The following is a 72,089-nucleotide window of genomic DNA, read 5'->3' as shown; positions in this document are numbered from 1 at the left end:
CCCATTTTAGAGTTGAAGAAACTTGGACAAACAGAGAACCCTGATTTGAACTCAAATTTTTCCTAATACAAGTCTAGTTCTCTATCTACTGTGGCAGTTGCCTCTAATGGACTTTTGTTGTTGTTGTTCTTTATCCTTCCTTCTGGAAAACATTCATGACATCAAGGAAGTGATGTCATAACAGCAAGTGAATTGTACTTACCTGAGGGAAGGATATAAATATATGTAATATTAATATATTTATTTGTTATATATTATTATATACAATACAAATAATTAAATATATACAAGATATATACAGAGTAGACAGAAAGCGATCTCAGAACTACTCTAACAGCTAGTATGAATCAAGAAAGATCTTTTGCTGAAGATGGCTTTTGATCTGAGTCTTGAAAAAAACCTGCAAAGCTAAAAGGCAGAAGTGAAAATGGAAAGCATTCCATTTATGATTTACAGCTAATACAAAGCATGGATAGTAGAAATGAAGTGTCATGCAAGAAACAGCAAGTGAGTCCATACAGCTAGGTCACAGCATTCATAGAGAAAAATAAAGTGTAAGGATCAAAAACATAGAAAAGGGTCTGTGTGAAAAGCTTTAAGTACCAAATGGAGAATCTTATATTTAATCCTCCATGTAAAAGGAGCCATTGGCATTTATGAGGATAGGCAAAGGAAAGGAAAGATAAGATGGTCACACTTGTACTTCAAAAAATCATTTTGGCAACATTGTGGAGGATAAATTGGAGTGAGGAGAGACTTGAGATGGGAAGACTAATTAAAAGATTAGTACAACAATCTAAAGAAGAACTGAGGATGAATAGACTTGTACTGGAAAATGCCATCCACATTCAGAGAGAAAACTATAGAGACTCAATGTGGATCAAAACATAGTATTTTCACTTTTTTTGCTGTTGTTTGTTTGCTTGTGGGGTTTTTTCCTTATGTTTTTTTTTTCCCTTTTGATCTGATTTTTCTTGTGCAACATGACAAATATGGAAATTGTTTAGGAGAATTGTACATGCTTAACCTATATAGGATTGCTTGCTGTCCAGAAGAAAGGTTTGAGGGGAAAGAGGAAGAAAAATTTGGAATACAAGGTGTTGCACTAGGGATTGTTGAAAACTATCTTTACGTGTATTTGGAAAAATAAAATACTATTTTAAAAAAAGAATAAGAACAAAGAAGAGCCTGATCTAGAGTGATGGTTATGTGAGAAGAAAAAAGGCATATATACAAGAGATTTTGTGAAAATAAAAATTACCTTATTTATTTGAGAATTGATTGGATATATGTGATGAGTAAGAATAAGAAATATGGGCGTTGAAAGGGAAGATGAAGGTGCTATCACTTCAACAAGAAAGTTGAAAACAGGAGAAGGTTTGAGAAAGGGAGGAAGATATGTTTGATTCTGGATGCCTATAAGATCTCCAATTGCAAATGTCCATTATTAAATTGGGGGTCTGAACTTGGAGTTTAAGAGAGAGGCTAGGACTAAATATGAAATCATCTGCATGCAGATAATAAATGAAACCACAGAAAGTGAACCCAGTGAAAAGTGGTCCTCTCACAGCCCTCAAAGTAGTTTTCATATCTTATTATACTTTTATATTCTGAAATATATGGAAATATGTTTAAAAGGATTGCACATATTTAACCCAATGTCAGATTGCTTGCTGTCTTGGGGGAGAGGTAATGGAGGGAGGAGAAAAATTTAGAACACAAAATTTTACAAAAATAAATGCTGAAAACTATCTGTGGAATATTTTCCAAATTTTATTTGGAAAAATAAAATACTATTGAATAAAAAATATATTTTCATATTCTCTCTTGTATTAAGAGTATATTTTATTTCCTCTATAAGGCCACAAGCCTTAGGTCAGGAACCCCACTTTATGCTTTTCTGTAACCTCCATATGAACATCTAACATTATACTCCAACTCTATTCTCAAGGAAGTCAGAAGCCCTGAGCTCAGATCTGGGTTCCAACACTCTTTTACTATGTGATTATAGGCAAAACTCAGCATTTCTATGAACTTCAGTCTCCTCATCTATAAAATGAGAGGAAAGTGGGGAATAAAACATGTACTATTTTTGAGAGGAATACACTTTATCTTTAAAATGTTATAGAAATAAACATGAGTAGCTTTTATTGATGGTAACAAAAAATATTTGTTGAATGCATTATTAATGGCAATTTAATATGGAACCAGAGCAATTATATTAAAATCCTTAGGAGTAGTACTCTTCTTGGTATCCTTGGCCTTTTTCTCCACTGAAACTGGATCTCCTTACCTCTTGCAGCCTGGAAAGCATCCATGGACTTGATACCTATGTTCATCAGCCCAGAAGCTTTAGCTTGTTCCATTTTTTCAGTCTGGGCTAGACTCCTTAGAAAGCTTGGTGGCTCTCTGTTACTTAATGGTACAAACTTAGTGCAGACCTTTAGCCTTCAGACAGCTCAGAATTCTAAAACTCAAGCCATCAGCCATAATCTCCCCAAAAGGAGAAACAGTACACACTATGCCTGGCTCCTTGATTTCATGGTTTTCACTTACTACAGATAGTTGTTCCTCACTAGATACATGGCAGAGTAGAGAAATAATAATTGAACTATTCAAATACTAAATAATCTATCATCTTTAATGGAGATCAGTAGTTTGTCAGGCTACTCGTATTTCATGTTGGCCTTTGCTTTTCTGGAAAAATCCCCACATCATTAGATTCCACACTATTAAAAAGGTTGTTTTCAAAATAAAAATGAAAACCTAGGAGGGGAACTAGTAAACTACACCCCCACCCACTAATGGCAGAGGTTAAGAAACAGCATATCATATAATCTTGGATCTGGATCAGGAAGACACCTCAATATTATTTATGACTCAGTAACTATATGACTATGGACAAATCACAAGCCCTCCGAGCCTCCATTTCCTCACTTATAAAACAGGGCAACTGGATGGCACAGTGGATAAAACGCTGGGATTGGAATTAGGAAGACTCATTTTCATTAGTTCAAATCCAGCTTCAGACATTTACTAGTTGTATGATCTTGGGCAAATCACTTAACCTTGCTTGCCTCAGTTTCCTCCTCTGTAAAATAAGCTAAAGAAGGAAATGGTGAGCAGCTAGAAGGCACAGTGGATAGAGCACAGGCCTTGGAGTCATATTTTCTGATATGTATTACATTTTATTTCTCCCTAGTACAATGCAGGTCTCTTGGGGGCATGAATTGTTTTGTTTTTGCCTTTTTATCCTCAATATATGGCACAATGCCTGGCATATAGTACATATGTAAATAATTGGGGAACATTACATGGTACAGTGTGAAAAAAAATATTGGCTTGACATAGGTTCAAATTCCTTCTCTGATGCTTACTAGCTATGTGAGCTTGGACAAATCTAACTTCTCTAGGAATTGATTTTCTCAACTGAGAGTCTCTGAGATCCTTTAAGACTGAAAACACTATCTTATTGTAGCTATGTACAGGGTTGAAGATATTTATGCTAACTGTTATGGGCCAGAACTCTGAAACAAGGATTCTTACAAGGTATTAAGTCAGTAGAATTGATGAGACAATCGTTATCGAGTTTAGCCTGGTGCTTAATAGTTCTCTAAAGTCAGTATGATTGATTTACTCTTACAACAAATAATGGTTTCCTAGTGATATAATGATTGATTTATACTGGGAGCTCAAGCTGGGGGTGGAGAGGGGGAAGGAGAGAAAGATTCATTTCTATCTTCATCAGCCTTGTGGTGGCTGGCCTGGCCTCCTGCACTTCTCCACTGAAACCAAGACTCCAGAAGGCCTCGAAGAAAGCTAGCTGAAGCCCCAGGGAAGGAGAAAAAACTTTGAAGGAGATAATAAAGGATTTGGACTTTAACACCTGGCTACTCTTGTGGTGATTATTCTACTGAAAAGAAGGCTGCCTCAAAGACCTCCAGAAACCTACTAAGAACGTTACAGTTAATAGAAATCTAGTTACTCCCTCTTAAATGTCCCTTCCCTGTGGTTCCAGAAGCTGTAACACACAATAGCCACAATCCAATCAACCATCTTAGTAGACAGACTGAACTAGGTTGAGGGTTACCAACAGGCTTCAAATCCATTGGTGACAGGGGCCCGTCTATTCAAGCATGTGAAGACTTCCTTGGATGAATAAGAACATCCTTAGTTGTCCAGACTTTTGTCTTGACACTATATTTTAATTATTCTGGAAGAAAGAGCAATATTGATGACTTGGTACAACTCTGCTTCACTTAAATTCAATTCATGTGCAAATCAAGATATCACGCTGTGATGTCACTGGTCTGCTTTGAAAACAAAAAAGGAACAAAAAAAGAAGCAGATAGGGCTTTTAAAACAATGAGGGAATTTAATTTTCTTGAAACATACATACCCCCACTATTGTTTTTTTCCCAAAAGTCAATTTTTAACTTGTTTTGGGGAGAAAGGGAATCATTATATTTGAGTTCCCATGTGATTGCTACTTTGTTTGGAAAATTATAAAATTAATTTAAAAAATAATATCAGTAACATTCTTTCATTTGTGTCAAGACACTAGACAGAATAACATCCTGGTAAGTGAGAAGGCCTAAATTTCAGTCTCTTTATCACTTTATGCCACTGAAGCTATCCATTGCCTGCTTTCTTTTTGCCTTTTTCTTTCACAAATAATGAAATATACCTAAGGAAAAATTAACATTGAACTTTTTTCAGAAAATATTCATATAAATTAAATATAAAATTTAAGCATAACCTTGAAGAACAGAAAATCTCTGGGAAAGAAATTCATTTTCTCTGGAAGGAAAGAAAGAAGGGATGATGGGTAGAAGAGAAGGAAATTTCACCATCACTGGACTTAGTATAATCTAGTATCTTTCCTGCCTTAGCCTTCGATGATGTCCTCACAGTTTAGTCAAGTCCTGAAATCACATACTCAGCATCTTCCTACAGTGCCATGTCATGGTATATATTTCCTTCCAAAAGCAATCTAAGAAGTTCCATCCCAGCCTGCAGAACTTCTACTCCTACTAAGTATCTGAGGCTAAATTTGAACAAGGATCCTCCTGACTTCAGGGCCAGTATTCTATCCAGTGTTCACTTAGCTATCCCTCTTACAAATTTTAATTATCCTATTAATATCAACTATTCCATATCTAACTAAATGTTGGCTATTGCTTGTCTATAAGGGATAATTGTAGTATACCCTACAAGTCTCTTAATGGAGAGAAAATCAAGGAATAAGTTATTTTCTTGAGACATATGAAGGATACAGTTTTTCAAATGAAAAATGAATGCCACAAACAGCCCCAAAAGAAAACTCCAGAATGAATACCAATTTCATGGAGGGAAAGTTGTTCCATCTGATGTGTAGGATTGCAAGGGAAAGATTTCTTAATACTGGGATCCAAAGTCTCTACTTGGGCCACCCCTACTAGCAGATGGCTATGCTTGGAAAACTCACTTTCCCTCCTCTTCAAGTGTTAGGTTACCAGATGTCCTCTGTCCTGCCAGCATTTTAAACACTCAGTTTCACAATCAAACAGTTCTTTTTGAAAGTGAGGTATTTGGGTTTTTTTATTTCAAGCTTTTTAGAATTCCAGTTTAAATTTGTTCTCTTGTATCTTCCATTTCCAACTTTTCTGTTCTCCTTTTAATCCTTTGCTGTCTAGTAACCATATTCCATAAACTCCTTTTGATTTGAGAGACAAAAGTTGGGAGGAAAAGATTAGTTACTGCCAGGGTCATCTTCATGGGGAAAATGTTGAATCATAGTCCTTCAAGGCCTCCAACTAGGAAAAAGCTGTTACTTAATCCTGAAAATTTCAATGACTAATAAGGTGGGTTTGCAGATCAATTTTTTTATCATACCAAATTTAAAAGATACAAGCGGGATGATTAAAATATATATTCTCAAATGAGCTACTGGTCCAAAAAACTCATAGGTAGATTATGGAGAAGGAAGAGTAGAGATAGGATTATAGTACTCATTTCCATATATTATAAAAGTGACAACATATATGTGCATTACTATATGTATGTGTAGTGTATCAGAATTCAACTATACCTACTGTGCAAAACAGAGAGAGAAATAAACAAGAGAGGAAAAGAAGGGTGGGGGAGAGAAATGGAGTGAGAAAAATGGAGCAAGGAAAAGAGAGACAGAGACAAAGAAAGCAAGGAAGAGTAAAAAGAAAAAGAGAGGCAGATAGAGAAATAAAGGACGGAGAGAAGGAAGGAGAGGAGAAAGAGTATAAGAGAAGAAAGAAGAGAAGAGAAGAGAAAGAGAGGAAGGGAGGAGAAAGAAAGAAAAAAGGAGGAAGGAAGAAGGAAAGAAGGGAGATAGGTAGGAAGGGGAGAAGAATGAAAGAGAGAGAGAGAGAGAGAGAGAGAGAGAGAGAGAGAGAGAGAGAGAGAGAGAGAATGGGAGAATAAATGAATGGGAAATTAAATGGGAAGATGTCCCAGAATAAATGGGAGATGGAAATTCAACACCTAACACAGTACCTAACTACTGTTTCCTCAGTGGGTCTCAGTTTCCACTTGTTTCTCAAACATCAAACATCTCTCACACACTGTTATTCTAGTACCTCTCAAACCCACAGGCAATCCTTCAACCTAGGCTGATAGAAATAATAAGAAGCACAGCCTTAATTGGTCTCCCTAACCGTCCTGGTCAGCTAGAAGCACTATTAGATTCCCTTTGACTTCCTTACATCATTTATCTTTATGGTGAAACAGGAAGAACAAATACTCTCTAACATAATGATACTTGTATGTGAAACCCTTACAAGGGTATGTTTCCCCTAATTGTTCAGCCAAGTCTTTGTTTTTATTTTCTTTTGTTTGAAGAGAAGTCCTATTTCCTGCCTTCCTCTTAATAAATAGCTTAGCTGAGTGTTGTGAAAAATCTCATATATATATATATATATATATATATATATATATATATATATATATATGCTTATTCCCTTCCCCTAATCCTCCTCTGCCTTTTGGTTTGTGGTTGATACTCATGTTTCTTTTGTTTATTTATTTTATTTTTTTCCTGTTATACATGTACATTGATTTTTTAAAAAATATACATTTCTTTATGAGTCATGTTGGGTGAAAAAAATCAGAACAAAACAAAATCAGAACCACAAGAGAAAAAAGAAACATATCTCTCTCTAAATGCAGATGGCATTTTCTATCCAAAGTTTATTGGAATTACCTTGGATCACTGAACTGGTGAGAAGAACCAAATGTTTTATAGTTGATCATCACTCAATTTTGCTGTTACTATGTACAATGTATTCCTGGTTCTGCTTGTTTTGCTCAGCTGATGCTGAATTCCTGTAAAACTTTCCAAGCCTTTCTAAAATCAGCTTGTTCATCATTTTTATAGAACAATAATATTCCATTAGTTTTGTATACTATAACTTATTCAGCCATTCTCCAATTGATGGGCATCCACTCATTATCCAATTCTTTGTCACCACAAAAAGAACTGCTACAAACATTTTTGCACATGTGAATCCTTTTCCCTCCTTTATTATTTAGGGATACAGACCTACTAGTGACACTCCTGGATCAAAGGATATACACAGTTTTATAGCCCTTTGGGCATAGTTCCAAATTGCTCTCCAGAATGGTTGGATGGTCCTCACATTTCAGATGAAGGAGTTACAACAAAAAAAGGAATAAATGATATGATTGACTGGTATTTGGGGGCCAGCAAAGCTAGATTATGATCTGGGCCTGCAGGCAAGAAAGTCAACTGTTCAGGGACTGAACCTCTCAGAAGAAATGCTAGCAATGACTTATTTCTAATAACTGTCCACCAAGCTCCTCCTCCTCACCCCCACCTCTTCAACTCACACTATTGCATCTCAAGTTATAAGAGACCATAGAGATCTAATCCAATAAATTTATTTTACAGATTAGGAAACTAAGGTCCAGAGATATTGACTCTAGACCATTTCAAAACCCAACTCAAGCACCACTTCCTTCCTACCTTTTCTAATGAGACCTTTTCTAATTTCCCCTTCCCCTCCTCTTCCAGTTATTGGCACTCCCTTACCATTCCTCCACAAATTATTTTGATTTCACAATCTATTATTTTTAATATGATACCTCTTTTTCTTTAATAGAATAACTCTCCAGCTCAAGGGTCACATGCTACCCAGAAAACTCAGCACAGATCTTTCCTCCTTTGGAGAACTTGGAATCTGAAGATTTACCAAACTTTCATTCTGATGAGACCTGAAAAGCTAGTCTTCTGTCCAATCCAAAATTAGACCCACTTTGTGAAGGGAAAAGCCTTCTTAGAATATCCTAGACTAACATTTCTGGCCACTAGGGGTTAGGATTACTTATATTATATTAGACTACTTAAATCAAACAAACATGTATTAAGTAACTGCCACATGAAAGACATTGGCAATCTAACACTTAGAAACTCCAAGGTTATTTTAGGGAAGAGAAATAGAGTGCTAGATCTAGAATCAGGAAGAACTAAATTCATTCAACCTCCGTCTGCCTCAGTTTCCTAATTTGTAAAATGAGGATAAAAATACCTTTCAAAGTTTGTTATAAAGATAAATGAGATAATAATAATTGTAAATTGCTTTGCAAATCTTTAAAGCACCATCTAAATGCTAGCTATTATTATTATCTTCTCTGTATTCAAGAATGCAGAAAACTGTCTGTCAATAACATCTGGTGTTTAAACATTTGCCTTCTTCAGAGTTTGTAAGCTTGGAACCTTGAAGGTCAGCTCTGTTTACAATATAGGGAAAACCTCTTAGAGGCAGAAGCTGCCAATTATATTTTTTATGGAACCCCAAATGTGAGTGCTATGTTTCATCACATTATCTAGACTTTGAATTTCCCGATGATTCACTTATAGTGGAATTTGATTCTGGGCCAGCATTGTCACTCATAAATGCCGAGTTCCTTCCCTCATTCCAAGGAGATGTAATCTCCTACTACTTATTTCACAGACATAGCAACTCTTGCTCTGACATGAACTCCTCTTGCCCTAAAAGTGTGGATGGAAGACAGGAACTTTTGTCCTGGGATACTCAAGTTAAGAAAGGAAGTCCAGTGCCTGCCTTCTTTCTAGTAGGACTCCAATCTTACCTGAAAGCTTCAGGCTCATTCATGGCTCAGAATTCTTTGTGTCTTTAGATACAGCAGTGAAATAATTTAGTAATGTAATTTTTAGAAAATAAGATTTTATTGATATCTTTGGTTTGTTTACATCACCATCATTTGGGTCATTTTCTCTCTACCTCCCACAAAGCTATCTCATATAGCAAATATTATTATAAAAAGATGAAAAAGAAAAAGAAAATGAGTATAACTGATCAGTACATTGGAAAAAATCTTAAAATATGTGTAAGTACAATATTTGACTTCTTACCTTTTGCAAAGAGATGGGGCTTGAGTGTCTTCTCATAGTTCTTCTTTCCAGTAATGTTTGTTCTTTATAATTTTGTAACATCCAAAATTGTAACATCTTGATTTTGTTTGTTTGTTCTTTCACATTGTTTATGTTTTTCTTTGCCCAACTTCATTCTGCATCAGTTCAATTATATCTTTCCACTCTATCCATATTCAAATATACATCATTTCTCACAATATTCTAATATTCCATTACATTTATGCATCACAATTTGTTTAGTCATTCCCCAATTAATGGGCATTTCCAGTTCTCTGCTAACACTAAAAGCACTACTATAAATATTATGGTATGTATGGAGACTTTCTTCTTATCATTAGCCCAGTGAAGGGGAGCAGAAAGTATATGGACATTTTAGTCGTTTTATTTGTAATGCAAATATCTTCAAGTTCCCCACTTATATCAGCTCTAGGCTGGTTCCCTCTCTTGGATTAATAAACAACCTATTCAAAAGAGGCAGAAGGAAGTTGTAAGGGGAAGAAGGGACAAAGGCTAGAAGTGGGAGCAACTTTAAGAAGAAAGGGTTAAATGGAAGACAATACTACACATCTTTCTTGAAATCACTTTGTGTTACTCTGTATCATTTATTTATATATGTATATAACGCATGCACATATATACACATACACATATACATATACACATATATGTACATCTACACTCTCGTATAGACTTTGTGCTCACTTATCTGCATGTTTTATGTCCCCAGAAAAATGAAAGTCCCCAATAGCAGGAAATGATTTCATTTTTTTTATCTGTTCCCCAGTGGTACAGTGCCTGGTACATAGCAAAGCCTCAGTAAAATCATCAAGTTGTTGAAAGGGAGTCGCCAACTGTTTAAGTGTCTCAGGCTAGGTTTGAACTTTAGTCATTAGAGTTAGAAGGGACCTTAGAGACCATCTTGTCCAATCTCCTTCTTTTACAAAAGAGAAACTTAAGACTCAAAAGAAGGGAAATGACTTACTTATGGTCACACACAAAATAGCCAAGTTAAGTTTCAAGCACAGAATACAAATCCTGTGTTTGTTCTACTACAGAAGAATGCTCAGAGTAGAAAACAGGTTCTGCTGGTCTCTCCCTAAACTACATATACTGCTTAAATAGGGGAAGGGAATGAGCATTCATTAAAAACCTACTATGTGCCATTCACTGTATTATACAAATACTATTCCATATGATCCTCTCAATAACCCTATGAGGGAGGAATAATTATTATCCTATTTTTATAATTGAGGAAACTGAGCCAGACAGAAGTTAATGATCACAAAACTAGATGTTGGAATTATATCAGTTATCTTTGTATGCTTTGTGGGGTCAATTACAGTGCTTGCAGAGAGTAGCTCTGTGTGTCAGGGACAGTGATTTCAATGTGGTGAGCAATGGATCCCTATTGCAGGCAGAACATAACTCTTAATTACAGGGATCTGACAAACAGCTATAACAAAACAATGAGGGAGTTGCACTAGATAATTACCAAGATTTCTTTCAGTTCTAAATCTTATGATCTACATCAAGATGATTTCAGAGAGATCTGGAGAGACTTACATGAATTGATGCTAAGTGAAATGAGCAGAACCAGGAGATCATTGTTCACAGCAATAGCAAGATTATACGATGATCAGTTCTGAAGGACATGGCTCTTTTAAATAGAGATGATTAGGACCAATTCCAATGGTCTTGTGTTGAAGAAATCCGTCTGCACCTAAAAAGAGGATAGTAGGAATTGAATGTGGACCACAACATAGTATTTTCACTCTTTTTGTTGTTGTTTGCTTGCATTTTGTTTTCTTTTTCATTTTTTCCTTTTTGATCTGATTTTTCTTGTGCAGTATGATATTTGTGAAATATGGATAGAAGAATTGCACATGTTTAACATATATATATTAGATCACTTGATGTCTAGAAGAGAGGGGAGGAGAAAAAATTAGAACACAAGATTTTATAAGGGTGAATGTTGAAAATTATCTATGTATATATTTTGAAAATAAAAAGCTTTAATCTAAAAAAATAAATCTTATGATCTAATGAAAGCCCATCTTTAGTTTTAGTAGAAGAAAGAAAGAAAGAAAGAAAGAAAGAAAGAAAGAAAGAAAGAAAGAAAGAAAGAAAGAAAGAAAGAAAGAAAGAAAGTGATGAAGTGATGAAGTGAGGAAGAAAAAGAAAGTGAGGAAGGAGTTGTTATGGGCCAGAACTCTGAACTTGAAACAAAGATTCTTACAAGGTACTAAGTCAGTAGAATTGATGAGAAAATAATTATCGAGTTTAGCCTGGTGCTTAATAGTTCTCTATGTTCAGTATGATTGATTTAATCTTTCAACAAATAATGGTTTCCTAGTGATATAATGATTGGTTTCTACTCAGTGTAGAGCATATAAGCCAAGCTCTCAGAGCCAAGGAGACAGAGATTCATTTCCTGGTGGCTCTCCTGGGGGACTGAGAGAGCTCGGATTCAGAAACTAGGGAAGGACTGGAGGCTGAAGCACAAGCCCTTGGACTTAGATTCATTCATCTCATCTCACAACACCTTGGTGGCAGGTTCTCCTTCTTAGCTTCTCCACTAAAACCAAGACTCCAGAATGCCTTTAAGAAAGCTAACCTGGCCCCAGGAAAGGAGACAAGACTTTGAAAGAGATAATAAAGGATTTGGACTTTAACCTCTGGCTACTCTCATGATGATTACTGAATTGAAATGAAGGCTGCACCAGAGACCTCCAGAAAACCCAAATAAGAACATTACAAGGAGGGAAAAAAGAAAGAGAAGGAAAGAGGGAGGGAGAGAGGGAGGAAGGAAGGAAAAAGGAAAAGAGGGAGGGAAGGAGGGAGAGAGGAAGGAAGGAAGGAAAGGGGAAAGGAAGGAAGGAAGGAGGAAAGAAAGAAAAAAAGAAAGGAAGAAGGAAAGAAATAAAGGAAGGAAGGAAGGAAGGAAGGAAGGAAGGAAGGAAGGAAAGGGAGGGAGGAAGAAAAGAAAAAGGAAAAGAGGGAAGGAAGGAGGGAGGAAGGGAGGGAAGGAGAAAGGAAAGGAGGAAGGAAAGAGGGAAGGAGGGAGGGAGGGAGGGAGGAAGAAGAAGGGAGGCGGAGAGAAAGAGAGGGAAGGTAGGGAGAAAAATACCTTAGTTGTCAGCCTGCTGATAATGAAGCCTTCTGAACTTAATGAGGCTGATTTATAGATAACACACACAAAGTTTGTCAAGAGACCTTCTTGCAATGCCTTTTACTTTGGTAGTCAAGAATTTGTCCTTCAAACCAGACTCACCTCTATAAGCATGGCGTGGAAAATAGGCACAGCATCAGCAGAGACTTGCACATAGCTAGTACTTACTAAACACTTAGTAAAGGAATTATTGAACTTATGAATAAATACATTCATGAATTAGCAATACTGGTAACATCTACTCTTTTGGAAATGTACTTTCAAAACAGTTACCCAAACAGCTAGACAAAGTCCTACTTACTCCCAAAGACCAATCTGTTCAATTATAAGATTAATAGGACAAGAGAGAGTCAGGGTGAGTCCTAGGAAACTTCAAATTAAGGAGATCTGAATTCTAGTCCCATCTCTGACATAAAACTATAAACCCTTGGTGCCTCCAGACAACCATAAGTTGCACATCAGATGTCCCTCTGCATTGGTAGGAGTTTCCTCACTAGAAGCTCCCTAATGAAAACACAGTTCTTATCCCCAAAAATACAAAGGCAGTAAAATGCAGGATAATCTCTCCTTCCAGCATAATGTGGATGAGGTGAACATTCTGAGTTCTGTTTAATTTCCTCCTTATTCTAAAGCCACAGAGCACAGAGAGAAATCTCAACAATACAGTCAGTGACTACTTTTCAAATGTAAGCCTTTTGTGGCTAAGTGGAAAGTGGAATAATTTAATGCAACCCATCCCAGAATCCAAAACATAAAGTCTTTCTTCTGTTAATTGTGAGTCATTAGCTAATCTAAGCACAGCACATCTGCTAGAACTGCATTACTAATAGATTGAAGCATGGATGGAACCTTTGCCCTATTTGAAGTATTCCCACCTTGGGGCAGGGAAGTCTACTTGGTAAACACTAACCAAACCATAATCTTATTGCATTTATTCTGGCCTGTTTTTCCAGTAGAGGGTGTATAATATTGTATTAGCCAGATAATTCTGCAACATAATATAAATGACATAAGGTGTGTGCTTGTGTCTGAACATGATTCTGAAGAAGGATTTCTGCCAACCCATCTGTTCCTCTGGGGATTCTGCCCAGAAGTAATTCAGTTAGAATCTTAAAAACTACCGACTACCTTTGGCAGGGTGACCCTAATGATTGAAAATAAAAAGTTTCCGAGCTAGAGGGACTCTCTGAGAAAGAGAAGCCATCAGTGAAAGTGACTCATGTCACTTTCATGTCAAATCATTAAAGCTGTGTGATTTCATCACAGATGACAACTCCTTCCATCAACTATAACTTAGGAGATAAATTTAGGGAGTTGACTGAGACTTAGAGAACTTGTGACTTGCCCATATGCACATACCTGTCAGATGCAGGATTCAAAGGTCTGTCCTGAAATCTATCTGGCATCTACTATATCATATCTCTTTTACTGCCATCTCCATCCTCTCTCCCTACTCCTCAGAAATATCTCAACTGCTCGTAGCTGAGTAGGGAAATAAAGAAGCTAAATTTTATAAGAAAATAGCAAGAGGTATATATGTGGATCTTTCTTCAAAGGAAAAATCATGATAATAATAATATCCATGTCAACAAACTGTCATGGGAATCAAATGAGATAAAATAACATGAGAAAGCACTTTATAAATTTTAAATTTGATATATAATATATACTTGTATATATACTACATATGTATGTGAGTGTGTGTGCATATACATTTATTAAGCACTTACTATGTGCCAGGCACTATGCAAGATGCTATTAATGATATTGAGATATACATACATACATACATACATACATATATGTGTGAGTATATGTATATACATATATATACATTTTATATTTATATATCTATATTTATACCTATAACTACATATCTTTACTATTATTAAGGTTTAAGGGCCTGAATTTGGGCACACCCTAAAATTTCTTTAAATATGACTTTGTAATTTAACATGTTTCTTTTCATTTTAAGATAGTATATATAGATGCAGTAAGTAACAAATTGCATCATTTGGATGGAAAAATGAACAGAAAATATGCATTCTCTTCAAGTGTAGATACTGGCACAACAGCAATACCCTCTCCCCCATCATGCATACATACACATTCCTCACGCAATTTGGGGGAACCACTACTTTACTGACTGGGTTGCGAGGTTTGGGGAGTTAATATTCATGGAGGTCACTTCCTAATAAGCAAATTGTATATTACATTCTAACTCAATTAAAGTCATTAATTTTATTTTTAACACTTAGTTCAGTTTTAGTTTAATTGGTGTGGTGAATAAAAAAACTTTTAAGACTAAATATTCAATAAATGTTCTCCATTTTAAATAAGTGAATTTCCAGGGTACACAGCCAAATAAAATGTGATGCATATACCTATTATATTGAGGTTGTATACATTGAAGTTTTAGATGTGAGCTTATTGGTAAAAAAATATATATATATATATATATATATATATATATATCTATGAGAGAGAGAGAGACATTGTCAGCCTAGTATCATCCCCAAGCTAGTAGAGTCTCTCTGGTTGCAAAGTGAAGTTATTGCCTTCAAACAGCCACATTCCTTTGTTCTTGCTAATGAATTTTTTTTTTTTTTTTTTTTTTAACAACATAAGCCCCTGTATCAGCAGGATGGATCTGTTTTTCTTTGGCTCTGCTAACTCATCAGCTAAAATGTATCCCTGAGCTGCTTTTCCATAGGCAGGCAGCCTCAGTCCCAGCTGTTCAAAATCTCCTTTTGTTTCCTTTCTCATTTCACATCCTGCACAGTCCTGATCTGACCTCCTTTCTTCCCTAAAATCAGAGAAGTTGAGAAATCTTCATATCCCCAAGAACTTAACATTTGGATAGATATTGAGGACAATATGGTGTCATGGAAAGAATTTAGAATTAGGGCAGAGGACATGGGTTCAAATCTCAGCTCTGCCATTTACTTTCTAGTGACTTAAACTCTGCAGGCCTCAACCAGTTTAACTGACAAAAAAATTAACTTCCTTTCCTTCTTCCTCCCACCTTTCTTGCTTGCTTGCTCTTTTATCTTTTCCTTCCTCCCTCCCTTCTTTCTTTTTTATTTTCTTTCTCTCTTTTTTCCTTTCCCTCCCTTCCTTTTTCTTTTCCTTCTCTTTGCCTGTTCTCTTTCTTTCCTGACTTTCTTTTGTTCTCTTCCTCTTTTCTCCCTCCTTCTCTCTCTCTCTCTCTCTCTCTCTTTCTCTCTCTCTTCCTCTCTCCCTCCCTCTCTCCCCTCCTTCCTTCCTTCTTTCCTTCCTTCCTTTGTTCCTCCCTCTCTTTTTTTCTTTCTTTTTGACAGGGTCTACCTAGCTCACCTACATGGGAAGTGCAAAAGTCACTTATGTTATGATTCTAATACTGATCAGCACAAGAGCTTTGATTTCTTTCATTTTTCCATTCTGGACTCATTCTCCTTTCCATAGGCAGCCTGACAGTCATCCCACTCCCAGGGGCTTGCCATATCAGAATTCAACCTAATACTGACACTTACCTAACTTACTTAGTCTCAGAATTCTAGTGCTCAGAATGAATTCAAGAACTCATGAACTCATGAATCCCAGCCTCTGCTTCTCCCAGTAGCAAGGATTATAGGCTACCACTAGGGCATAATTTGACTTTCTTAAAGACATTACTACAATGTTGGTATGCAAATTCAAGCTATAATGAAGTTTACTTATTCATTAATACAAGCTCCTAAAATTCCTACTTAAATATAATGTCCAGGCTAGTTTTCTGGAAGATTTCAGGACAAGCCAGACTCCTTAGTCTTAGTGGAGGAGGCAGGAGAGCCACCAAGATGGTCAAAGATAGAATGTCTCATTTCCAGTCCTTCTCAGCCCTTATATGCCTTAGTACAATTACATCATTACAGCATACTGAATGTGTGTGTACTAGAGCACCATTACATCACCATATTAAGTACTAAGTATATATGTGAACTAAAAAACTATCATCTCATCAATTCCACTGAGTTAATAAGTTAATACCTTGTTTCAAGTATACTTCTCCAGAGTTCCGGCCCTCTACACTTAAAAATATATCCTTAGAATTTATTTGGCAATATTACCCTTAAATTTTCCAATTATGACTTCAGTTGTCATAAAATCAAAGAACTAAAAGGGACCTTAGGAAACAACTAGCCCAACTCTTTCATTGTATAGAGGAAGAAATTGAAGCCCAGGGAAATAAAATGATTTACTCAAGATGACAAAGCTAGTTAAAGACAAATGCAGAATTTGAATCCAGGCCACTTGAAATAATTGTCTTATTATTCTTCCCTTCAGTTAATCCAAGTTAATGACTTATCCCTTTAGTAGTAGATCATAGGCCCTGTGGTCATCTGTAAACTCTAGCATCACTATAAGGCTGGGTAGTTTCCAATTAGGGTCAGATCCCTAGGTCACTTTAATTATACTCATAGTGAAACAGAACTGAGCTGATTTTAAGGAAGAGCATCTGCCCTACTTCAATTTCCCTTTCATAATTTACCTTCTATTTATAAAAATGGTACTGAATTGGGCATCACAGGTAGCCCTCACAGCAGCAATCATCAACAGAACATATTCCTTCTCTTAATTTAAAGACTTTGCAAAAGATCACTGAGTCTTGTTATAAAAAACTTAGTAGGTGAGATATCGTGCTTGTAGTATTCATTTGTTATGAGTGTTGAAACCAACAGACAATTTTCCTCTATTCAGGCATTTAAAGTTGGAAGGGACCTTGGAGACCATCTCAACCACACTGCTTCCCCATTTTCCCCAAAGAGAAAAAGGAGACTCAGAGAAGTGAGATCATTTACTCAAGTTTTCACAGATATTATGGAATTTGAACTCAGGGTCTCTGATGCTAAATTCAGGGCTCTTTCTAGTGCTTCATAGGAAACTTTCTCCTATGGAGAAAAAGATAATGATCATTAGCAGTACCTCATATTTTATTAAACTGTATGTTATTAAACATAAAATTATGACCCTGAGAAAATCATTCAACTCTGTTTATCGCCATTTCCTCAACTGTAAAATGGATCTGCAGGATTGTCATGAGGATCAAATGAGATATTTGGGTTTTTTTTTAAAGGCACTTAACATAGTGCCTGGTATACCATATAAATGCTTATTCTTTCTCTTCATTTCAGCATTGATAGAGCAGCAAGGATTGCATTAAAATTCTATAGGCTCCTGGCTGATTAATACTCATGAAATACTTCCTCTAAGTGAAATACATCTAGAATGACTCCATTTGATCAGCAATAAAGTGTAATAGAAAGGATTCTGATCATGGAGTCCCCAATTTCTTAAACTTTCTCGACCCCATGTAGAGCCTCACAACTGAATGTAGTAATCACAAATTTATGATTTATTATCAGCAAATGTTTGATTTATATACCTATTTTACATACCTATATATCTGGGCTCATGTAAAAATTTCTTGGGTGAAAAGGGGAAACAAATGGAAAAAATTTTAGAAAACCTTAGAACCTGTGATTTGAACCTTGGATTTATCTCTTTCCCATCTCTGTGATTTTGGGAGTCATTGCTCTCTTATTCTGTGTTTGACTGGCTGAAGGATCTTTAAGGTCCCTTTCAGTTCTGATGCTCCATAATGTTATGATCCCCATAATTCACATATGGCATAAATGTGGCCCTTTTAGAGATATTAATTGTGTAAAAGCTCTAGCTTCTGGATTGGTTCCTGTCACTGCTTGTCAAGGTTTTTCCACAATGATTCCTCTTCATTCCATCACATAATGTCCCTTTAGCAGAGCAAATTTTAAGGTTTGTGCTCAGCAGGGTCTTCCATTCTTCCTAAAGGGTTTCTGTTATGAGTTTTGCTACTAATTAACAAGTCCCTTCCTCTTTCTGGGTTTGCTTCCTTCCCTATAAAATAAGGCAGTTAAATGATCGTAAGGACCTTTCTATCTCTGAGATTCTGATAATCAGAGTTATTGGCAAACCTATGGGAAATATCCCTAATCAAATATGGATGAGAAGAGCAAATGTTTGCTCAGAATCTTTTCTGCTGTCCACATCTGACACAGGGAAAAAATATATTTTTTATGCACAGGCAACATTAAAGTACCAATATAAACATATATACCTTGCACTTTTGTAAAAGAGTTTAAAAAAAAAATCTCTGGGCTGCCAAATACAATATATGTGTGTATAAAAAATTCACCACTATCAAAACTGTCCATACTTAGTTGAGGGGAAAGGACCCTGGTTTGGGAGTCAGAAGATCTGTTTGAATCCCAGCACTTTTTCTTACAACCCATATTTTTGGGGAGGGGCAATTTACTTCCCCTAGTTGTCTCAATTTCCCCATCTATAACCCCCATCTAGGGTTAGAAGAGGTGATTCTGAAGTCCCTTCTGGGCCCAAAGAAAGAAAAAAACATGTTTATTAGGTATATCCTATGTGCCAAACACTTTACTAAATCTACTAAGATAAAAATAGAAAAAGTGAGATAATCTCTGTTCTGGAGGGGCTCTTATTCTAATTGAGAGACAATTTGCAAAAGAAAGTTCAGTAACAGAGTGGATGGAAAGGCCCAGATTCTAAGGATATATCTTCTGGGTGGGTGGCAAGACCTAAAGGATTTTAACATACAATAGGTCTTTATTTCACTGAAAAGATTAGAGTTGGCAACTTTTAATCCAATTGATGTGAGCAGTCAAGCTATTATCTTGAGTTCTGGGTCCCAACATCATGAAGACCGCAAGAGAAGGAAAAGCAATATAGGAGAAAGCTCAGCAATAATGGTGTCTTCCACAGAACCAGCTACACCCAGCAAAAGAACATTGGGAAATAAGTGTGGACCACAACATAGCATTTACACTCTTTCTGTTATTGTTTGATTGCACTTTTGTTTTTCTTCCCAGGTTATTTTTACCTTTCTAAATCCAATTTTTCTTGTGCAGCAAGATAACTTTAAAAATATGTGTGTGTGTGTATAGTATTTAACATATACTTTAACATATTTAACATATATGGGACTACCTGCCATCTAGGGGAGGGTAGAGAGGAAAGGAAGGGAAAAGTTGGAACGGAAGTTTTTGCAAGGGTCAATGTTGAAAAATTACCCGTGCATATATTTTGTCAATAAAAAGCTATAATAATAAAAAATAATAATAATGGTGTCTTCCCATGACCAGGTAACATGGAGGAGAGGGCAAAGGGAAAATAAAGAGGGGAATACATAAATTTTATACATCGATTTTGAATACCAGGAATTGAAAGAGAAGGAAAAGGAAAACTCTAAAACAACAATTGTGGGATCCTACAGTTTTCAAACTCAATCTCTTCTTTGCTCCCTACAACAGAAATTTCCCAAAGCATCAACATCAACGCTAAATAGTCTAGATTCCTCCCCAGAATCCAGTGGATACCTGGCATAAGAATCTAAAAGGATTTCCCATATGTCTTTTAGGGCTCCTGTTTGATTTTTTTTAAAGTTTCACTGTGATAGGAGACATTTTTCTCCTGTCTAAATAGCTTACATTAGATTCTTTGGACCTAAGGGCTTTCTCACAACATTTCCCCTGCACTGAAGAATATATTCTCCCATTCCTCATCCCTTGGAATATTCACTCAGTCTATTTCTATCATCTCTTCCAAAACAGTTTTTAAAGCTCATTTCTTTCTGATATCCATCCCTAATCAGAACCACAACCATGGAGAAAACAAGCAGGACTTTGTCCCAGGGTACTGAAATCTAGAGACTGCTGACGCTTTATTGTGCTCTCTTATCAGATAGGAAGCTACTGGATGATGTACTTCCTCTCCTTCCCTGACCAAAATCATAGAGTAAATGTGTTCCTTCTTAAACTGGCCCCCATCCTACATGCTCTTCCAATCTCCCCAAAAGTAGTTTCGTATGTCACTAGTGACCCATCCTCACAAGAAGTTTTTCTACGGTCTCTATCTGCTTCTCATTTTTTGTGGTGATCAGCTTTTATGCCAAATATTCTCATTAAATCTCTATGATTATTGCTGCTGCCTTCTGACTTCTCCATTATTTTTACTCCAACACACCCCTACCATTTGCAAAATGTTATTTAGCCCTTGCTGAAAGCATACTTTGTAATAATTTTTTTTAATTTTGTATCAGTTAATAAACAAGTTTTATTAACTGTATTTTATATGCTCAGGATTGTACCAGGCACTGTAGATATAAAGACAAAAATGAAACAACCCTTGCCCTCAAGGAGTTTACATTTTATTGGAGGAGACAAATATGTAAATAAATATATAAAGAAAACACAGAAGATAATTTTGAGAAGAGGACTAAGGAGTTAGTCAGATTAGCATTTGTTTTTCCTCCATTTTCAAAGACAACCATGGCATCAGGAAGCAATTTCCATAGCATGAAAATAAATTGGATTTAAGTGAGGAATGGACTGTGAAAATTCACAACTTCACTTTTTTCTCCAGAGACATCTGTGTGCAGGGGCAAGATATAGATCCGAATGACTACAGATGGCCCTAGATGTAATGGGAAACCTTGGCCTTTAACAGGAATCAGTTTGACTAAGGCAATACCCATTCAGTGACTAAAGCTAGGTAAAAATAGAGCAAAGAATGGCCTCTTTTGCCTATATATATATATCAATCTGGGATTAACAAAAACTTCATGTAGAAGGTGATGCTTGAACCATGTCTTAAAGGAGATCAAAGATTCTCAGAGGCAAAGTCTTAGACATAAAAGACAATCAGTGAAAAGTCATGGAGACAATAGATGGAGTGCCATGTATGGAAATAGTATTTAAGCCAGGTAGACTTAACTGTAGAATACTGGGAGGTGAGTAATGAATAATAAGGTCAGAAAGATATGTTTGGGTAAGATTGTGAAGAACTTTAAATGCCAAACAAATGTATTTATATTGGACCTAGAGAAATTAGAGAATTACTAGTTTATTGAACAGATGAGTGACATGGTCAGACTGGAACTTTTAGAAAATCACTTTGGCAGCCATTTGAAGGATAAAATGGAAAAGGGAGAGACATAAGACAGAGGGACTAATTAAAGGCTTTTGCATTATTTCAGATGAGAGGTGATAAGAAAGTCAACTAAGTTTGTACTTGTGGGGTAGTATTAGCAGCTGGGAGAGAATAGTGTCACAAAAACACATTGAAAAGAGAGTACTATATTTAGACATATTGCCTCCTTCAGTTGCAACATAAGGTCTGCAAAAGAAGAAACCATCTTCCTTTTCTTCTATGACCTCTCACATGTAGCATAGGATTTTTCTCATAGCAAGGATTTATCCGATTTAATTTGTCAACTTTGCAGATAAGTTGGAAAAAAACAAGATGTTTTTCAATTAAGTGAGATATGTAGACTGAGAGTGAGAAGTTAAGAATAATGTTAAAGTTATACACTTGGGAGACTGGAAAAAATAGTGGTGTCTTCAACAAACATAGAGATGTTAGTAAGGGTGGTTGTGACTCCTATTTTGGCTATGTGAATTTGAGAAGCCCAAAGACATCTAGTTTGAAATATCCAGTAGGCACTTACTAATGTGGGAATAGATATCAGGAAAAACTAAGGCTGAAAGTAATCTGCAGAGAGATAATCCCATGACAGAATATGGAGCATAGAGAGAGAAAAAAGGGAAAAGGGCAGGAGTGTCACCTTTGGAGAATATTCACAATTAGAGACCATGATACAGATCCAATAGAGAAGATAGAGGAGTGATCAGACAGGTAAGACAAGAAGTAAGCCATTTATTAAGTGCCAACGATAGATCCAGGGGGTATAAACACAAAATATACAAGGATATAGCATATAAAAAATATATAAAGATATAGACAAAAGTAGAAACAGCAAGGATATATAAGTATATAATATACACACAGATATGTTATATACATACACACAAAATAGATGCAAAATAGATAATAAGATGATTTTTTTATAAGGAGGTAACATCAGATGAGAAAAAGCAATGTCACAAAAATACACAGAAGAGAGAGTGTTGCATTTAGACATATTGGCTCCTTCAGTTACATCACAAGGACCCTGAAAGAAGGAATCATTTTTTTTGTCTGTGATTCCACAACACTTAGGGTAGGATTCTTCTCATAGCAGATATGGATCAGGTTTAATTTGACAAAAAAAACTGTTGTGTGTCCACCCATGTACAAGGCCTCTTTCTAGGTCACACGATGGATACAAAGATCAAAAAGGCACATTCCCTTCACTCAAGGAACTTAAAGTCCAGTACCCAAGATAAGATAGATACACAACTAACTACAGTACGAAGGAAGACAAACATAGGCTTTGGGGGGAAAGCAGGTCATATACAGTTATGGAAAAACTTCAGAGAGGAGCTAACATATGAACTTGGCTTTGATCAGTGGATACAATTTTGATAGAGATGTGGAGAGAGACCTTTCCTAGTGGAAGGTCAGAGTATTATAGATTTAGAGCCAAAAGAATTCCTTAAAGATTACACTCCCTTCCCTTCTCTCCCACCAGGTAAATCAGCCCTTATCGAAAAGAATAAAGTAAAAAAGAGAAAAATAAGCAATTGACCAAAACTGGTCTGACCATCACCTATGTCTGATATTATATGTAATATTCCACAGCCATAACTTCCAGACTTCATAATGAGGAGAGGGAGGTGCATTCTCCAGGTCAAGGATGGTTCAATATAATTGCAGAGCTTTCAGTGTCCATTTTTTGTTCTTTCCTTTCACTTTTCTATATTTTATACATTGGTTTTAATTATCCCATTCCAAATCTGCACATGTATATCTTCTGATAATTCTCTGAAATTTTTCATATATTTTGGCTATGGTATTATTCCGTTACATTCATGAAGCACAAATTTGTTTTATTTCCCTCTACTTAACAGGAACCTACTTTGTTTCTAAGTCTTTGCTTCTACAAAAAGAGTTGCTATCAATATTTTGGTGTATTTAGAACCTTTCTTTTTTCCTTTGGCTTCCTTGAAGAATTCATGTGGTTCAAAGAGTTTTATCATAACCTCAAACTGCCTTCTCTAGTCCAGTTTAGCTAGGTGGCAGAGTGCATAGAGAAATGGACATGAAGTTAGGAAGAACTTCAAAGTTCAAATCCTGTTTCAGACATTATTAGTTTTGTGACTCTTCCCAAGTTACTTAACCTCCATCAGCCTTAGTTTCTTTATCTGCAAAATGTAGAAAATACTAGCACAAATCCTCCAGAGTTGTGAGGATCTAGTAGTGTGAGGATCACTTTATAAAACTTAAAACACTGTGTAAATGCTAGGTATTCTTATTCTTTGTAGTTCTGCCAGAAGTGTCTTTGAGTGCTTGTCTTCCTTTGGCCCCTGCAATATTGCTTGCTTGTCTTTTTTATCATCTTTGCCAATTTACTAAACATAAGGTGAAATCTCACCCTTCTTTTATAGAGAAAACTGATGCCCAAGGTCATGAATGGGTAAGTGGTGAGGCCAATATTAGAGTCATCTAATTACAAATCTGTGGCTCTTCCTACCATACAATCCCACCTTTCACTGGTTGGAAAATGAGAAAATATTTAGTCTTGCTGAAATGTGAAACACATTGAGGTTGGAATCCTTCTATCAAGGGTTTTCAATGTCAAACTTCATGTTGTAGATCATGGAAAGCAATTGAAAGATTTTGAACCTGGAAATGACACAGTCAGAGTTGTGCTTTACAGAATATTAGTCCTGTGTCTGGTAAACTGGAGTAGAGAGAGGCCTGAAGCAGAAACACCATTTAGAAGATTATTTCAATAGTTCAACAGAATAGTAATAAAATCTGAACTGGTGGCAGGTGTGCAAAGAAAGGCAGGAACAGATGCAAGAAACATTTGGAAGACAGAAATAACAGAACCAAGCAACTTGTTACAGAAAAGATGTCTTACAAGTTAGGTTTCTTTTTATTCAGCATGAATCTCTTGGATTTATTGCATTGTCTTCTAGAGCTTCCCTAATGTTAGTTGTCTTTAATATACAAGTTTGCTATCTTGAATTTATATTGTGTATGTCAGTTTATAGTTTCTTCACAATTATCTTTTGAGCTAGGTAGTGAAATGCAGAGGGGATAGAAAAACAAGAAAGAAAATATCTGCCTTCAAAGAAGGAAGAAACTACTTGTACATAGATAAGTAAAAAAAAAAATACATACACACATAGTGTATACACTATACATATAAACAAAATCATTTAGGTGTGAGAGAGGAAGAAGTGCTAATAATTGAGGGGGAAGGAGAAGTACAAGGCTGGGAAGGTTGGAGAATGTTAGGAAAGACCTCTTTTAGGAAGATGGTACTTGAGCTAAGACTAGAGTGGTTTGGGATTCCAGGTGATGAGGAGTGGAGGTGAAGAAGGAGCATATTCCAGACATGGGTAACATACAAGTATTACCTTGGCCATATTACAGACAAAAGTACAGAAGCTCAGGAAGACATGTTGCTGCTAAATGACAGAACCAGAACTTGAGCCCACATACTAACTGTGTGATCTTGTTCAAGCCATTTAGACCACCATGGGTGTCAGTTTCCTTATTTGTAAGGAACAGGTGATTTCTGAAGTTCCTTCAGACTGTAAATCAAATCAAAATTCCTGGAACTTCCTTGGGGAAGGCAGAGTATAAACTTTAACAAGGAGACATATTATTGCAAAATCTTAATGGGAACATAGGAAAGGGGAATACGACGGATCAACAGAAATGGGGGCAGAAAAAGAAGAGGACCTTTGATCAGAATACATGGGAGTGTTCTTATTTAGAGAAGGGAGTAGGTAGGGGGTGGGGAAAGAGTAATCAGCAAAACCTAGAATGTCTGCTAATTGAAAATGAAGAGGAACTAAAGTTAACAGATGTCTAGAAAGACTATGTCAAAGGTCAGACAGTAAATATAGAAAGAAAATAGCATTTCCTGGGAGCAGCTATTTAGACTCAGGTTGTAGTGTTAGATAAGGTGCCACAAGGTAAGTGCTTTTTATAGGAGAAGACTTCACTCTTTCAAAGACCAAAGGGAGAGAAACTTAATACATTAATCTGGGACACATTGTATGGACTAATCAGAAGTATTTAACACCAAAGTTCAGGACTATGGAGGAAAGAGATTAGACAAAATACATATTACAACACAGAATCTCTGAAAAAGATGGTTCACTACTTAGACCCAAGCTTAGTGAATAACAAGAACTATACATGTGAAGTACTTCAACTGAAGAATAAAAAAAATAATTAGCATATATATATGGTATTTTAAAATCCACAAAGCACTTTAGGAATAACATTTAAATAGTGTATTATGGTTTCAAAATACTTTACAGATATTATCTCATTTGATCCTCTTAACAATTTATGAGAGATCCCCATTTTACAGATGAAAAAATTGAAACAGACAGCCTTCTCAGGGACTTGCCTTGAGTCATATTAGTAACTGACCCAGATTTGAATTTAGATATTCCTGAATCCAGGTGCAGCACTTTATACATAGTGCTACTTAGAATCATAGATTTTGAGCTGAACAAGACCTTAGAGGTCTAGTCCAAACCCTTCATTTGACAGGTATAGAAAATTAAGACCCAAAGAGAAGAAAAAATTTGGCCAATTTTGCAGAGGTTACAGTTAAGTAGCAGAGCTGATATTTCAACTCAGGATTTCCCATATCAAATCTAGAATCCTTTATACTGTATCATTCTGCCTCTTGTATACATATTTTTACCCTGAAACTCATTCATGCTACAGTAAAATTTAGTTGTACTGATGAATAGTGAGGGAAGAGAGGTTGAGAAATGTGTTAATTAATAATGATAGCATGGAAGACCCCAAGTTTTTCTCTTTTCTGGGAGAAATTCTCTTTTAGTGGTATCAATTCATTCATTGATTAATTGAATAGCAATATATTAATCATCTGATATATGTTAGATGCTGCAGATACAAAATCTGATAGTAAGAAGGGGAGTTATTTGTTTAACATTTACCAGCACAACCTGGGTGAGAGAGAATCATTAAAAATTGAGTGAGAACATTTATCCTGAGCCTCCTTTTTTACTCAATAGAAAGCATAATGATTGAACACTAATGGCCCTCAAAGATTCCTTACAATTAGAATAGGGGAATATATAGGAAGGCAGGGAAGGTGAAAAAAGATTAGACAGATGTAACAAATGAATCATTTTTTTCTAGCTTTCTCATCTTGCTTGGAAATATGAATCAAGTGTATTTCATTGAACACATAGGGCTTTCAGTATCTAATCTAAAATTTAGTGGAAATTATTAGCAAGAAGACTGGAGGATGGGGTGAGGGGGAGAAAGTTATCTTGATATATTACAGGCTATATTTTTTTAGTTCTCCTTCGTGATTTCTTCATTTTCCAGTTCTCTCCATGATCCTTTTTATCTGGGTTCTTTCAAGGACCTTAGAGATAATCTAGTCCAAGAACTCAACCCGTTTGTGTCATGGAGCCCTGTGACAGTCTGGTGAAGCCAATGAATCCCTTCTTAGAATAATGTTCTTAAATGTATAAAACAAATACATAAATCACAAAGGAAAAATTATATTGAAATAGTTATCAAAATAGGTTTTTAAAAGTTCCCAACTCCAGGTTAAGAGCTCCTGATCTAGTCTAACTTTCTAAATTGATAGATGAAGAAATAGAGGCCCAAACAAGTAAGTACTTTGTCCAAAGTCCGAGACTAAGAAGCAGCAAAGCTGAGATCTTAACCCAGTTTTGAAAATCCACGTTCTGTGTTCTTTGCATTAAAAGCATAAGATCAGAGTTTTAGAGCTAGTCGCTAGGGTCCTAGTGACTTTCTTACCCTCCAGAATAACTGGCGCATTAAATGTGAGTGAATTGAAGGGAAATTTCAATTCAGATTCTTTGACTTCTTTTGCTTCTTTTCTTGCCTTTCACATTTTTCAGCCCATTTTTGTTTCACTTCACTCTTTTCTTCCCTTCTCTCTTTATTTGCCTCCTCCCCTCTTACCAGCATCACCACTCCCTTTCTCTCCCATTCTTTCATCCTAGGCGCGCCTCTTTCACTTAGCCCCGCCCCTCTTCCCCAGATCCTCCTCTTTCTTTATTCCTCGCTCGGCCCTTTTCCATTTAGCCCAGCCTCCTCGCGTCTCAAGTCTTTCTCTCTCCTCCCTCCTCTCCCCACCTCCTTTCCCTTTAGCCCCGCCCTTCTACAGCTCTTACTTCATCCTCGCTTCTAGCTCCACCCCTTTCCCCTGGTGCCCGCCCCTTCTCATTCCCGGCACTATCTCTTTTCTCACTCCTAGCCCCGCCACCTTCCCCCAGGCTCGACCAGAATGAATGACAGGTTTGCCGCCGCGGCTGCTCGTCATTCTGATTGGTTAGACAGGACGGTGACGCGAGCGGCACGCACGGAAGGTGGGGCTGAGGCTCTGGGGGCCGGGCTCCGGGGCGGGGCCCGGGGCTCCGGGGGCGGGGGAGCCCGGGAGGCGGGAGGCTTTGGGCTGTTTAAGCGGCCTCCCCAGCCGCCGCCCGGCCTGCCCGGCCCGGGCCCCCGTCGCCCTCCCTCCGGCCCTGTCTGTGGAGCCCCGGCCCGGCAGAGCTGTCTCCGGCGGGGACGGGGGGCGGGCGGCCGAGCGGGCTGTGTCCGGAGCAACCTGAGCCGGAGCCCAGGCGATGAGGGCCCCGAGCCCGCGGGGCCAGCCAAGCTAAGAGCCCAGGCGGAGACCCCGAAGCGCCCGGAGCCTCCATGCGGTTCAAGAGCCGATTCCAGCGGTGAGCATCAGCTCCAGGCCTTATCCCGACCCTGCCCCGTCTCTCTGGTCCAGTCTAGAGAGGATTCCATTCCTCTCCCTCCTCCTCGGGATCTGTCCCCGAGGGGCAATCCCACTCCGTCTCCACTGGTGCATCTCAGCTCCAGCCTCAGAATCTTTCCCCCAGGGACGATTACAATCCACCCCTTGCTGGTGAATCTCGGTTCCAGCCCCAGAATCTTTCCCCAGGGGCGATCCCGTTCCACCCTCTGCTGGTAGATCTCCACGAATGGATCTCAGCTCTGGTTCCAGGATCTCTTCCCCTGAGAGTAATCCCTCCCCCCTCTCATCTCTTGGAATGGATCCTAGCTCCGTCTCCACAATCTTTCCCCCAGCTCCCTCGAAGGCTGATCCTCATCCCTCCTTCAGAGGATCTCTCGTTGTGGATCCTATCTATCTCCCCAGTGGAACTCTTTTTCGCGGAAGGGATTCCTTCTCCTCCTCCTCCTTTTCCTCCCCCTCCTCGTCCTCTCTCCTTCATCCTTCTCCTCCTCCTCGTCCTCTCTCCTTCATCCTCCTTTCTTCTCCTCCTCGCTCCCTCCCCACCCCGCCCCCAGGAGCTGTTCACAGCGGTTCCCTTGGATTTCCCAGGATCACCCTCCTCCCCCCCTCCTATCCCAGTCCCCACCGCCTGATCTGGGCACAGCCGCACGGCGGGGCGCTAGGGAGCCCGTTCTTTCGCCCTATATGGCCTGGGAGTCCCAGGCTGCAGGGGCAGGGTCTGAGCGCAGCTCTCTCTGCCTCTCCCCGTTCACCTCCCCCCCGTCGCCCCTAGTCCCAGGCTGGCCCCTGCATCCACAACCACCGGACTCGCGGGGGGTCCAGGGCCCAGGCAGTCGTTTCCCTGTGGCTGCAGCTCATGGAGTCGAGGTAAAGCTTCCGAACGGCAAAGCCGGGGCTGCTCAGCCTTTCTGCATTTCTCAAGCTCTGTCGCATCCCCGGCTGCTTTGTGGGCCGGCTTTCGTAGCTGGGAGGTTGAGGTGGGGGAGGGGAGGGAAACTGAGGCAGGCTGATGCGGCGTCTGATGCGCCTGGTCCCAGCTGCCACCGCATGCCTTGGCTTAGCATCCTCGGTCTATGCTATTCTTAGGCACAGAGAAACCAAATGTTAATTTCGGCGTGAGGGACCTGCTCTGGCCCTAGCGGGTTAGGAAATGAGAAGAATGAGCCCAGCCCTTCCTGGGAAAGCCCCGGCTGGTCCTTCGTGGAAGAGCTGGTTAGGATCCCACTGAGGCTGAGGGAGCCTGGTTTTGCTTCCGGGCTTCTTTTCTTCCGTACCGTAGAAACCGATGGGGGATTTGCGCATAGTTTCCGAAAGGAAGTTGGGGGTGCAGGGGGGAAAAGATTTTTCCTTTTTAATTTAAGTGGGTGAAGGGTCACCTATCTGGTGGCTCTTGCCACGCTTCATCCATGTGCCTTTTGACTGGATCACGCAGACTTCCCCTTTTTATGCACTTTAGAGGAGTGAGCAGCAAAAGGCTTTGTCGTTTAAGACTAGAGAAATAGAATTTTAGGATTTGCTATTTCAAATCCTTTTAATGACTTCACTGGAGTAAGGACCAGTGTTGGTTGATGACTTGAGTTTATAGACCGTTGGGCTTTATTTGTAGCAGAAAAACAAAAAAACAAAAAAAAAAAAACAAAAAAAACGGAGGGTGCAATTTATCCCTGAATAAAAAATCCTCTTTGACATTTTCTATTCTTGTTCCCCCACATACTCCTTACTCAGTAAGGGCTTCTAGCTTTCTTTTCTCACTCTTCACCCTCACCCAGAAGCTATAGGATCCCAAAATGAAAAAGAATGGGATTGGTCAGATCTGCCAGGAGAATGACAGGTTAAGACAGATTAATTTCTTAGTGATAAAGAGTAGTCAGTCAACTGGTTGTCTGGGAATTTTGCCCCTCCTGGGAGCTTTCTATCAGCACCCCTAAATTAAAACCAAGCTTTTTACCATCTTCTAGTGAGAAAGATGTGTTAGGGTTGAAGACTTGAGAAAACAAACCTGTGTGGAGACAAAAAGGAAGAAAATGAAGTGCATGGTTGGGCCTGCTCTGTTCTGTGGTTTATTCAGTTTGGTTTTGCTTTTCTTTATTCTTTACACCTTCTTTGGTTTTCCGATTTGAGAAAGGAGCTGCATATTACTGAAATCACTGCCTCCGGGTTTGTGGGTGGTCTTTTATTTTCTCCCAGTGGCCTTTACATTTAATCTTAAGTGTAACCCAGCTTTCTTTACATCCCATAATTCACTGTTATCCCACAGAAAATGTACTTCTATTTTTCATTGGATAGATTTGTGTGTATCTATTCAAGAATACAATAAATCTGAAAAGTCTCATTTGACAAAAGAGAGTAGTGTCTTGTCTTCCCAATTCACATACTAACATACCAAGGATAGGATGGTACATATTTTAAAGGGGTAGGTTGGGGGAGGGGGAAGGACAAGGAAGGTATTTCTCAAGCCATAATAATAGTCAGGATATTTACATATATGTAAAATATAGAGTTCCATGTAATGGGAGTATTTTCAGTGAAAACATTTCATTAGACTAGGGTTTCTTCAAAATGTGTTCCCACCAAACTCCTATCAGAAGCTAGCAATATTTAAAAAAAAAAAGTTGCTGATAAAAATTTTTGAGATTTTTCTTTATAAAATAAGACTATGGTATCACAAATTCTGGGAATTTTTGGGGGGGAGTGGTTAGAAAGTGGACTAAATTTTCTTTTATTCCAAAAATTACTTTATTCTATGCTTCCTAAGTCAGCATTTATGAGTTTTTTCAATAAATCTTAAGTTCCAAAGCATTCCATGGCCAAATTAGTTTAGGAGATATTATATTAAACTGTATTTTCTAGCTGTGCACATAATAAGAAAACACTTAGATTCTACCAGGTTGTCCATAATGGAAATTTTATTGTTATTTTGACTTTGGGTCAGTTTCCAGAATAGTTAGGCTTCTACAACAACCAATTGGTTGTGAAGAAAATTCAGCCTACTGTATAGTATAGTTTGCAGTAAGCATTATACTTGGTGTGCTAAAATCTAAAGATATAAAAATTCTATTTGAATCCCAGAATGACCGCATTTGTTTGCCCACCACAGACCAATTACCAGCCACTCCTCTTCCAAACTCCTTTTACTATTAATACCTGCAGTTTATCTTCCAGGATCATATGCCCCTAATCCCCTTGATTTTTCATTTTCTCCTATTTCTCTGGATTTTCCCCTGCCTTTCCCTTGAGATTTTGAGATTGATTTGTACCATACTACTTTTACCCAAAAGATGTATGACCCATTTCTTAACCATAGCTATATTATGTGATTGTTTGGAGTACTCAAGCACTCTACTTCCCCATTAACTTCATTTTTTAATGTTGTACCACTTGCTGGAACCATTTGGGGAAGGGAGAGGGTCTAATTGTATGAGCCATTAGGCCATCATATTAATGAACAATTTATAGTCTGAATCCCTGATGATAATGGAAGTTATTCTTGAGGAAATGTTCCCTCAATAATGTCTCAAAATAAAGGACAATTAATCTGTAGAAGTATGGAAGTATTCGTGGCAGGTTGATGTTATTCATAACAGATGATTGGATTCAAGGCTAATTTATTATTCCCTGTTAAAGGACACTTTTTTTGGTGGGTCAAAAGTTTTCTAATTTGAAATGAGGTAGTATGTCTCTGAGAAACAAAATTGTTATGGAGTATCACTTTCCGGGTAAGATAGAGATAATATTAATGTTACTGAACCAAGGACATTCTTCTTACTAATCCTCTGAGATCCTTTATGATTTGCAAAGCTGCTTTCAGAAAAATAGCCTACTTTAGAAAGAAGGAGCCCAAGAACCAGAACTAATCTGCTGGTCTTGAATCTTGATCACTCTCTCCTCCACACACCCATTTTTTTTTAGCCTCAGTAAGGAGAGAGGCACTAAATGTTATGGATAGTATTCCTCTTTAATTTTATGTTTATTTCAAAACATAATGTATCAGATGTCTAACTGTGGGGTAGGGATGATATTACATCTATCTAGGCAGCTGCCTATGTAATATAATTTAGAGAGCACTGGATCAGCCTCCCCTCCTCCTTTTTACTCCCTTCCCTCAAACTGCCATAGTGCTTCTTTTTCATTATTGGGGTTGTGTTCTTTGGATTCAGACATTATAATCTTCAGAAATCCTTTTAGATTGTAGAATTTAGATTCTTGGTCCTGGAAGGGCCAATAGATGATATATCTGCTATTCATATTTCATTGTGAATCAGTTTTTGTAGCAGTTTTCCATAGCTGAGTAAGAAAAGAATAGAGAAAGCACACAGAAGTTGGGGGGTTTTTTGAACTTTAATTCTTAAAATTAAAATCCCCTTTCTCACCTCCTTATTTAAAAGAACAGATATGCATTATCAAACAAAATTAATTCCAGAGCAGGTACATTTGAATAGAGAGGAGGGATAAAGATGGAGCAGCCTGAAAGGAGCAAAAGGTTTTGGAGAAGCAACAGAAGGGCTTTGTTCTGGGAAGATGGGACAGAAAACAAACAATGGCACCCACCAAAGAATGAAGGAGAAGTGCTGTAAAAGGGGGAATCAAATGAAGGATTAAAATGTTCCCTACTTAAACCTTTTTGCCTTGATTAAACTCTGTAAATGGTCATCATTTACTCAAGTTTGGTTTTGTTTTTCTTCTACAGGAAGGTGATACTTTTCTTACTGAGGATAGAATATTAGATAACCTGTAGAGTATATCAGTAACCATGGTAGAAGTGGTGTTTTTTTTTTTTTTTTACCACAACACCTAAGAACCTTTCTTGATCTTTATTTTTGTGTGAGAACTGTTTTTTCTGTATCAAATTTAATTCTATTTTTATTCTAGTTAGTCGTAGGTGCATTTTTCTTTGGCACAAGAATGGAGGTTTGACATTGGCAGGAAGTTGGGAAATTACAACACAATTGTTTTCAAAACCTTTCCTCCAGAGCAGTGATGATGAAGTTTCCAACAAAACCCTAGACATAGTTTTTGAAGGGGAGAAAAAGAAATATTTTAGTTCAGGGGTTGTTTATCTTTTTTGTATCATGGATTCCTTTGCATTCTGGTGAGACTGATGGAGATGGACCCCTTCTCCAAATAATGAGTTTAAATGCATAAGATAAAATATGTAGGATTACAAACAAAACCAATTATATTGAAATATAGTTATCAACTCCTTTTTTAAAAAGTTCAAGGACTCCAGATTAAGAACCCCTTCTCAGAAAGAGAGTAACTGATAATCTTATGTCATATCTTTGTTGTCTATTACATTAAGTTAAGGTATTGGGGGAGGGTGAGAAAGTGAGAAGAGAGAATGGATATAGTATTCTTTTCCCTTAAATATTTTTTTAATTGAGGCAATTGGGGTTAAGTGACTTGCCCAGGGTTATACAGCTAGGAAGTGATAGGTGTCTGAGACCATATTACCAGAGTTCAAACATACATCATTCAAGGTGGGGATAATATAAATCATTCTGTGTAAATCCATAATGTCATATTGTGTTTAGAAAAAAATTAGGACAATTTGTATCCTTTTCTACATGAGGGTCTCTGTATTTCTAATTGTGGGCCAACAATAATATAAAGTTTTCTTTTAGCATTAATCTTGATAGTAGGTGGTTTTAACTCTCCTTACTCCACCCTAGGTTGAAAGCTGCCAATTTAATTCAACCTCAACCATCCTGGGGCATTGCCATTTACCCAATAAAATTGTTCCTTGCAGGGTGTGCTTACTTACAGATATGTTGTTATGTCTGAACTTAATGATGTGTTAGATTTTTGGACGCTTTTAAAGCACTTTTCCCTAGAGTATAATTATTTTCCTTTCTCTTAATAAGACCTATATGGCAACACACTGGTCCCGAAGGAAATTAGCAAAAATTATTTGAGGGATTATTAGGAGCCAAAAATGTTGCATGAAGTCTACATAAATACATGAGAGAATACTTTAAAAGCATTTTGCTTCACTTCACTATGTAGTTCTCTAACAATTAATTTCCAAACAGAGTAATAAATTCAGTTTAACAAATATGTGTTGACTGCCTGCCAAATGACAAGCACCTCAACCAATCTAGGTTAATCAAACTGTGATCAATTGTGCAGGTGAGCAATCTATATAAAAATTCACTACTGAAAGTTTTGCATCATTTTCAAGACCACATGTCCTACTTGATTCTAAAGTGGATGTGTTTGGTTTCATCTGTGCATAAAATAGGTTTTGTTTTTTTAATAGCTTGGGACCCAAAGGCTAGATCTAGCTTACAGCAGCCTAAATAGGTTTCCTCATTTTGAACTGGTAACTGTCTGTCATATGAGGCAAGCTCCTGCAGATTTCCTCCAGGATTCCCTTTAGACATGAGAGATCCCTTCATCTATCCAGAAAGCCAGCCTCTGAAGAGAAAAGACGTTTTATTCTGATTGTGCTAGATCAACTTTCTCAAATTGTCAACTAAACTTGTCTGAAGGAAAACTCAGCTTAATGATGGAATAAAAGAAGAGTAATGGGTACTCCTGGTGAGATTTGGAGCCTACCTCACTTATTCATGCAGAGAACAGAGGACAGTCTACCTCCTAAGGTTAGGCTTGAGCTAGCAAAGTATCATTTATTTACACTGCCCAGTGTGGGAACATGTTCTTTGTAACATAATATTGAGGAACACATTGAAAATCCCTGATAATCATGTGGGTTTAGGGGGCTGAGACTTAAATTAGGTGTAGAAAACACCTGAGGATGTTTATATGGAAGCGTGTCTAACCTTAATATTCTAATAGAAACCATTCAAATGCATTATCTTTCTTTGGGTTTTAATGACCGGAAGAGTGCCCTATGTATAAGTTTAGAAAAAACACTTTTGATGTTGGTTGGGGAGATCTTGTTTTTTCTTTTAAATGAATCAAAGGAACACTTAGCTAAACAGACTATAAGTTACAAATCTTGTGCTGTCAATTTAGCATATATTTTTACTGTAACTTATTTTTTTCCAGTATTTATTAAATAAAATAGGTAACATTTATTTATCTAAGCTTTGCAAAGGACTTTATACATCATCTCAATTTGATACTGACAGTGTGAGAGAGGTGTTAGTATTACTCTCCCTTTACAAGTGAGGAAACTGAGACTGAGAGAGGTTAAGGTTACATAACCAGTGTCAAACCACTAAACAAGCATTTGAGATAGGATTGGAACTCAGGTCTTCTTGATTCCAAGTTCAGTACAACTTACTTGCCTTTTTACCATAACTTCCTATAGGAGTTTTGAAAGTTTTTTTGAAAGTTTTGAAAGTAGATATTTCTAATCACCACCTCCTTATCTGCCACATATAAGATATCCTTATCCTTTCTCCACCTTTGTTTTCCTAACAAGATGTCTGTTTGTTTTTACTAGGTTTATGAACCATCGGGCCCCAGCCAACAGCCGCTATAAACCTACTTGCTATGAACATGCAGCTAACTGTTACACACATGCAGTGAGTATGCTGCTCAGCCAGCCTCTAAATTCTTCCCAGTGACCAGAAATGGGGTTCTTTGTATTATCTGAAATATGTAACCAGTAGAATTTACAATCTGTGAGCCAAAAAGACAGTGGCAAAATTATGCTTACTACTCTACCACACTGTCAGTGTTGAGTCACTTTGGAAACTGCAGTCCTCTTTCAATTAAAGGGACTTATCCTGTCCTTCTCTGTCTGATGAGGTCTTTATAAAATAAATAATAATGCATCCTAGTGATAAAGAGAATTATTTTAAGAAGAATACTAACTCTAAAATGAAATACTTCACCTTTTTCAAATGTGGTTTAACTCCTTTTTTTTGGCCTAAAATAGTAAAAGTTATTGGAAAATTATAGGCCCCTTAAATTCAGTGCCTACTTTCAGACTGCAGACTGATCTTTAGGTCCAAGATAATTTACTTTCTCTGCTTAGTTGGCATGGGGGTTTATTTAAAAAAAATGTTTTTGGATGAAAACAGCACAAGAAGAAACATAAGCAAATACCAGGCACTTGTGGGGAGGCAATAGAAGTTAGCTTATAAGACTGGAAACTAAAAAAAATAGTGTATAACCTCTTAGAGAATAGAAAAAGGTATTCAATCATTTTATCCAGTGAAGAAAAAAATGTATTGCCTTATCGCTGAAGTGAGTGGATATCCAAGCACCAGGATTTTTACCCAGAATGATTTCCAAAATATAAATATTTGGCCTGGAGAAGAGAATTTTGAATGGGGGTAGGAGATGTCAAATAAAGACGTAATTAGATTTGTTCTATTTGGCCAGAAAGGGCAGACACCTGACTTAGCCATGGGGTGAAGTTTTTAAAGAGAGATATTTAAAGTTTGATGTTAGGAAATTCTCCTCCCAAAGCAAACTTGTCCAAAGGTAGAATAGACTACCTTGTTTCTTTTCATTGAAGTTCTTTGAGAACAATCTGGATACCTACTTATCTTGTATGTTCTAGCTGAAATTCCTTGAGTCTATGAAATCCTTTTCCCTATGAAATCCTGTCTTCCTCTCAGGAAATGTGAAGTTTCCTTAACTCCTTAACAAATCACCTTTTATGATTGGATTATTTGATCATCAAGTATTCTTATTCTGTAATGGTTAAGTTTTTTTCTTTTTTAAGTCATTTGTTCATTGCTCAGAATAAACCAAACTTCACAAAGCTTCTTTTCTATCTATGTTAATACCAAGATTAAAGTATTGTTACCTAAGCAGTCTAAAACAAGTTCTACTGGGGATATACTTGGATGTCCTTTATAGTTGGATATAAATCATCAGTTAAATGCATGTTATTATTAGGAAGTGGATTTTAACACTAAGTGCAATAGAATATTTAGTTCCACTAGATCTATTCTTTCTCCCATTAAAGAGATAAAATTCTAAAATTCAAAAAGGTTCCCCTCTTCATGATGATTTCTCCTTAAGGTTGGTTCCATAATATGAATGCCATGGCTCATGATACGCCAATGTATTTTGGTTTTGGACTGGGTCCCAGTTTCAAGACAGTGGTACATTTTCAGTAACAGGAGAGGTGCTACCCTGCTTGTGGTTTCAAACTTCCTTTCAAATGCCATATGGCTTAACTTGGTCCCTGTTGCACTAAAGATTGTACAACTTAGAGCCAAAGAGACTTGAGAGATCATGTAGTCCAGCCCCTTTGTTTTATAAAGGTGTAAATTGTTCTTTTGTTAGGAGTAAGAGGAGGTTCCCGGACCTAGCATTTTATCCAGGTCAGGGGCCTCTAAGTGAGGAAAATTATCTAGTTTTGGATTTTTCTAGTTTTGGAAAGTTGCCTGGTGCACTGAACATTTAAGGGACTTGCTCAGGATGTTGTTTGTTTGTCATTTGATCTCAAAGAGAACCATGGCATCAGGGCAAAGATGCCATGACATGCAAATGAATTGCATTGAATGAAGGAGGGCTATGCAGAGTCACCTGCCTCAATTTCACCTCCAGAGCCATCTGGATCCAGGGGCTTAGATATAGATCAGGATGACTGGAGATAGGTCTGGATGTAGTGGGAGACCTTGGCCTTTTTAAGCTATGGTCTTCAACTGGTCTCAGTTTGACTGAGGCTGTACCCATTTAGTGGGTAAGGCTAGGTAAGAAATGAGTCAGAAAATGGTCTCTTTTGCTTAGTCAATATATATATATATATATATATCAGTCTGGGAAGACCCTCAGAGTTTCCTGCCAAAACATACACAATTGTTATTTATGTTCACTCTGAGTCAATGAGGGGCCAAACAATGATCAAATGGGGCTCAGCCAATTCATGAAAGCCAGAGTGATTTGTGTTTAAGGAATGGTCTTAAGAAAGAAGTCTAGCAGTGGTCAAAATTTATATTTTTCTGTAAGGGTATAATATCCTGTGGACAGAGAGAAGGGAAGGGAAAGAAGGGGAAAAAAAGGAAAGGAAAGAGCCATGTTGCCCAACTGGCCAGTTCCAGTTGGGTCCCCAGTGGGGCAATTTTTTGCCTTTTATTATTATTACTCACAGAGGTTGTTGTTTGTCCATTATTCTAAAAGGAGACTGTGACATCACGGAGGTCATGCCATGTCATGAAGTTGAACATTTGCGTGTTTAAGGGACTTGTCTAGGGACACATAGCAAGTATAGGTCAAAAGCCAATAGGAACTTCTAGGCAGGCAATACACATTGTCAGACCGAGTCACTGTAATAGATGTTTTTGCTTAATAGTTTTTTGGGGGGACAAGGGAGAGGTTATTAGAAATAGAATAAGAGAGATGCCAAAATGACTGTAGAAAGAGATATTTAGTCACTGTACCTCCCTCCCCTTTCTCACATATATATAATGAACCCAATCATTTTGAAAATATAATTGATTTTGATGACAGCTATTTACTAATAAGCCACTAAGAACATCTAGGCTGGGATATAATTAAGTTACCAAGAATAAAATGAAAGTTTAGCTCATAACCTTGTTTGGACATAAATATATATTAGCTTCTCCATATAGAACATACTGATGAAAAATACACACAAACTTACGTAGCTTATTTATGTGGTACTAACCAAGGAAAATGATCCTTAGATATATTTGTGTATCAAAATAAGCATGATACTGAGTTTTTGAAAAGGTAGCCCTAATGGTACCAGCAGAATTGCCTTACTTTAGCCTTGCACAAAAAGCTAGTATGTATATACAGACTATTAGATAATATGAATTCTGTAGGTTGTGTTTACGATGAAGCTAAAACTGTTGTTAAAAATATGTTTTTCAGCTCTCCATTCACTCCTAACTTGTTATTATTTCTGTAAGTTTCAAAAGAAAAACAACAGACTCATGCTATATAAATAGAAAATTCGCCCCCACACTGAAGAGTTGAAGAGGAAGTTGTTCAGTTAAACGGGAAATCCTCTCGGACTCGGAGGAGGGGTATGACCTCATGTTCTATGAAGTGCATCAAGTTTAGATGTTGCAGTAAGGAGAGTGTTAGAGAAGCAGTGGAAATCTTTACAATTTATATGCAGAATTAAATTTTTTCTAGTTTAGATATTAGGTTGCTTAGTTCCCTTGGGAAGTAGGGAATAAAAGACCCTTATGATATGGATATTTTTAAAAATCTGGGTCAGGCAGAGAATATAGAAAATGAACCAGAAAAGAGAATTCCTTCTACCTCTGAGATTCTGGTCTCTCTTAACAATGGCATTCCATAAATGGGCTTTAAGAGAGAGCTTTTTCATATTAAGAGGGGGCCTGTTAAAAAGTCCCAGAGCTTGACAAAAAGACTTACATAGTACTACAAAAATACTATTTGGGGTATTTTAAGCAAGAACTTTAAATTGAGTCTGGGGAGTAGGATGACGTCTAATCACTGTATTTAATTTCATATATTAGGGTGGGTAATGTAATTGCCAGACATTGAACATTAATAACAATAGCCAATTCGAGAATCTTCAACACTATACAGTCTTTGTTATGATTATCCAAAATCAAAATTTATGTCATTTTGAAGTTTTATTTTTCTGATATGGATATGAAAATGTAGGAAATATATAGGAACAAAGTTCTAAATTCAATAAAATCTAAGTATTTATCTGTGCTGTTTCCATAGCTCCTCATTGTTCCTGCTATCGTAGGCAGTGCCCTTCTCCATCGGCTATCAGATGACTGTTGGGAGAAGATCACAGCATGGATTTATGGAATGGGCCTGTGTGCCCTCTTCATCGTTTCCACAGTGTTTCACATTGTTTCATGGAAAAAGAGTCACTTAAGGTATGGCAAACAGCCTGTTCTTTTAGCTGATGAACCCATTTGGACTGAAAATCTACTGACAAAAATAAGATTAAATGATGCCGTTTTGTAGGCAGGAAAAAATAATTATTAAATGACTTCTTAGCCTAAAAGAACCAAATCCCTATTAAAAAGGGAGTTTCAAAAGCAAGATGACTAACCAACATGGGAAACAGTATGGCATGGCAGAAAAACTGCTGGACTTGTATTTAGGAATACCTAAAGCAAATTCAGCCTTGGATACCCATCAGCTATGTGACCCCAGGTAACTTAACTCTTTTGAGCCTCAGTTTCCCCATCTATATAATGGGGATAATAATACCTATGTTTTCTGCTTTGTAAGGTTATTGGGTTCTAGTAAACTAACTGATCAACAATGATTTATTGGGCATATTCCAAGTGCTTTGCACATCTTCAAATGTTGTCAATGGTTATTTTTATTACCTGTTGATTTGTAGGACTTGTCTAAATAGCCCAAAACAACCAACTATTACAAAATGCTTCAAATAAAAGCAAAATTTAATTTCCTCCAGGATTAGATATTTTCAATTATGAATTCTACTTCCCATCAAGAGCCCATATTCAAAGTTTTAAAGGAGAAAAATTCTGAATTTGAAATCTTCAAGTGAAGGGCCTACAAGCCAAATTGCCTTAGGAAATAGCCTTCAAGTGTTTTAACAATACCCAAGTAGATTTGGCAATTCATAAATTTCAAAATGAAGAGTCTTTAGTTTTTCCACTACTCACAATCTCACAAGGCACCACAGAGATCAGGGGTTCATGCCCTCACTGGAGAAAGCTAAGGTCAGCAGAGGTTAAGTAACTTGCCTCCCAGTCACACAAGCTTTATATAGTAGAACCAAAACTTAAACTCTAGGTCTCAGATTCCAAGGTCAGGGCTTTCTTCATTTCTACAATGCTGCCTCCTCTTCTCAGAGGTCTATAGATACAAGAACTTTAAATTGAGTCTGGTGAGTAGGATGACAGAAAAAAGTGCCATGTAATCTAAAATATTCATAGAAATTTTTCTGGAAGCAAAGAATTAGAAAAATGTCTAGAAAAAATGACAAACTACAAATATAATGAAATAGTGTACAGCAAGAAATGATGAGTTAGAGGAAATTGGAGAAACATGGGAAGATTTATATGAACTGATGCTTAGCAAAATAAGAAGACCAAGGGAACAGGAACAATGCACACAATAGGCTTCCACAGCATAAATAAAAAGATCCCTAAAAGGAAATGGAAGTTCTAGAGAGTAAAGAGTAAAACATAGTATACCTCCTTCTTTCCAGCAGAGAGACAGGGCACTGAGATAGAATATTATACACATTGTCAGACCGAGCCACTGTAATAGATGTTTTTGCTTAATAGTTTTTTGGGGGGGACAAGGGAGAGGTTATTAGAAATAGAATAACAGAGATGCCAAAATGACTGTAGAAAGAGATAAACCATCAAGATGTAAAGAAAAAAAAATACTCCCTTGGCTTTTTGGGTCATACTGCTCCAAAGCCCTAGAGGCTAGTCAATGAACATAGAAATTTATTATCTTGGCACAAGTAAATGCTTTGTGGTTACTTCAGTAAGCTTACTTTGACATTCTGATTTCTAAATCAATAAAGATTTATAGATGCTTACTTCACATTATTTAGAGCCACTTTGCCATGAACTGGAGAAATGGAGAGAATGCAAAATAAAGGGCACCACAAGCCATGAAATAAAATTCCTAAATTTTTCCATTTCCTAAAAGTTTGTTCAAATATCAATACGCAACCTCATTTCATAGGAAACCTTGACTGTAAAGTGCCCTGTACAGTACAACTACTTTGTGGTATGTCCACAGCAAGGAAAGGGGAGGAAAACAGGCTAGGAAAGGATTATCTAATGAAGCTTGTAAAATTTGCTTCTTTACACTGGAGTACAAGTATTGGATTAAGAGAGAGATCTGGTACAGACTTAAAATCATTGGATCTTAACACATCCATCTTTTCCTTGAATCTTTAAATTCTTTCAGTTAGCTCAAAGGTTATGAGATGAATAGATTCATTGCTCTTAGTGGTCCCATCTGTGACTCCCATGTCCCATTGAGTCTGCCTTAATGAGTAGGACATAGTACAGTAAAACAGCAAAACCAAATTCCAGTGTTCGATCTTAACTGTTGCCTTTAAAATACTAAAAAAAGTCTTGGAGAAGACCTCAAGCACTTTACTCCAAACTGGGCAGTGAAACTCAACTGAAGCAAAAACCCTAGCTGCTCAATCACTTTCCCACTTGAGAGATTATTAGGTGTCCAACAATTTCTTGTCACAAGCCTACTTTTCACCTTTCTGGTTAAATTGGTTTTTAAATGTTATTTAAAATGTGATATTGAACTTTACTACAATCTTCCTCAAGTGCTATCTCATAGTGTAAAAGGATTCTGGGTTCTCCAATGCTATGTGAGCAGAACACACACCATGGCTAGCATTGCCAAGGGAGGACCTCTCATTCTAGCCAACCTCCTTTTAAAGAGCTGCTTTATCATAGACCTAGACACTAGACGAGTATTTGACCACATCTAATAAATGACATAAAAAAATATGGGAGGGTTAAAAATTACATCAGTGAAGACTATATAACTCTTGTGAAGAATTTTTTGTGAGACATAGAGAGAAATATATACCTCAAAGAGATCCTGAATAAAATGGGTTCTAGAAATTAAAAAATTATCTAATGAACATATTGGAGATTAGACATTGAGGATGAAATCTCTGCCTCCAAAATAAGCTGTTTTTAATTAGAGGAAATAAAATAGACCTTGAAAAATATTTCATTTTCCTAGACCAAGGTGGTGAGAGGAGATGCTTAATTTTTTTTTGTTTGTTCATCTCACCGAGTCTCTAAATGCCTTTTCTGTTTTAAGAAAAACAAAATATTCCTTATGAGAAGTTTCACTTGCATTGTCTAATATTTTGTTTTTTAAAAATGCAACTAGATTGTGAAGAACAGCTATGATACACTTAGCACTTCTCAGCAATGTAGTAATCTAGGATAATTCCAATAGATTTGGGATGAAAAATGCCGTCCATATCCAGAGAGAGAACTGTGGAGACCGAAGGTGGATTGAAGTACCTTGTTTTGGGTTTTATTTGTTTGCTTATTCTTTCTTGTGGTTTTTTCCCTTTTCATCTGAATTTTTCTTGCACAACATGACAAATATGGAAATATGTTTAGAAGAATTATACGTATTTAACTTTTATCAGATTACTTGCCATCTTGGGGAGAAAGAAGTTGGGAGAGGAAAGAAGAAAAAATTGGGGATACAAAATCTTACAGAAATGATTGCTGAAAACTATATATGTATTCGGAAAAATAAAATACTATTGAGGGAGAAAAAAATAAAAGGGGAGAACAAAAAGACTTGCAACTACCATGAGAAAAATAAAACAAAAATGCTATGGAAATTGCAATATGATAGAATATTTACTAGGAATCATTTCTAGGGAAAAGGGATATACCTCAATTTATTTATCTTATCCACTAGGACAATGGAGCATTGTTTTCATATGTGTGATAGAATGGTGATCTATTTCTTCATTGCTGCCTCCTATGCACCATGGTAAGAAACTAACTTTCTATTTTTAAAATAGAAGTCTCTCTTTTCTTTTTGTATCTATTTTTTGACTGTGCTTTGTTGTGGTGTTCTTTACAGGATGTTTATTATAGCTTTAGTAAATGCTACTTTTTATTTTTAAAAAATAGTTCTTAAATATATCTTTGCCACTTACAGAACATTTATTTAAATCTACTTAAATGATGAAAAGAATCTACTCATTCGCCATTCCCTACTAAGAAAAGTGGCCTTTCTTTTAGTTCTTACTTCGTTTTTCTCATTTGCTAAAGTAATCTTGTGCTGTAACTATGATATTCCAAATACATTTTTTTATACTAAACACCTTTAGAAATTTTATTCTACTTATTGATCTTTATCTCCCTTTTGGTGCAGATCTAATAATGCCTTTGTTGCTTTGAAGAAAAAAAAAGCCTTTGCAATTAAAAAACAAAAAGTTCTTCCCACAAAGGAAGTTTTTAATCTCTTTCAAAAATCTCGCTATGCCAGGAACTGCTGTAGACTTCTAGTGCTAGTTGGCCTCTGGGTCTGGCTATAGCAACACACTTGGTTCTTAGAGGCTTACTAACATGGTGCTATAAAAACAAACCCTGCTGGTTTCTTACCATGATCCAGAATTGTGTGGGCCCAATTCACATTGGGGAACAAAAACCAGAATTAGCCTGAGTTCAGCACTCTTTTAATGAGGACTCGTTGAAAACACATTTATTGAATGCCTTGTTTGAGCAGTCCCTCTCATTCTAGCATATGAGGCAATTGATACTTACATTGACTAAACAGCAGCTATATAGTTCTGTGATCTACATACAGACTTTTATCAAAAGCTCTCTGAATTTCAAATTCAATAGCCTCACAATTATAATTGCCAAGAACAAAGAAGCCTTAGTAGCATCCCACTTATATAGAATTGGAGGGATGTACCTACAAACAGCTACCTTCAGTCTAGCCCAATTTTAATTCATATTTAGGACAAGAGAACCTGAAACCACCTTTTATGTTGAAAGCATTTTTTTCATTCAGCTTTTTCTTTTCTGTAATTACATCTCCTGTAGCTAATTTTCTGCTCTCATGGTTAGGGGGAGGAAAACACACTAATCCCATTCATTTATCACTTCTGCTCTTGTTGTCATTTCTACATTTTTAGGTTAAATCTCCGTGAACTTGGACCCTTGGCATCTCATATGCGTTGGTTTATCTGGCTCATGGCAGCTGGAGGAACCATTTATGTATTTCTCTACCATGAAAAGTAAGAAATTGATCATTTGCATTTAACTTTAAGATGAATTTCCTTAAATACACAATTTTGCTATTCCTATTTTACAATTTCAAAATAGTAGAAATACATAAATAGGATGTAAACTTTTTTTTTCAACAAATGCTTAGATCCATTTGATGTAAAAGTTACAAAGGTTATTGTTTTTATAGAAAAAGTATCATCTTAAGAACAACAGCTGTGTTGTGCTGTGATACATATACAAATAAATTAAGAATCATGATGTCCTGGGCTGAAAATATTTGTTTGTATGCAGAGATGAATTTATGAAGAAATGGAAAAATAATTGAAAGTTATATACTTGAAGCTTGAAAGGACTTTAGACGGTCAGATGTGGTTGTTTGTCAATTATAAATATTTTTCCTTGTTACAATGGAGAGAGGGCTTAGTGGAGGAGGTAGAGAATATCAAGAAATGACTGCTGTAGAAACAAGTAATAAAAAACTATGTTCAAAAAAGTATCATTCTAATATTAAACAATAAATTTAATTTGATGTATGGAAAAGAAAGGGATGAGCATTTCAGATGAGAAAACATCAAAAGACGAACCTGACCAGAGTAAAGGTTGTCTTGTGCTAAAGAGAGAGAAGGTTGATTTGTAAGACAGGACTTTGACTACGATTACATAAGTCTACAGGACATGATAATGATTTTGAGAGTATTTTATCTTTTAATGAAATTGAAATTGCTCCACAAGCTAAAAATACACACTCCCCCCCAAAAAATCCTTAGAAACTATCTAGTCTAACATTTATAGTCATTTTATAGCTACTGACAAGCAGCCTCCCAAAGTTGAAAAGACTTACCCTAAGGTCATGTAACATGTGTGGCATTGGACTCTGGTCTCCTATTCTGCTGCCTTTTCTGTTAAGCCATGTTGCCTCCACTGTTTTGAAATATTATTAGCATGCTTAGGACAGTCCTCTAGTTAGAATCTATTAAAACACTATATTTATTAGAGAATCAATGTTATACTTCCAGAACCAAACATAATTCACATTTATCATTAAATATACTTCCTTTTCAAAAATTGAAATGAAAGTTGTTATTTCTGACATCAGAAATTATAACATTAACTTTCATTTACATATTCTTCCTTGTCATAGTATATAATCTTGGGTTATTTAGTCTTTTGTTTGCCATGGGAAAAATATAGACACATGTATATGTGTGTGTTTGTTTGTATGTCTGTATAGTTCAGAGAAGCTAGATTAAGAGTCCCTATTATAATCTAGTTACTTCAAGAATGAGATAACATTATAGGATAGCAAAGAATACTAACTATAATGAGAGTGGGCAGCTCTTATCCATTCTAGCTTTGGTCTGATGCAAAAGGTCTAAGTTTGAATCCTAGCTCCACCAATTACTATCTTTGTAACTCCAGGCAAGTCATTTAGCTTCTAAGTTTTTCCCATCTATAAAATGGAGATAGAAAAATATGCCTTACTACTTACTTGTAGGAGTATAAGGAAATTGGATAAACTATAAGGTGCCACTGAAACATGAATAGTTTTTCTTAGAGACATTAGATTTTGTGTTGCCTTATGATGAGTGTCTGTTCCACTGAACCTTTTGCAGAGCAAGAAGCTTTTGTTCTTTGCTACCTACCTCCAAAGAGTTGCTCTTATACCTCTTGCAGTCCATAATCTAAAAATTCTTTCTTTCAGTTCTTCCACGTATACATCCTTTCTTCTTAACAAAAGGATAAATGTTGGCCAGAAAGATAAATGTGAAACATAGGGTCAGAAAATGGAAGTAGGAGAATAGATTTTAGTTAACAGTAGTTGACATTTGCTAAAAGACATTTGTCAGATAAGGATTTGAGTTTGAAACCTTTTAAAATTCTTTGCCATTGTTACTCAACTGAAACTTTTAATATGGGGGGATCTCATTGACTCCTTCTAGGATAATTGATTTCTTTTGGATAGGTAAATATTTACATATCTTTTCAAAGGAGAAGAGGAAGAAAGCATGGAAGTATCTTGTTTGGTATGATGGAAATACACATACTTGGTATAACTATTTTATTCTTCTAGGTATAAAGTGGTCGAGCTCTTTTTCTATCTAACAATGGGATTTTCTCCTGCCTTGGTAGTAACATCAATGGTAAGAAATGTAATCATTACTTTGATGACCTCATGATCTGGCCACTCGGTCTGATGTATAATGTAGCATTTCTACTTAATTAGAATGTGTAAATGGAAAAAAAAATACCATGACTTATCTACAGTATTCTTAGGTGCTGTCCAAAAGCATAGAGGAAACATCATTTCTACCAACCATATATCAGATTAATAAAATGTTGATTTCCCAGACATGATATAAATTGCTTCATAGAATGAAAATTTCCTGATTATGGTTTTCCCAATTTACTTTCTTTTGAAGATTTTTCTGGACCCTCAAAAGATAGACTAATTGTATGTACCTAATTTTTTTCTAACATTTCAATTTATCATCCATTTTTAGTCACCTTTTAAAAATTTTAATTCCAAATTTCTCCTTCCCTTCCACCTCTTCCTTACCCATTGAGGCTAGTAATGATATCAATTATACATGTGAAATCATGTAAAACATATTTCATTATAAGCCATATTTCCCCCCAAAAAATGAGAAAAATAAAGTAAGTTAGAAAACTTACTTTAGTTTGCACTCAATTCATAAGTTCTCTCTCTGGGGATAATTAGCATTTTTTCATCATGAATCCTTTGAAATTGTCTTGGATTATTTTATTGATCAGAGTAACCAAGTCTTTCACAGTTTATCATTATTACAACATTACCACAGTGCTTATTGGGCACTATAGTCTTCTGTTTTTTCTCACTTCCCTTTACATCATTTCATACAGTTCTTGCCATGTTTTTCTGAAACTACCCTCTCAGCATTTCTTATAGCACATTAATACACCATGACAAGCATATGCCATAACTTCTTCAGCCATTTGTCAATTGATAAATATCCCTTAGATTTCTAATTCTTTGCCACCACAAAAAGATCTGCTATACATTTTTTTGTATATTTAGATCTTTTTGCCTTTTCTTTGATCTCTTTGGGATGTAGACCCAGTGGTATTTCTGGGTTAAAGGATATGAAGTTTTATGTCCTTTTAGGCATGTTTCAAATTGTTCTCCAGAATGGTTGAACAAGCTTATTATGCCACTGTAATTCATTAGTGTACTTATTTTTCCCTTATCCCCTCTGTCATTTGTCAGTTTTGATAGGTATGGAGTAGTATCTAAAAAATTTTAATTTGCATTTCTCTAATAAATAGTGAGTTAGAGCATTTTTTTTCATGCGACTGCTTTAAGGTAGCTAAATGAATCAGTGGATAGGAAAGTCAGAAAGATTCATCTTCCTGAATTCAAATGTTGCCTCAGACTGTGTGACTTTGAGCAAGTCACTTAATCCCATCTGCCTCAGTTCATCTGTAAAATGAGCTGCAGAAGGAAATGGCAAACCACTACAATAATTTGCCAAAAAAAAATCCCAAATGGGATTATGAAGAGAAGGGACAACTGAAATGACTGAACAAAAACAACAATCGCTTTAACTTCTTCTGATATCAGCCTATTTATATCTTTTGACCATTTATCAATTGAGAAATATAAATTTTACTCATATCTGCACTCAGTATATATTTAAGAAATGAGGCAAAGGAATTGGGTGTATTTTTGCTTTTGCTTTGTCTGAGATCATGATGTATTAGTTGGTATTCATGTTGCGCATGCAGTTTCCTATAGTGCCTTTGAATTAATGCCCCCCAAAACCTTAATAGAAATATTTTGTATGGTTTTGGTCTATATAATGTCGTTTTAAAATAGTATTTGAATCCTTTGAGAAGCAGGGAACTCTCTATGGTAAATTCACTTATGTCTGTTAAATTAAAATTAGGACTAAGTAGACCATCCCACTTGTTGATCTAATCATGATAGATTAATAGAATATACATTGTATTTACAGAAAAAAGTTGTGAGGCATCCTACTGTATGCCAGTTTAAGAGTGTTGGTAAACAGTGGAGGATGATGCTTTATTTCAAAGGGATGCCAGTATCTGATGAGACAAGGTTTTCTAGGTGGTGTACATTTCTCAGAGGAACAAAATACAATTCAGTATTATCTATTAAATATCTCCTTTGGAAAAATACTATACAGAAAACACTACGCAGATGCTGGAAAGAGATAAAGTTTACATAAGATACTGTTCTCTGCTCTCTTCTTTTTTTAAATAATATTTTATTTTTCCCCAACTACATGCAGAAATAATTTTTTCACATTTGTTTCTTATTAAGTTTTGAATTCCAAATTCTCTCCCTCCTCTGCCCTTCATTGAAAAGACAAGCAATTTTAATAAGGCTACACATGTGCAGCCATAGAAAACATATTTCCATACCAGTCATGCTGTGATAGAAAACAGACAAAATAAAAAAAGAAAGAAAAAGAAAGTTTACCAAAAAACAAAAAGCTTACCTTGATCTGCACTCAGACTCTACCCATTCCTTACCCTAGAGAGATGGATAGCATCCCACATCACAAGTCCCTCAGAAAGGTCATTTGCAATTGATCATCACACAGTGTCAGTGAAGTAAACATTCTCCTGGTTCTGCTGATGCCCCCCACATCAGCCCACAAAAGTCTCTCCAGATCTCTCCAAGAGCAGCCTGCTCATCATCTGCCACAGCACAACAGTATTCCATCACAAAAATATGCCATCAGTTAGTTGAGCTATTCTCCAATTATAGCCATCTCCTCAATTTCTTATTCTTTGCCACCACTAAAAGAACTGACATAAATATTTTTATACTTAAACTCTTGTGCTAATATACAAGGCTCAGAGCCTAGTTGTAAGTTAATAACAGCTGCACACCTCTTTTTGTAAATTTTTGGGATGGTGAGAGGTAGGGTTTGTGTTTGGTTATTGTTGTGGTTGTTGTTTTTATTTGAGAGGTACAACAAAGCAGTTGTCATCAGCAACCAGGAGAAAAGGGGAAGGTTTCTAGGAAGGAATTGCATTTGAACTAAATTTAAAAGGCTTGGTAGGAATTCAGTAAGTAGAAGTAGGGAAAGTTATTTTAGGCAGAGGTAGCAACAGAAGTAAGGAGGGTAGGAAGGCATAAGGCATGTAAAAGTAGTAACAAGTTCAGTTTGGCTGGAGCATGTGAAGTGAACTGTGAAAGCATTACTTTGTAATAGCTGCACAAAAATAGCTGGGCTTCAGACTGGAACCAAGATTACAAAGCAAAGTCAGAGTAAACCTGGATTAGTGAGTAATGAAACCAGAATTCTTAATTCAAAGTTTTAAATATATGGAGATTCAATTTTTGAATTGATTTTGAAATAATTCCAGGTGGTTCCTTCTATCACAATAATTAATTAATGTCAAAACTTTTTGTTTTTTCTCTAATAGAATAACACTGATGGGCTGCAAGAACTTGCCTGTGGAGGCTTAATTTATTGCTTGGGAGTCGTGTTCTTCAAAAGTGATGGCATCATTCCATTCGCCCATGCCATCTGGCACCTTTTTGTGGCCACAGCGGCGGCAGTACATTACTATGCCATTTGGAAATACCTTTACCGAAGTCCTACAGACTTTATCCGACACTTATGATCAATTCTGTGCTAAGTCTCCAAACCAGTGTTACTTCAATTGTAAAATTGGGTGTAGGAGAGAGTAGATAATTGCACAGAAAAAAAAAAGCTGCACTGACTTTGCTAGATTTTAAAAATATATATATATATATAAAATAACTGTGAATTGAAATTATGATCTGTGTTGGGTTGGGTTCTTCCCCTCAGCATATAAGATACTGTATTAACTGTCTATTCCATTCCATCCTCATGAAATACTCTGTACAGAATGGCCAATGGATATTTACAAATGAGAATTTTGTATTTTAATCTTATCAATTTTACTGCATGGATTTTCTAAATTAGTAGCAATGTAAGAAGTCAGTGCTTAAGTGCAATAACAATTTTTTTTTCTTTTGAAAAAATAATTTCTACCACTTTATCCATTAGCTTTGTGAAGAATCATGGATAGAATTCAGACTGATTTTTTTGCCATATTTCATTGTGGCATAATGTGCTTATTTTTAAATGGAAACTTTAGGTTTTTGTAAATTTTTTAAAGAATTTCATTGAGAAGCCATCTATGCAGTTATTCATTCATCTGGGTTGCAAATCTCTGCAACCAACAGTCAACATTCCACATATTGATAAACATTATACCTCTTCCAGCAGTTTTATTATGTCAAATAATTGCCAATTTTTTAAAACTACAGATTCAAAACTTGCCTGCCAACCTGTATCTATAAAGTCAATGCTGCTTCAGACACTTGACCTAATGTAGTCTAGTAGTAATGGAAAAATTCTTTTGACCTCATTAGCTTTTATGGAGACCTGACTCTCCCTCTGCCTTTGCCATGGTTACTTCAGGGATCCTTTGGATGATGATGGATAAGGGCATACTTCAGTATCAGGTCAGTATTCATGGAATTGGGTTAACCATCAGTTGAAAATCCTTGAAGATTATGATGAATTAAATTGAATGCTCATTGTATATTTGGTGTCCAGTGGTTAACTTGATGTAGTTTAGCTTCAGTATTGACTATCTTCATGTGTGAAATTTGCTTTAAATTGTGTGGTTAGATGCATCAATTCATTTATACTCCTATCTTTCAATACACTTTTCCTTTTCTTCTTATAAAATTTTTTGAACATTCTGAGACCGAAAATCATGAGTCTAGAATGCACAGTTCCAGTCTCAACTCAATGTCATAGTAGTAGTAGTATGTTTAGCATGTTATTGTATGTCTTAACCTTCTATCAATGTCTTATATTAAGATTGACACTGTTGCTCCATTCCCTTGTTCTTTCATGTTGGTATTTTTAATAATGAAACAACCTCTTGCCTTCAGTTTTGATTCCAGGTATTGCCTGTTTTCCACTAATGGGCCTGATCAGTGAGAATTAGCTAAGACTGATAACCTACTTTAGCCTCACTAATGTGATAAAAAAAAATTTTTCTTCATGGGGGCTTCAAAGGGGATAAATTTTGTTGTTGTTATTTTACTATGTTAATAACTCAGCACATTTATGTAAATTATGTGGGAATGAATGAGAAGACCTCTACAGTATTAAGTGGTAAATACAAAACTACATTTCTAAAGCAGACCCCCATTACAGCAATCACAGACCACTCTTTTGAATGCATGGTTCTTACACATCTGGATGCCTGATACCTTCCTGTGTACATCTGTTTTAATATGTTACTGGTTTTTTGTGGGTTCCTTTGCTCACTTCAAAAGTAGCACTGTCAAAACCACTAAAACTCATGTAAAATCCTGCTGTAGTCTTGAATAAAATTGTAATTTGGAATTGTTCCATTGTCTCTAAATTAGTTCACTATCAAGATGAAGGCTTTGCCTTTGCCTTTTTTTTTTTTTAAAGTTTGAGCTCATCCAGAATTTATAATTCACATTCTAGCCTGTTCTGTTTCAATAGTCAGCATGGGAGGAAAAATAAACACTCTACAGTCTGGAACTTTCCAGTATCCTTTTGAATAATTGAAATGACATCTCCAACACATACTCATCAGTAGGCATTTTCATCCTGCAGTTATTTAAGGGAAATTATAGATAATGATTGGATGCCCCTTAGTCAAAGGAAGCTTTATATGTAGGATATTTGATTTACCAAGAGATTTATGTTATACTAGACTTGCTTACTAAGCAGAGAAAGTAACTTTTTGCTGAAATGCTATCAGATGTGTACATGTTCAACAACAGCCTTACAATTCAGGCTGACTGTCCAACTTTTATTCCAAATGCTAAATTTTCCTGAGAAACATTTTTTTAAATCATTTTGGACCAGAAGAACACAACACTGATGCCAGTATTTAAGTGGGCTCCTGCTGACCCACTGAGAGAGACAGAGGTTTACTCTTTGCAACATAGATTAAGTTTGTTTCATAAAATAACTACAAAGAATACCAAAATTATAAGAACCAACTTGACCTTCCTGATTTCTAAATCCTGCCTGCCTGCCTGCCTGCCACACTTAGGTAGCAGAATGAATGGAAACATTCACTTTTCACTTACTTCCTTGGCCTTAGGACCAAAATCATATAGCAAAGCTTCTGACTCATTACAAAATTTTGAGTCTGCAGAGCCTCTTTTCACTCTAATAACCTTTGTTATATCACTTTTCCAGGCCTTCATTGCCACCTAAATGATTTTCTTATCTACTTTCTCATGGAACAAAGAATGTTTCCATAAAGTGTGCTTGGAATTTGTATAATAATGGAGTTAGCCTGGTGTTGGTGTTCTTCTATTAATGTTTGTGCTGGCCTGGAAACCACGATGCAAGAAAAAATAGAAGAAAACTATGCAGAGTTTTTGATTACAGAATGCAGTACAAAACAAAAGAATACAGAGATCACCTATGTGATGGAGGGTAGTGAGAGAGAAACCCTAGGCTGCAAACTCCAAGACACATAGTGGTTAAATTAAATGATGACATCAACAAACTTTTCATTCAACTATGAGGAAAGACCTGTAAACATAAAAGAAAGAAAATTTAAGTAACAGAAGATTATTCTGCATTCACTAGAAACCACAGAAAGTCAAGAAATAAAGTGTTCCAAAGAACAAAGCTCAAGATTTAACCCAAGGTAACATATTCTTCAAACCTGAGCCTAATCATCAGTTTAATATGATGGGTGCTTTATAAGAGACATTTTTAAAAAACATTTATACCCCATCATAAAAAGCAACATAAGAGATTATTCCTTTGCAAACTCACAAGTGACAAAAGCAGAAGGTAAATACTGCACAGGAAAAAAATACTCCCCCAAAAGGGGGGTGGGGCAAGAACTAGAAACAAATCTAAGGAGCTAAAAAAATCGCCATAACAAAATTGAGGAACCACTGAAACATTTCTTTCTAAAAGCATGTGGGGAGACAGATGAAAGTGGAACTTAAAATAGAAATGATGATGGAGGAAGTCCTGAAACACTATGGACCAAGACTCACAATATCTGCCTTGCCTACAAGTTAACCAATGTCTTTTTATTTTGTTTTTGAATTTTTTGGGGGGGGGGTGTGTGGAACTGAACTGAAATATAGAAAAGTACATAAAAGAGGAGAAGAGAAGGAGAAATAGAGGGGAATGTATAATGTACCCATATCAAGTCAACAGTAATCAATGAATGGAATAATAACTTTCATAGTCTCATGTAGAAGAGGGACAATAGGACAGTGGATAAGGTGGTAAAAGGAAGAACTGGAATTGGGGGGAAAAGATGACAAAAACTTAATTCAAAGGTGAGAGGAGGGTCTTAGCAAAAACTCCTTTGGTAGGAAAGGTATTGTCTATAATAGTAGATAGTCTGCAGGGATCTGCTCAAAGAGACCATTGCCTCAGAGAGTCTTGTGTTTCCATGGAGAGCATCCTATCTATAGATAGGGAAAATCAGAAAATGAAAAAGGTGCAAGAAAAGGTGAAGGAGGATAGAAATGAGTTTTAATGACAGCTGAAGGGAAAAGAGTGAAAGAATTAGATAAATAGTAAGGAAGAAGATAGAATTATTAAAGGAAGTACAACTCCAAAACTAGAAAAAGAGATATCAGTAAGCTAAGAGAGGAAGGAGTATTTGAGGAGAAGGTCTATGGAAGAATTAAATTAAAGTGGATTAATCAGATTGGATAAGAAAACAAAACATCACAATATATTGTTTATGAGAAACACCCCTACAAAGCAGACAGAATAAAAATGGATGCTAAAATAAAATATACATCAGGAGCTGTAATGCATGTTATCAAAGCAAAAGCAAAAATTCACCATGTAAAGAGATAAACAAGAGAATTAAATTATATTGAGAAGGAACCCTAGACAATAAACCATTATCAATATTAAACATACATGTTTTAAATATTTTAGCATCTAGATTCACAAAGAAAAAAATAGATGAATTGCAAGAAGCCAAAGTAACACAAATGTTAGCAGATTTTAATACCCTTCTCTGTTTTGGAAAAAATAATCTGAAACAAAAACATAAAATTAGCAAATTACTAGGGAAATTAGAATGAAAAGACAAGGCATCTTTTAAAGAAGACTGCTTAAAAATATACATATTTTTACATTAATATATTTCACTTGTATTGGTCTACCTGTCATCTGGGGGAGAGAGTGGGGAAAAGGAGGGGTAAAGTTGGAACAAAAGGTTTTACACGGGTCAAGGCTAAAAAATTTCCCATGCATATATCTTGTAAATAAAAAGCTATAATAATAATAATAATAAAAAGAATATACATATTTTTCTCAGTACCTCATGTAACTTTTACAGAAATTAGCTGTATTGAAGCACAGAGTTAATTGCAAATGAGTGTAAAATGGCAGAAATAATAAATAGATCCTTTACAATAAAATCACAATAAAAAATAGTAATCAGTCCAGGAAGCATAAACAAACAAACAAACAAAAAACAGTGGAGATTTAACAATGAAATACTATAAAAATGGAGATCCAAAGAACAAGTTACAGAAATAATAATTATGTGATAGAAAATGAGAATGATGAAATAACATACCAAAAGCAGCTGACGCAGTCCTTAGGAAGAACTTATACAAATATATATTATCAAAAAAGGAAAGAATTAACATGCATTTTTAAAAAGTTAGAAAGGCAATTAATGAACCTAGAGAAGTACAGAAAATGAGGCATTGGAAATTAGAGGAGAAATAAACTGACACTCCCAAATTATAGAAAGTATAAAACTAAAATTGGTTCTTTGAAAAGATTAAAAAATTGATAAATCTCTAACTTGTTTATGAAAAGGAAAATCAAATCAACAAAAAATCAATGAATAAGGTGAAATAAAAAGAAGTAAAAGAAAAATTATCAGAACTTATATGCTAACAAATTATATGGTATCAAAACTGAGAACATATTGTAATGCCAAAAGAAACTGAGCAAGACAGAGATTAGAGACCAATTCAATAGTTTATTAAATGGAGAGAAATACTGGGACCAATGGATCCCAGGGCTCCACGAGACTATCATCTCAAAGAGTCTAGCCCCGAGTATAGGGACAGCAAGCCTTTTATGGAATAACAAGAACAATGACATAATGCAAAGACCTAAGTGGGGATAACCTCATAGATGGAGGTTATTGATACTCTAATGACATTAAGGAATGTCTATAACACCTTTATCTCAACCATTAAGAGGGGACGGTCATAACCTTAAGGCAGAATTAAGAAATAGACAAATGGAGGAACTGGTCACCCCATTAAAAGGGAACTTTGGCATTACATTATAAAACATAAGGGAATGTTTATAAAAATAGGAACAAATTCACAGAAAACCATATAGAAAATAGAAAATTTAAATAATCTAATCTCAGAAAAGGAAATAAATGTAGCCATGAAGGATTGACCAATGGGAGGAGGAAAAATTCAGTCTTGATGGATTAATAAAATTCCATCTAAAATTTAATTTGGGGGGCTATTTTCAATATCAATTAACTATCAGTAAACATTTATTAAATACTTTTGTGCCAGAAACTGTGCTAAATACTAGAGATACAAATGAGAAAAAGAAAGTCCCTGCCCTCAAGAAGTTTACAATCTAATAAAGGAAGATAATACATAAAAGGAAGATAAAGGTGGAATTTAGGGAACCAGGAAATACTTGACCTTGGGAACATGATGTTTGTAGAGTTGAAACCAGAGCTGATGAAAAATGACAAGTGGTTCTTTTTGAAGACTTGCCCAGGCTGGAAATGCAATAGTTACTCATGCTTTTACCAACCGCACCCCATCCCCAATCCCAATTCCATGGCTCATCCTGTTTATGCTGAACTAACTGCAGGCAACAACCACCTTTGGGAGGTAGGTACTATTATTATCCCCACTTGACTTTATCTCTACCCATTTGACTTTAGCCTAAGTTCACTGCAGTCCAGAAATCCCAGACTCTAATGATTTTCTGAGCTCAGCCTCCCACATAGCAGGTTCTGCAGATGTGTCACTATACCTGAACTATAATTTTTTTTTAAAAGTTCATTCCAACACTATGCAAAGTATCCTCAAAAAGTGAGAAAGAAAGTATTCCACTAGCCTCCTTTTTTAAGACAAATAATCCTAATACCTAAACTAGGGAGGACAAAGCAAACTCATAAACCAGTATGATTAATGAATATTAGTTTAAAATTTAAATAAAATCCTGAGAACAGTAATTAATCCAAGAAATTATTCATTATGACCCAGTTGGATTAATACTATGGAGGTAAGAATGGTTTGACAGGAGGGAAATCAACACAAATAATTATATATATTGGGCAGCTGAGTAGGTAAGTGATAAAATGATGGCTTTCGAGTCATGAAGACCTGAATTCAAATCTAGCCTCAGAACTGTGAATATATGTATGCATAGATATGTAAATATATACATATAAAATATTTATCCAAAACCACATGATTATCACAATAGATGCAGAAAAAAGCTTTTTATAAAGTACAATATTTATTTATACAGAAGGAAAAAACCTATAAACTGTGGCATAAAGGGACTTTTAATATCATAAAAGCGCCTAAAACCAAAAGCATCATATGTAATGGATATTTTTCAAACTTTCCCACTAAATTCGGGAGTAAATCAAGAATACCCACTCTTTCTTCTATTATTTAATAAAGTTCTAAAAATTATAACAAGATTTTAAAAAATTAATTAAACTTAAAGATAAGCAAATAGGAAATAAAACTATTTCCAATGGCCTGTAGCAGCATGGTGGTTAAGATGCTTTGGAGAAAGGAAAATCAATCCAAATTAAAATGCAGCCTCATATACAAACAGTGTGATCTGGACAAATCTTTTAACCTCTCTTAGCCTGTTTCCTCATTTGTAAAGTGAGGACAATAATAGCACCAATCTCCCAAAGTGGTTGTGAGAATCAAATGAGAAAACTGTGCAGCACATAGCACATGTCTGGCATATAATCAGGATGATAGAAATGTCAATTACTATTATTGTTGTTGTTATTGTTATTATTACATAATTTACATAATGATTTATTTACAAAATCCTAGGCAATCAGCAAAAATAAGATTGCAGTTTTAATTAATTGATAAAATACAAAATAAATCAATAAAAGTCAATGGTATTTCTATAGAACAACAAGATTCAAGAGAAAATAATATAGAGGCCCCATTCAAAGTAACTATAAAATCCATAAAATATTTGGGGATCAATATGCTAAAATATACAAAATACTTATACAGATTCAATTACAAAGTATTCTTTAAAGAAATAGCGAACAATTTAAATAACTAGATGATTATTTAGTACTAATGCTGGCTATGCCAATATAATAAAAATAGGAGTACTATCAAAGTTAATTTACAGTTTTCATGCTATGCCAGACTTTCAAAGGTGTATTTTATAGCAGAGGTGTCAAACACATAGCTTGTAGTCACATGCAACCCACAATACTCAAGTACAGTCTGAAATATATTAAGATATAATTGAAAAATACTTTAAAAATTAAATAAAGATATAAAAAAACATAGATAATACTGCATTTTAAAACTGACAAGTATATAGCCTGCAGTGATGTTCATGTGTGACTTAGTGGCCCTAGTTTCTATTTTTAATTTGACTCTACTGCTTTACAGAATAGATAAAATATTAATAATGTTCATTTAGAGAAACAAAAGTTATGGAATTTAAAATGAAATAATGTAAAATGATAAAAAATTAAGTGGGGGGGTAGAACTTCTAAAATTACAAAGCAGTAACAACAAAACAAATTGGTATTGGTTAAAAAAGAAGGGTAGATCAATAATGTACTATTATACAATTATTATATTATTATAATTATATTATTATATAATAATGTACAGGAGAATAAGATAAAGAAGAATCAAAAAGTGTTTGATAAGCCAGAAAACATAAATTAGGTAAGATAAAACTCCTTATTTGATCAAAAATGCTTGGAAAACTGGAAAGCAATCTGACAGAAATTAGGCTTAAACTAATATCTCATAGTGAGACAGCTAGATAGTGCAGTAGACAGAACACTGGCCTTGGAGGCAGGAAGACCTAAATTCTAAACTGGTTTCTAACATTTACTAGTTGTGTGACCCTGTTTGCCTCAGTTTCCCCATCTATAAAATGAGCTGGAGAAGGAAATGATAAGCTGCTCTAGTATCTTTGCCAATAAAACCTCAAATGGGGTCACAAAGAACAGAACGTGATTGAAATGAGTGAACAACTACGACAAAAATATCTCATGGCATGTTTCACAATAAATGTAAAATTGATACATGACTTTAGTATTAAAGAATATACCATTAAAAACCTTTAGAAGAGGCATATCATATTATACCTTTGGCAGCTATATTGATAATAGTAATAATGACTAGCATTTGTATAGTGTCTTCTGTGTGCCAGGTGATTTGTAAATATCTCATTTGATCCTCACAACAACCCTGGAAGATAGATATTAATGCTAGATAGTGGTAGATACTTCCCATAAGTGATTTGACCAGAGTCACTTTCTAGTATGTGAGGTCACATTTGAACTATCTTTTTGATTCCAGGCCCAGCATTTTTATCATTCAAGAGATAAAGGCAATTACAAGAGATAAGAAAGATAACGTTGATTACATGAAACAGAAAAGTTTTAATACCTTGGAAAAGAAGGGAAGCGATCAGATGGGGAAAAATTATTTATAACAAATTTCTAAGATATTGTCTAATATATAGACAATTGACAACTACTCTAGAGGGATATATAGCTATTCCTATATGTAAGTATAACTATATGCATATGTGTATGTGTATATATATATATATATATATATACACATACACATATATATACACATGTATTTACCATATATATATATATAAAATTAAAAGTTGTTAGATAAATGGTTGCAAATCTCAAAAGATTTGCACACTTTAATATTGCTATTGTTTGTTCTTCATTCTCAAGAGGACAATGACATTAGGGAAGTGATGCCCTGACATAAAGTTGAGTAGAATTTAAGTTAGGAAGGGCTGTGGAAAAACACTAACCTCACTTTCCCTTCTAGAGGCACTGGGTCCAGTGGCAGATAATATGGGCAACACCCATTCAGTGATTCAAACTAAATTCTTTATTTAATTTAGAAAGAAGGAAGAAGGGAGGGAAGGAAGGAAGGAAGGAGGGAGGGAAGGAAGGAAGGAAGGAAGGAAGGAAGGAAGGAAGGAAGGAAGGAAGGAAAGGAGGGAGGGAGGAAGGAAGGAAGGGAGGGAGGGAGGGAGGGAGGAGAGGGAAGGGGAGGGGAGAGAGGGGAGGGAAGAGAGGGAAGAAAGGAAATTGCTCAAATGACGAGTTCCAGGTGCTCCCAGTGAGCAGCTCTACTCATAGAGATTGTTGTTTCTCCAAGAGAACTATGACATCAGGGAGGTGATGCCATAACATGCAAGTGAGTTGGATTGAAGTGAATGAAGAAGAGCTGTGCAAAGTCAGCAGCCCTTCTCCTCCAGAGAATGTTCTGATTCTGGAAGTCCAATAGCCAAATATAGGTCAGGACAATTAGAGATGGCCCTGGATTCAGTGGGAGACCATAGTTTAGTAATCAAATGAAAGAATACACCAAATCACTAATAAGAGAAATAGGAACTAAAATAACTCTAAGGATAATTCCACATCTGGCAAACTGGCAAACAAAAAATGAGAATAGTCAATGTCAGAGGAATTGCAAGAAAATAAGCACACTAGCCCATTGTTGATGGAGCTCAGAATCAATATAACTATTTTGAAAGCTATTTGGAATTTTACAAATAAAGTGACTAGAATGCCCATACCCTTTGATTTAGAGATTTTACTACTTGTCAAAAAAGGAGACCATATTTATAACAGCATTTTTAATAGGTAGTAAAGAACTGGAAACAAAGTAGTTGCCCTTCAGTGGGGGTTAGTTAAACTGATTGTGGTACATGAATATAATGGAATATTACTTTTCTGGAAGAAACAATGAATGTGATGAATACAGAGAAGCATGGAAAAACTTCCCCCAAGAATGAAGCAGAGCCAAGAAAACAATTTACACAGTGGCTAGAGTAAAGTAAACAGAAAGAACAATAACAATGACCAATCAACCAAAAAGTGAACATCGCAGAATTACAGAGAACAAACAGGGCCCCAAAGTGATTTGAGGATTCACCTCCCTAATTCCTTTGCAGTAGCAAAAGTTCCATGAATATGGAACATTACATATGTTTTTGTATATTTTTGATGTATTGCTTAATTTTGCTAAAATTTTTTTCTCTTCTTCCTCTTTTATCCATTTAAAAAAAATTTCTTTGCCATATATATTTGTTCCGGTCAAGGGATAAGGGTAGGGATACTAGGAGAAACTGAGGCAATGTCAAAACAAAAGCGATCCAAAAAAAATTTTTTTAAGAAAAAGATTCAGAGTAATCCTCATTGTCCTGAAATACTTCATTTAGAAATTGCCACAAAGCATGAAGCTGCTCTGCCTTCTGAAATGAAGCTTTGTTTCCTCATTATCATGCAAGGGCAGCAAAGCAATTGTGGCCTTGAGTCTACTGGTTATTTCTTTGCTTATCTTTTATTATTGAGTAGTTTGAATGTGCCCTGTCTGGAATATGCAATTCCCATGCTAGTAAGAAAAAAATATATCTATACACCCTAAATCTCCGATTTCATTTGTTTTAGATGGATATATCTGTCTGTACACAATTGCCTTGTCCCTGAAAAGTTGGGTCTGGATTTAACATCTACTTTTAAGTGTAAATAATGGAAACTTGAGTACAAACAGGTAGATACATGGCTGTAGAATCCTAAAACTACAGGATTAAAGGGATTTTGAAGTCTATGTGGTTCAACTCATATAGGTATAGGCATTTAGATGGCACAGTGGATAGAGCACCGTATCTTCAATCAGAAAGACCCAAGTTTTAATTTAACTTCAGCCACTGTGACCTTGGACTAGTCATTTAACTTCTGTCTGCCTCAGTTTCCCAATTTGTAAAATGGGGGTGATAATAAAATGTCACCTACCTCCCAGAGTTGTTGGGAGGATCAAATGAGAAATTTGTACAATGCTTTGCAAACCTTAAAGCACTAAAGAAATGTGAACTATTATTTTTTTCAAAATTATCAAATTCTATCTACAACATTCCTGGCATCCAATAGCCATTTGATGTCCTTCAATGATGTAGAACTCACCACCACCAGGGCTTGGCCACACCACTTCTGAATCCTACTTTTTTAAAAGATTAAGCCCAATCTGCCTCTGCAACATTTTTCCATTGTTCCTGAAACCCTGAGTCAAGGAGAGCAAGGTTAATCCATGTTTCATGAAATGGCTCTTCAAATACTTGATTGCAGTTGTCATATTCCCCTGACATCTTCTTCAGACTCAATATTCCCATTACAGTGTGTAACAGTAGAACGGATGTGGGTACTAGTCAGAGGATCTGGGTTCAAATGCTGCCTTTAGTGTAAATAAAGAAAAAATGCTTGATCTTCTTCTGCCTCAGGTCCCTCATCTGCAAAATGAAGGGGTTGGATTCTGGAGAGCAATTTGGAATTATACCTTAAGGACTATCAAACTATATATAATGTTTGACCTAGCAATACCACTACTTGGAATGGATCCCAAAGAGATTAAAGAAATGAGGAAAGTATCTATTTGTACAAAAACATAGCATCTCTTTTTGTGTTGGCCAAGAACTGGAAATCTAGGGGATGTCCATCAATTGGTCAATGACTAAACACATTACAGCATATATGTTATCTTAAAGGAATATAATTGTGCTATCAGAAATAACAAGCAAGATAGTTTCAGAAAAACCTGAAAGACATATGAACTGATACAAAGTGAAATGAGCAGAACCAGAACACTGTACACAGTAACAGCAACATTGTACAATAATCAACAGTGAACAACTTAACTATTTCAAAAATACAGTCTAAGACAATTACAAAAACATAAATGATGAAAAATACTATATATCTCCAGAGAAAGAACTGATGATGTCTGAATGCAGATTGAAGCATACTATTTTTCCTTTTTTTGTTCTTTTTTTGGTCTGTGTTTTCTTTTATAACATGACTAATGTGGAAGCATATTTTGCATGACTGTACATGTAAAAGCTATATCAAACTGTTTACTGTCTCAGGTGGAAGGAAGAAGAGAATTTGGAACCAAATTTTTTTTAAATAGTCAAAATTGTTTTTGTTTTTTACATGAAACTAAGGAAAATAGTTTTTATATGCAGTTGGGAAAAATAGATTATTTAAAAAATTAAGAAGTTGGACCAAATGATCTCTGAGGTTCCTTCCAGTTCTTGAGCTGTGATTTTATGATTTCCTTCAGTTAATTCATAGGGGGAAAAAATGTGAATTAGTACACTGGTATTATCGCCAAAAAGGTAAATGCTGTAAATTTTCTTTTTAATTACCATCTGTCTCAGGAGGCTGAAATGGGTCAGTGTACTCCAGAGCCAATTCTGAATTTGTTTCTATGTAGCATTTGCAATTAAAACTCCAGGCCCACATCACTAAGTGCCTAATGGACAAGTCAAACTAGATGTCTATCTCAGAAGATAAAACAACTGGAAAACTGAGTTCATAATTACCTATTTATTCTCCCCCACCTTATCCCCAGAATAGAATTTTCATCACTTTCAAAGATTTCCAAGCTAATTTTTTTCTCTCTATTCCTTCCTTCTTTCCCCCTTTCCACAATCCTTCCCATTCTACTTCTTTCTTGTTTGGAGTCATCTCCTTGTGTTCCTTGCGTAAGACTTATTAGCAGAATAACAACCCATCTTCACCTTGATCATAGTTTTGTTTAGCTTTCTCATTTTAAGATTTTCAGGACATCTGAGAGATACGAAATTGACAGCTCAGGGAGAGCAAAGCTTCTGGTTTGCCTGTTTAGGGATCATGATCAAAATATTCTTTCTAAGTATATGGCATTGGCTTAGAGGTCAAGGATTAGCAGTTCTGGTCCAAATTCCATCACTAATCTGCATATGTAAACTTGGACAAATCCCTTCTCTCTAGAACTTATTTTTCTCTTCTGGAAAATGAATAGATTTCGAGTTGGAAGAGACATTAATCTGGGAATTTAGTCTGCAGGTTTCCAACCTATAGCTAATAGTGATAATTCCTGACCTACCTATATCCTAAGATAATTATGAAGATCATAATTGACAGAGAAAACATCAAAGCAATATGAGACTGTGAAACAGTATAGGAAATGAGAATTTTGAATTATTTTAAATGGGTGGAAGTCTTATCTGGGGCTAAAATAAAAGGAAATATTTACCTATTATTCCTTGGGAAATGCTTCTGACTATAAATAGCTTGTCTCTCCCTGAACTCCAGTCCCACATCACTAAGTGCCTAATGGACATGTCAAACTAGATGTCTAGAAGACATCTCAAACTTAACATGTCCAAAATAGAATTCATTATCTTTTCCCCTAAAACCATCCCTCTGTCCAACTTCCCTATGTCTGTTCAGAACAGTAACATAATCTTCCAAATTTGTAGCCTCGGTGATTTCCTCAGCTCCTCACTCTCACTCCATCTATTCAATCAGATGCTAAATCCTATTTCTACCTCCACCATATTTTTCATATCTAATCCCTTGTTTCTACACACTCATTCACCCAGGCTCCCAGCCCCTCCTTCCTGAATTATTGCAATAGCATCTCAGTTGGTCTCCCTGAGTCAAATTTCTCCATCTTCCACACAGTAGCCAAAATGAGTTTTCATGTGTACAGATCCTAGCCATGTCATTCTCCTACTTAGTAAACTCTATTGGAACCCATTTTCCTTTAGGATAAAATATAAAAATATTTTGATTTGTAAAGTCCTTCAAAACTTAGCCATCCCCAACCTATTTTTTCCAGTCTCATTATATATTATTTTCCTTTCTCTACTCTGTGGAACGGCAAAACTAGCCTTATTCCAGTTTCATAAATCTTAGTCAGCCATCTCTATACCTCTTCACTGGTTGTCCCTGGTGCCTAGAATTCACCATTCTTGTCTCTATCTCATAGAATACTTTAACTTCTTCCAAAAGCAGTTTAAATACCACCTTTTATAGAAGCCTTTCATGATAACCTCTGCCAGCCTTCTCTCCTGTCTATATGTATTTATTTCACATTCATTCTGTGTATATACAAACATACACATATATATATACAATCCTCTGTTGTCCACTTCCAAAAGAATGTAAGTTCCTTAAGGGAAAGGGTTGTTTCACTATTGTTTTTATATCCCCCCACATAGTATGCACTTAACTGATTATTGATTAGTTTATGAGAGATTTTCTTTAATTCCAAAATAAGCTTTAAAAAGGAGAGATAAATCAGATTGCTTGCCTTCTCAAGAAAGGAAGAGAAGAGGGAAAGAGAAAATTTGAAATTCAGAATTTTTAAAAACTGGGTGTTGAAAAGATATTTTTACATGTTATTGGGAGGGACTTTTTTTTTTTTTTTTTTTTTTAAAGTCAGCACTTGATTTTTCTTAACAAAGATTTATTCAGGCATCTGAGCAAATTTCAAATTTAGTGACCTAGTGACCCCTTCTGGAAGTCTTGGGAAGAATCCATATTCTGAGGCAGCTGTGTTGTGATATCAGAAACACCTCTATGGATCATAAGTTCATAGATCTAAAACAGGAAATCACTTCATTTTACAGATGAGGAAACTAAGGTCCTCTAGGGACTGGCTCCAAAGGTTAGTTTGACTTAGGTCTGAATCTAAATTTTAATCTATCCTGCTCAAAAATAAACCATTGGATTTTTTCAGTTGTCCACCAGATTAGTTAATAAACAGTAGCACTTAGAGCTTGGTCAGACAGCAAAGATACTAAGGTGATCCACTATATCCTGGACCACTGCCAGTCATCTTGACTTTTGTCTCGCCACTGAACTTTGGTGACTCTGGAAAAGAGAGCTAGGCTGATGACTTTGTACAATTCTGCCTCACTTAAATCCAGTTATGTACAGGTCAAAATATCATCCATTACATGATGTCATTTGTCCTCTTCAAAAACAAAGGATAAACAATAAAAACATAATGTAAGTTGTTCACTCAAACATTGTACTAGGTGCCACAGGCTAAGATACAAAGATGAAACAATACCTAAAGCTATCTATAGCTTAATGGGAAGGATAAGGTAAGAAAAGTACACAAAGAGCCACAAGAAAAAAATGTAAATCCTATATGATATAACAATTATATCTGTGAGGCAATCTTCCATTGCTGGATTTGCAAAGGAAATTACAAAAATAGTAATAAAAAAGTTTGGTGGGAAGCAGAAATATATTTATAGAAAGCTTAATGTTAGACTCAATGAACTCAGATAATCTATAGAACATTTAAGAAAGAAACTGGAAGGAGGACAGCAAACACATGAGAAATGAAAAAGATCTGTGAAGATTTTAGCTAAAGTGATGACCTTGTTATTATACATAAAAAAGAGAAAATGGCAATAAAGAAAATAGGGATAAGAAAAGCAGATAGAGCAGCCCAAGATTTCATGGAACTCTGAGGTGATGCTAGTTGAGAGGGAATTTTAATGAAGGAATTGTTTGAGGGAGGACAATGTAAGTATTAGATTAAGGTGGCACAATGGCCAGAGTGCAGGGCCTGGAGTCAGGAGGACTTGACTTCAAATCTGATCTCAGACACTTACTAAGCTGTGTGATTCTAGACAATTCACTGCACACATATATTGTATCTGGGATATACCGCAACATAAATATATATATATATATATATATATAAAATTGTTTAAAAATCACCATTTTACAAATGAAGCCAAAGAGTAATAGAGAGGTGATTTGCCCAGAATTATATAGTAGGAGTATAGTGGCAAGTCCAAAGCTAGGTCTTTTTGACTCCCAATCCATCACTCTAAAATTTCTCCATGATGAACATACCCTCACACAAATGAAATCCTAGATCCAAGGGAGGCAACATGGTATAGTAGAAAGAATACTAGTCTGGAGTCACAAGACCTGGGTTCAAATCTATTCTTCTCACACTTCCTACGTAACCTGAGTTGATCACTTGATAATTTCCTGAGTCTAAATTATCTCTCAGATCCCTTTCAATTCTAAAGCTATAGATCCTATGATTCTTTCACATATGGCACAATTAGTAGAGAAGTGGGTAGGATATACTTGGGAAAATGGGATTTTAAAAAAGCACTGGACCAAGAAATGCATAGTGGGGAACATCTAAAGTTAGGAAGAGAAATGAAGATGGGGATTCACTGAGAGGATCCCAGTTAGATGTAGTCAGAGTTGAGGAGAACCAACATAACCCTTCTTGATATTTTCACTGCTAATCGTTCTTCTCCTGATTATCTTGCATTTATTTTTCTTATAATTAGGACTGTTATAACAAAGCAGGAGTTCCCAAAAATCATTTTGACATGCAAAATCAAGCAGTAAAATGAAGTTGAAGGGTTGAACATCCAAAAACTTTAGTGACACACACACAAAAAGAAATCTAATGAAAATAATAGTACAGTTTTATATATGTTAAATGATTAAGAAATACACAAATCCTATAATAGATGGTGGCAGTGTCCAAAATCTGCCCAGGGATGGCAAAATTGAGTTGTTGAGGGTAAGAGGGCAGCCTCAAGTGCCAAAACTCTCCCATGGTAAAAGTTGGAGACTGGAAAGGGAACAGCCTACAGCTGCTCCTACTGCATTAGAATATTACACAATAAATATGATCCTTTATTTTGAAAAAAGACCTAAAGTTTGCTGATAGAAATGATCATTGGAAGAGTTGCAGTTTTTAAAAAGTAATGCCATTTTCCCTCTTCTCTCACTGTTTCTCAGGGACAAAATCGAGCATAAACACACATAAAATTCATGTTCAAATTTCCCCCTAACATATTGTATTGGAACCCATTTGTGTTTTCAAAACAATCATTATAGTAAAATTAACTACACTCACATGTCATTTCACGTGATAGAGTGTAAATTCCTTGAAGGAAGAAATAATTTCTTAAATCTTCATACACCCACATTCTGGTATATCACATATTGTCTAAATGTCAACTGATAATGAGATCTAAGAGAAGGGGTTTCAACCTGAGGATAGAATTAAATCTGGGTAAATCATGTCCAATGTTCCAGGGTCATTAATGGCAAATGAATACTGAGAAGAAGAAAAAACATTGTGGTTAAAAAAATCATTAGTAACACTCAAAAGGAAGATTTTTATAGATGGCAAAGGTAAAAACTGAAATAGAATTCCTGTTTAAGGGGCAGAAAGGGATGTGATGAAGAACCTAAATCTCCCTTAGAATAGAGAAATGTTACTTTTTATTCAGACAGTAAGGAAAGTGAAGAGCATGAGTTGAGGTATGGAAAAAGGAAGTTAAGGAAACTCAGTCTCACCAAGCATGATGTAAAACTCTTCTAGGAAGAGCTTGGATGGAAGAAGTGACAGAAGCTTTAGGAGAGTGAAGGTGAGTAGTATTTAAAGAAATGACCAAGAGGGTAATAAAAAATTGCTCTATTGCAATAATCAGTTGACATTAAATAGCATTCATCTGTAGAATGTTCATCATGGAGAAATTTCAGTGATGAATTGGGAATTAAAAAGACTTGGCTTTGGACTTGCCACATACACTTGCAATATAATTTTTGGCAAATTTACTTTCCAGTAATAATGGGATCCAGAAATAGGAATAGAAAAAGGAGTCAATTCTAACTGCAAGGATGGCAAAGGACAGTTTTCCTATTCTGGAAATTGGAATATCTTGATGTAAATTAAAAGGTTAAGATATAGGAGTCCTCCAGAAACTGGAAACTAAGTGGATGCCCATCAATTGGAGAATGGCTAAATAAATTGTGGTATATGAATATTATGGAATATTATTGTTTGGTAAGATATGACCAACAGGATGATTTCAAAAAGGCCTGGAGAGACTTATGATCTGATGCTGAGTGAAATGAGCAGGACAAGGAGATCATTATATAATACACTTCAGCAACAATACTATATGATGATCAATTCTGGTGGACGTGGCTCTCTTCAACAATGAGATGAACCTAATCAGTTCCAATGGAACAGTAATAAACTGAACCAGCTACACTCAGTGAAAGATCTCTGGGAGATGACTATGAACCACTACATAGAATTCCCAATCCCTCTATTTTTGTCCACCTGCATTTTTGATTTCCTTCACAGGCTAATTATATACTATTTCAAAGTCTAATTCTTTTTGTACAGCAAAATAACTGTTTGGACATGTATACATATATTGCATTTAACTTATATTTTAACATATTTAACATGTATTAGTCAACCTGCCATCTCAGGGAGGGGGTGGGGGAAAGGAGGGGAAAAGTTGGAACAAAAGGTCTTGCAATTGTCAATGCTGTAAAATTACCCATGCATGTATCTTGTAAATAAAAAGCTATAATAAAAAAAATTTTTTAAGTTGTTATTCTACAAAAATATTCTCCTGCACTTTGATATACTTTGCATTAGTTCATGCAGGATTTTCCAGATTTCCTGGAATTTTTTTTCATTTATTATGAAGCAGTAATATTCTATTACATTAATAGCTATAATTTTTTCAACTTTCAAACAAAAAAGATATAGGAGTCCTCAATGTTAGTGAGGAGGAGGTAACAGCAGGTCAGGCTGGAGGGGGTGAGATGGGGGAAGGTTAAAAAGTGGTTAGAGGTAGGAAGCAACAAGTGTGAGATTTCAAAGTAAAGGGCCAAGAGATGATGAAGTCCAGGGTGTGGCAGTATTGATCAATGGCTGATAAGAAATAAAAGATACAAATCGGTTGAGCTGATGAAGACAAGTCACTATGAAATCAGCTTTTTAGGCAGAGCATCAACATGACTGTTAAAGCCACTTCCTAGAGGTTTGACTTTAGACATTGGGCCTCAGTTTCCAAATTTGTAAAATGGAGAGGTTGAATAAGAACCTCTGAGGTCCTTTCTAATTCCAGATTATGAGTCTAGGTACCTACAAGCCTTGGAGGCAGCTAGGTTGCTTTGTGGATAGGGTCTCAGACACTTACTAGCTGTGTGATGGTGGGCAAGTTACTTAACTTCTGCCTTAATCTGCTACAGAAAGAAATGGCAAACCAATCCAGTATCTTTGCCCCCCCCCCAAAAAAAATACAGGTGAAAACATTGGCATTTATTTCACAAAGAGTTAGACACAAGTGAACAGCAACATCTCAAAATCACCTGGACTTCAATGGCTGCACAAAATGACCTATGAGGTCTTTCCTAGCTCCAGATCCATAAATCTTTTTGAGATCCCTTCCAATTCTGACATTCTATGTTTCTGTAACAAAGAGGAAGTAGAAAATGAGATATTTTAATTACCAACTGACTTCTTGTGACCCATCCCACTTTGAGGATACCCTTCCTACCTATTTATTATACTCAGTTCTTTTTTATCTCAGTATGAATAAAACGTAATTAGTAAAAAATAAGCCTGCATTTAGAAAAAAAGTAGTAGTATAACAGGGAAATAATTACCTCTCCTTGGAACTATCTATATCATTATTCATCTTCATAGAACAGATAGTCGAGAGCTGTTGATATCTCTGTCTCAGAGAGAATCATTCTAGAGGCTCCCCAAAGAAAACAATGACTAAATTTAAAGTAGATCAGAGAGACTGATTCTTGGGTTACAAAAAGTGTTGGGCCAGAGCCCCCAAACCCACAAACCATTCTATAAACCACAGGCATCTGTCTTGAAAAACTGCAGGTGCAGCAGAGATATCACCTGCCTTTTCAGCATTCCTGGGAGGTCACTATGGCAGATATTAATATCATCCTTATTTTGCAGTGTGAGAAATAGTCACACAGAAACCAAAAATGACTCTCCTCAAATCAAATAGCAAGTTGTTGACAGAACCAGGACTAGAACCATGAAGATTGGCTCTTTAAAAAAAAAATCAACCCTGCCAAGTTCTCTATGAGGCATCATCTGCTTTTTAGTCAAAGTCTAGGAAAAATTAAACTTGAGGCATCATCTGCTTTTTAGTCAAAGTCTAGGAAAAATTAAACTTGAAGAAATGAATAGAACCATAATTAAGGAACCTGGCAAGGAAACCCAACTCCCTGAGAGAACAGCTTGTGCCTCTTTCTTTTCTTCTAGATTAGTTTTTCCTTCCTTTTGCCCAAAATTGTGTTGCTTTGAAATCAAAACTTCATGAAAAGGAAACTAAAGTTGCCCTGGATATACAGATAAATATTCTAGGATCAAAGGACCTAAAACTAAAAGCAACCTCAAAGATCACCTAATCTAGGGGAATTTTGTCTTTTTGTATGTGTCACGGACCCTTTTAGTAGTTTATAAATAGATAGTTTACAAACGGATAGATCACTTACCAGAAGAGCATTTTTTAACTATATAAAATATATGTTATTAAAAATGTGGTATTTTTTTTATTAGATCACAAGTTCAAAGTTAAAAACTTAAATCTAGTTCCTTCCTTTTAAAGATGAGGAAATAGAAACCTAGGGAAATAAAATTAGTTACTCAAATCTAACTGTTGCTCTTATGGATTCTTAGGTTTTTCTTTAAAGTCTACTGATTTCCAATTCTCCATCTCTTCTCCAATACTAATGGGTGCTGTGTAGTTATAAGAGACTACATACATGAGCCCTGGATTTTAATTAAGGATGATAGACTAAGACCCAGTGCTTTTTATTACCATATGATTTTGTGCAAACTTGAACCTTCCTAGGTTTTGATACATCTTAGAACTTTCCAGTCTTTTTATCGACCCTACAGCTAAGATTTCTCTTTTGTGTCCTTTCCCCCAAAAGAGTTTGAGCTCCTTCATCAAGAATTGTTTCTTTTTTTTTCTCCTTATATTCCACAGAACTTGGTATAGCACTTGTCACACAGTAAGCATTTAATACTTTTTTTCATTCATTCATTCATTGGGCCTTAGGTTTTTTAATCTATAAATTGAGGAAATTAAATCTCTAAGGTCCCTTTCAGCTCTAAATTTAATG

At 36.0% G+C, this 72,089-nt stretch overlaps 1 protein-coding gene across 2 annotated transcripts; it reads left to right on the top strand.

Annotated features, from left to right (window-relative positions):
* The first annotated feature begins 28,096 nt into the window (after positions 1 to 28,096).
* Positions 28,097 to 52,407, top strand: MMD (monocyte to macrophage differentiation associated). Of its 2 annotated transcripts, none has more exons than XM_003767969.4 (7): positions 28,097 to 28,330; positions 35,780 to 35,861; positions 39,970 to 40,130; positions 43,672 to 43,746; positions 44,903 to 45,004; positions 47,068 to 47,137; positions 50,433 to 52,407. In XM_003767969.4, the coding sequence occupies exons 1-7, from the start codon at positions 28,305 to 28,307 to the stop codon at positions 50,631 to 50,633; spliced, it is 717 nt and encodes a 238-aa protein (XP_003768017.1). In that variant the 5' UTR covers positions 28,097 to 28,304; the 3' UTR covers positions 50,634 to 52,407. The 2 variants fall into 2 exon arrangements, with proteins under 2 accessions (XP_003768017.1, XP_023357929.1); XM_023502161.2 differs by lacking the exon at positions 28,097 to 28,330 and adding an exon at positions 28,998 to 29,238 and having other exon boundaries at positions 50,433 to 50,711.
* The last annotated feature ends 19,682 nt before the right edge of the window (positions 52,408 to 72,089 follow it).

Source organism: Sarcophilus harrisii, chromosome 4, assembly GCF_902635505.1.
Source record: "Sarcophilus harrisii chromosome 4, mSarHar1.11, whole genome shotgun sequence".
Classification (NCBI taxonomy): Eukaryota; Metazoa; Chordata; class Mammalia; order Dasyuromorphia; family Dasyuridae; genus Sarcophilus; species Sarcophilus harrisii.
This window is presented reverse-complemented; position numbering and strand designations above follow the sequence as displayed.

Excerpts from the sequence above, each read along its gene's own strand:
- MMD (XM_003767969.4), top strand. The coding sequence starts at position 28,305 with ATGCGGTTCAAGAGCCGATTCCAGCG. Across the intron at positions 45,005-47,067 it reads GTATTTCTCTACCATGAAAA|GTATAAAGTGGTCGAGCTCT; the intron begins GTAAGAAATTGA and ends TTATTCTTCTAG. Across the intron at positions 47,138-50,432 it reads CCTTGGTAGTAACATCAATG|AATAACACTGATGGGCTGCA; the intron begins GTAAGAAATGTA and ends TTTCTCTAATAG.